The 72,089-nt window shown below is 34.8% G+C and overlaps 3 protein-coding genes across 3 annotated transcripts in view; 1 reads left to right on the top strand and 2 right to left on the bottom strand.

Moving 5' to 3' along the window:
- LOC115971436 (probable glycosyltransferase At5g03795) overlaps positions 1-7,654 on the top strand; it is a 10,760-nt gene extending 3,106 nt beyond the window's left edge. Inside the window, exons 4-5 of the mRNA XM_031091360.1 lie at positions 5,378-5,726; positions 6,607-7,654. Of these exons, the coding sequence (XP_030947220.1) occupies positions 5,378-5,726; positions 6,607-7,293 (1,036 nt within the window). The 3' untranslated portion in view covers positions 7,294-7,654. The remainder of the gene's footprint in view (positions 1-5,377; positions 5,727-6,606) is intronic.
- A 3,692-nt stretch (positions 7,655-11,346) lies between these two features.
- Positions 11,347-12,608, bottom strand: LOC115971437 (transcription factor MYB114-like). Its single transcript, XM_031091361.1, has 3 exons — positions 12,269-12,608; positions 11,938-12,067; positions 11,347-11,836 (listed from the first exon to the last, which is right to left on the bottom strand). Exons 1-3 carry the CDS (start codon positions 12,402-12,404, stop codon positions 11,521-11,523), a joined length of 582 nt encoding a protein of 193 aa, XP_030947221.1. The 5' UTR covers positions 12,405-12,608; the 3' UTR covers positions 11,347-11,520.
- Positions 12,609-54,260: 41,652 nt separating this feature from the next.
- LOC115971825 lies at positions 54,261-61,170 on the bottom strand. The gene is made up of 4 exons (XM_031091889.1): positions 59,532-61,170; positions 55,690-55,836; positions 55,222-55,338; positions 54,261-55,121 (listed from the first exon to the last, which is right to left on the bottom strand). Exons 1-4 carry the CDS (start codon positions 61,050-61,052, stop codon positions 54,519-54,521), a joined length of 2,388 nt encoding a protein of 795 aa, XP_030947749.1. The 5' UTR covers positions 61,053-61,170; the 3' UTR covers positions 54,261-54,518.
- Positions 61,171-72,089: the final 10,919 nt, after the last annotated feature.

Genomic DNA, 72,089 nt, shown 5'->3' with positions numbered 1-72,089 from the left:
TTTAAGCAGGTTCTGTGTGATAGGCAATGTTAAAACATTAGAGCAATCCACTGCATTCCCACCTCCATTATGCTCATTGTATATATTGATTGCTACACACACTCAGTCCCATGCAGTTGTTCTGGCTAAGGATCTCTCATCCAAATAAGAGGTGGAGCCAGTGGGGGATTGCTTGCACTGAACAAGATTCCAACTTTGAGAGAGAAGAAAACTAAAGAAATGACTTCAGTATGGAAAATTGTCCCCCTCTGATCAATAGTAGGCACCAGATACAGAAATTGGAGATGAAAGATGGATTTATATAGATGCTATGTTAGACACTGACATTCATTAGTGTGAATTAAAGGATAAAGCCATGCAACTCAAAAGATGAAAGTCTTTGTTGGGGCATGAATAAATTTTTACAAAATATTGATTAAGCTGATAGTTTGTCTTAAGAGAAAAAAGGTAGTAGTTGGTTGGTAACAATGAATAGGTGAAAGTTGGTACATTGGAAATATGATAGGTTTATGGGAAAGACAGTCTTTCTTGAGAAATCCAGATAATTTGCATGTCATGTATGAGAATAAGATTTAGTTTTTTCAGCTATGAATACAATTAGCCAGTACATTTTCATTTAACTAGTTCCCCCAGCAACCAACCAAGCCAGCCACATTACACACATCTACATGAAGGATAATGCTTGAAGGATATTGTTTATGTTGGAGTGAAGAACAGCACTTAGAGATAGGATAGGATAGGATGGTTTCAATGTCACCTTGCAATGGTAAACAATGATTCATGAGAACATGACCCAAAGTTCCACGGGAAGAATTTATGAGAGCATTATGTGTAGGCTCAGGTCCCTTTGATTTGAGTATGAAGACTTCGACAAGGTACTTTCCAAATTGGAGAAGACTGGAATGGTATGGTAAAAACAAGCTAGTTTTGAGCAATTAGCAGCACACGTACAAAACTGGCCCGAGTGAGCCTGATTGGGAGTTTTTTTGGAGGGTTACGAGACGAAATAATAGCAAATGTGAAATTATTCAGACCCATGACTATGATTTATGCCACGAGTTACATGTTGAGGTTTCACTTATCAAAAAAAAATTTATGCCACGAGAGGAAAAATTGCAGAAGTTACATTGAGCAACTCCAAAACTGAAACTTCTACTTGCACCAAATAATGTTGGCACCACCTTGACAGCATGACTGCCATTCAGGAACTTGAGTTGGGTGGAGATGCAAGCCCAACAGGACAAAGGTTTGTATTACAACTGTGACAAAAAATTTGCTGGGACATCATTGCAAGGTACAGCATGTATTCTTATTGGAAACCATAGAAAATGTGGAGGAAGAAGGAAATCCAATAGAAGCCAATCCAGAAGAGGAATTGGTGGGGACCCTTGAGAAATCCTTACATGCTTTCTTCGAAATGATCTCCCCCCGATCTGTTTGAGTAACTGACATCATATATGGCTGATGGGTGTGCATCCTAATTGCTATAGGCTACACGCGTAATTTTGTGAATTCTAAGCTTGCACAGAAACTAAAGTGCTGCTTGGATTCATGGTAGCCAATGGTAGTAGGCTACAATGTGAACAGATATTTCAGGCTGTGCCTATTGAAATCCAAAGGTATTAATTTCATATTATTAAAGATGAGAATAAATAATATAGATAAGCATAAGCAATAAAGAGAGAAGAACACGAGGGATTACGTGGTTTGGCCAACGGCCAACATTTACGGGATAAAGCCCTAGCGGCTACATCTTTACTGTATGATCAAGTCAACAATTACAGTGAAACCTTAATAGGGTATATATACACACTAGAAGCTAGGGTTAGCCCTACATGGGCTTACAACATAACTAGGCCTCTTAGGCCATTATGTCAATATGAACCCAATATCTTTAACACATACAATTATGTACCCTTGGACTTATAGGTGTCAAATGTGGTGTTAGGAATTTTGTGGCTACAAAGCCTTAGATAGACTCTTCATGACTAGAACAATTTTACTATGGATTTCTTAGTATATAACCAGAAGTATATCCTACGAGAGTAAGCCACTAGCAAGGCAGGGCATGGATCTTTGCATTCTATGCAATGATTGGCTTTTCAAGGGTTAGAAGCCTATCTAATGAAGACAGTGGAGGCCCGAGAAAAGGGGTTGGAGGATGAACTGACTCATGAACAAGCTGTAGTATTGGACTATTTGTCAACAGATTGTCAATTGGTGTTCCATGTGCCAACGACAATTCCACCTCCATGCTCACATGATCATTGCATTAATTTGGAATCAGGTTCAGGGACCATTAACGCACAACCATACCACTATGGACATGTTCAAAGGCCAAGATCAAAAAAGTAGTTAAAGAAATGCTTGATATAGGAGTTATAAGGCTTAGTACCTTTTTCTTCACCAGTCCTTTTAGTTAAAAAGAAGGATGGATCATGGAGTTTTTCTGTGGATTATCGTGCATTGAATCGAGTAATAACGAAAGCCTTTACCCTATACCTATGATTGATGAATAACTAGATGAGCTTCATGGGGCTGTCTACTTCTCCAAATTGGACCTTAAATCCAGTTACCATCAAATAAGAGTACAACCAGGGATAAGATGGCGTTCCACATACATGAACATGATGGTCATTAAGAATTTTTAGTGATGTCCTTTGGCATCACCAACACCCTTGCCACCTTTCAATCATTGACGATTGACATCTTCTGGGCGGCATTGCAGTTGTATGTGCTGGTATTCTTTGATGATATCATGGTGTATTGCAAGAATTGGTCCGAACATGCAGGCCACATAAACATCATTTTTCAAACTTTGATGGAACACTAGTTATATGCTAATTGTGCCAAATGTTTAATAGGGTGAATAGAAGTATTTAGGGCGTATTATTAATACAAAGGAGTACTTATAAAATAATAATAATGCTCATGTGGCTGGCCGAAGTAGAATTTTCCTTCCAAACACTTAAGCAGGCCATGACCTAAACCCCAATCTTGGCCTCATCCAAATTCACAAAAAATTCTTGGTGGAAGTTGACACTAGGCCAAAAACGTATTGACCTCTTGTGATGAATTAATTGATTAATTAGCCAAGTTTATTAATGAATCAAATTAACATGCAAACACGTGGTAGCACAAACAAATCACCAAATAACCAGCAGAAATTAAATTTGACACGGGTGATTTGTTTACGAATGGGGAAAACCCCACCGGGTGATTTTAAGGTCACCACTTTCGAGAATCCACTATTATTACAACAAGCGGTTACAAGTAAAGGAATCTCAGTACCTTATACCAACTTACAGTTGAACCCTTACCCCAATACCCAATTGGACTTGTTCTATAGTGACAACCTTTCTTTTCAATGTACAACTCCTAGTATGTAACTAACCAATTTGATGCGTAGATTCCAGTATGCGGCTTACTTCTTTGCACGAATCCAAGTACGTGACTAACTCCACAACAACCCTTTGATTGTTGTAGTTGATTTGCAGCAGTTTCACAAAGAAACACCAATAAGATCTTCAATTTTGGTGCAAGAGACTTTACTTGGTTACAGAACCCAAAGACGTACAAGAAAAGCAGCAAGAATTCTTTCTTTTGTAGGAGGAGGTTAGGGTTTCAAAAAGAAAACCTTATGAAGCTCTCTAAGGTTAGGGTTTTTCTTTTTCCACCTCCTTTAAATAGGAGCTTAATGAGCTCTCTTATTTCAAATAGGTTTACACAAATCTTGGGCTTTCCTAGTCCAATAAGGATTATACAAACCCACAAACCTTGGGTTTTCTTAGTCCTATAAGGATTATTCAAAACCCATAAACAAATAGCCTTTTAGAATAAAAATGTTGTTGGCTATAATCTAAATCCTGTAAGCTCGATAGATCGAGACATCTGTCGAGTTATAATGAATCTCGACAGATTGAGCTTCTGTTGAGGAGGTATCGAGACTTGCAGATTGCACTTTTCTTGAGTAGTTCTTGAGTAATTTTCATGTTTTCAATTTAACCACTTGTAATGATCATCTTGAACCTACTTAGATTTACCCAATCACAAGTAAAGTGCATTTTGTCAAAGGATATGTCAATTACATAAAAATATGTCCCTAACAGATGCTTGAGAAAGGGTCTTGAAGTACATGATGGATTCGTTAAAGTGGAAACATGAAGTTTGCAGCAAGATTTTATGGACCATTTCAGGTGGTAGAATGAGAGGGAAGGTGACTTACAAATTAGACTTACCCACATGGACATGTCTCCGTCCTGTGTACCATGTTTCTCAACTGAAGAAACAGCTTGTGCAAAGGGTCCAAGCTATGTTGGAACTACCATAGATAAGCAATGAAGGGGAAGTGGTTTTGGAGCCACAATGGATAATCAATTTCCATTGGGTTAAGTTGGGACGGAAAGTTACCTAGGAAGCTTTAGTTCAATGGCGAGGATTGTTGGTTGAGGATTCCATGTGGGAGCCAAATGATTAATTAGAACTTCAATTTCTTACATGAATCTTGAGGTCAAGATTTGTCTTCAAGAAGGTGGGAATTATATGGGCCAGCAACCAACCAAGCTGGCCATGTTACCCATATAGGAAGGATAATGTTGATGTTGAGTGAAGAATGGTGCTTAGAGATAGGATAGGATGGTTGAAAGTTGATTAGGTTATCTTATCTTGGATGATCAGTTGATGATCATTAGATAATAAGAGTTATACTTAGTTACAATTAAATGAAGTTATGACTTAGGTCAAGATGAGTATAACCATGGTGCTGTCCATAGTGTCCAGGATTATCTCTGATTAGGAGTCATCTCTTAAATCTTTATCTTTATCTTGTTTCTTGTTTATCCTTCTCTTTATTAGTAGAAGGGGAGTATGATACTTATGTAAGGGAAATGTGCAATAAAATGAGAAAATCATTTTTCCAAACTTCTTCCTTTTCCCTTTAGTAGTATTGGCCGGCCTCAAACTCGACCATATGTACACTTGCACCTTATATCATTGACAGAATCACTAGGATTTATCATACTGATACGAGCTGAATATATTAGTTATAGAGGTTAGGGGCATGTCATCAAGGTAATGGAATGATATAAAAAATCAGAAACTGCAATGATGGTTGAGTTATTTTTGAGATTTTGGACCTTTATGCCGTTGTCTTCACTTGTATTCTCCAATATTTAGCAACAGTTGCCAGCAGAACCATTGGAACACAAGCTTGCCCTTACTTTAAGTATACCAGGCTTTCTATTCATCTTTTACCGACATAAAATATTATATATATCTACATGCTATTGTTTTTGCTCTTTTATATATATATATATATATATATATATATACATATATATTGTACTCGGTAAAAATTATATTTTTGCATCAATTACAGGAGCTATGAATTGATGGAAATGATACTTAAAGTGTTCATTTACCGTGATGGAGCAAGGCCTATTTTTCACCAACCTCATCTCAGAGGAATTTATGCTTCTGAAGGATGGTTCATGAGGTTGATGGAGGCAAACAGGCAGTTTGTGACAAGAGACCCTGAAAAGGCTCACTTATTTTATCTGCCGTACAGTGCACGCCAGCTGGAGACAGCACTCTATGTACCTGATTCACATGATATGAAACCGCTATCAATCTTCCTGAGGGACTATGTGAACATGATTGCAGCAAAGTATCCCTTCTGGAATCGCACACATGGGTCAGATCATTTCCTTGTTGCTTGCCATGACTGGGTACAGTATCCTGTTTCTTTTGATCATGGAAATGCTTGGATGTTTCTGTCTAATTTTGCTAATGTTGATAGCTCTTTTAAGACTCAAAGAGCTGTTTTCTCCTTTCTTTATATATGTATCAGGCTGGTTTAAATCCTTTGTGAAAAAATTAAAATGCAATTGAACTTTAAAGTTTCTTGGGCTTAAACAGGTGTAACATGTGTAGATGAACGGGTGAACGACCTTAGAAAAAAGAAGAAGGGATGAAGGCTGAGGTTTATTTTCTTTGAAAAATATAAGAACCAACTTGATGAAATTTTCTCAAAGCGTTTAGGAAAACTTGGTTGCTCTCATCATACATTGAATTATGCACTATTTGTACTTCCATATTATGCCATTGGCGTATTGTATGCAGGGTGTAATTCAACCCGTAAGGATTTCTTAACTTTATATTTTCTACTTTTGAAAATTCTGGCAATACAATTTCAATTTGTCATTACAATTGACATATTAGAAGTTCCTCCTCTTCTGACACATGCATCCCATTATTGATGTAGGCTGCAGTGTTAAATTTTGTTTTTAGATCAACCGGGCGCCGTGCATAAAATGCTAGTTTTAACTTCAATCTGCAAAGTTGTTAAGTACTAATTTGTAGTTTTGGTTTGAGATGAGGCTACCTCAATTATGATGGCTAGTAACGTCGGTGGTTCTGTGCCAAATTGTCTACCTGAGGTCACAATCATACCAGCCTTGCAAAATTTGAGAATTCCTGTAATACAGGCATCTTTTTTTTTCTTTTTTTTTTTGGGAGTATAGGCATCCACTATCATGAATATCTGCCAAGATATTGCTATCATATTGACTCACCTAACTTTCCTCTTCTTATTTTTAAACTTTGCAGGGCCCTTATACAGTTACTGAGCACAAGGAACTATGCAAAAACACCATTAAAGCTCTATGCAATGCTGACCAATCGGAAGGAATCTTTGTTGGGGGCAAAGATGTTTCCCTTCCAGAAACTACCATAAGGACTCCTAGAAAACCTCTTAGAAATGTAGGTGGAAATAGAGTATCACAACGTCCAATCCTTGCGTTTTTTGCAGGAAACATGCATGGTAGGGTCCGGCCCACACTTCTTAAGTACTGGAGTGACAAGGATGAAGACATGAAAGTTTATGGACCTTTACCAATTAGAGTCTCCAGAAAGATGTCTTATGTTCAACACATGAAAAGTAGTAAATACTGTATATGCCCAATGGGTCATGAAGTGAACAGCCCTAGAATTGTTGAGGCAATTTATTATGAGTGTGTTCCAGTAATTATTGCAGATAATTTTGTCCTTCCTTTTAGTGAAGTACTAGACTGGAGTGCATTCTCTGTGGTTGTGGCTGAGAAAGACATTCCCAAGCTGAAGGAGATTTTATTAGCTATACCGATGAGAAGATATCTTAAAATGCAAATTAATGTGAAGATGGTGCAGAAGCATTTTCTTTGGAACCCAAGACCAATTAGATATGATTTATTTCATATGATTCTGCATTCGATATGGTTTAGCAGGCTGAACCAGATTCTGATCCCAAGTTCATAGTAAATTTTTTAAGTGTTCCTATGAATTCATATTGGTTTTCATAGTATGGTGTAGAAGTTGAATGGATCCAAAACTAGCAAGCGCGCTACATCCAAGAATGTAGGTGCTTAGCTACTGAGATTGAGAAGGAATTCAGAAACACCTTGTTGCCTCAGAGCTGGTTTGATTTTCACTAATTTTAAGTGCTTTGAAATGCAAGCTCGAATGCATATTTGATGGGAGGAGCACAAAGCCAGAATGGGGATTCATGATGAAGGTATGGTATGATTAATAATAAGTCAACATATGAAGACATGTGAATGTCATTTTGCGCAAGGATTTTGACTATTAGTTGCATCCACTTGCCTAAAATTAATGTTCACTATTTTTTTTGCTTGGTAAATAATGTTCACTCACTATTACTAATTTACCATTCCATACATTAATAATTAATTCCCCAATCAATTCCTCTCTCCTTTGCCTTTTATTTTTTGGCCTACAGTCATCAATTGCCGTAGTTGAAGGCTCAATTATTACTGGTTTAAGTACATCATCCTGTATTTTATTTGAAATGAAAGTGGTACACTTTGTACGTAACTTTATTTGATGTGCTAAATCACCCATTCACCAATAATTGAACAAAGCAGGAGGGGCTGCCACAAGTGTTTTACTAGGAAGTTTACCACCCCATCCATCATTTCTCCTTTTGATATCAAATGATGCTCAATTACGAGAATGACTAAAAATTTTACATAGCCGAAAATAAAAAAGACTACAAAAGTCTTCTACAGTTTTACTGTGGATAATTTTCTATTTCCGGATTCACTATTACTTTGTCCTTTTTTGTGCACATTTATCACGAGTCTAAGCTTTTTGTTCATGCTGTACAGGAAAGACAAAAGAAAAAGAGGAGTCGTCATAATTATGGTAATGAGTAATGACCGTGCTATTTTTTTTTGGCTGAATAGTAATAACGTGTACTTGTCACTTGACCTCATTGATAACATGATGGGGTAAATTTATTTCGTTGTACAATCATATTTATATCTAGGGAGAGAAGGTTATAGACTTATAGGGACTAGGGAGAGAGAGAGATCATTTACAGCTTCTTTTATTTAGGAAGCGACTTTACGATCTTGTAAAGCAATTCATAATTTCATACACATTAATTAGGTCATTCAGAAATTTGTATACTAGCTCCTCAAAAAAAAAAAAAAAATTTTGTATACTGAGCATGTGTTTGATAGTTTCCATGTGTACATTCCAGTGTTAACTCCTAATTAATGAAATCAAAGTTTTGCTTTTGTGATGGCTTATTAATATATATTTTTATTTCGGGTTAATTAGTAGTTTTAAAGTATTTGTTAATTTTTAAAAAAAATTTAATACTATTTTTATAAAAAATATAAAAAGTTGTGTAAAAAATTAATTATTATTTTTTTAATAATCATTACTCATTTTGAGGTAAGGTATAGAAATCTCTCCCACAATTTTCTCTCCCACCAAAAAATTTGTACATATACAAAAATTAGAATAATTTATATTTTACCACCCTAAGCTATACCTCAATTTACCTTGAACTTTTAAAATGCACAATTACCACCATAAACTATAACCCATGTTTCATTATAAGAATTCTTTTTGGAAAGTATCAAATTGCCCATCTTCAATTTCTTAAAGCAAGATCGTTTAACAAATTTTAACCAATGTAATGCAACGTAGTCTTTGTTTTAAGGGATTAAAAAGAAGCAATTTGGTCATTTCATGCGGTGCCACGTATATAAAAGTCATGTGATATGCATGTGACATTTTTTTTTTTTTTTTTTTATCCAAGTTAACAACTCAATTAATGGTAGAGTGCAAAGTGAAACACAAGTTATAATTTAGGGTGGTAATCATAACGGGGTATAGATTATGGTGGTAAAATACTAACCAACTTGGTCCCTAAGCCTAACTTAGACTGTAAACCATTACTCATTTTTCTCCTCTCTCTCACAGTGATTTGGGATCAAGTTGGTTAGCTTTGAAATTTTTTAGACTTGTCTAATATTAGTCCAAACCTTAGGGGTGTTACTGTATTTTACCCAATTTTTTTTATAATATAAGAATGGAAAATACACTAAGATCCAAACTAAATAAATTATAAAAAAAATTATAGTATCCATTCAACATTAACCAAATATAAAAGAAAAAAAAAACAATAATTGTTTCTTGATAAATTTTAAACCAATCAATTTATAAAAACAAATTTGGCGTTCATTTAAATTCTAAAATTAATTTATATTTGATTATGTACTAAATTTGTAGTAATTTTTCTTTCAATTATATAAAATTAAATATTCATTTAGAAAAAAATATTCCTCCTCTTTGCTCAGATCTCCTACCATCCTTATCAAAATTTTGATTAAAAAAAAGAAGAATTTTACATACATTTAAGAGTAAGAAACTACCTTCGAAATTAAATAAAAGAGTAACTTGTTTTATTTCTCAATTTGCCCTTAGATTTTTTTGCTGATTAAGAAAATATTTTTTATTTACTAAACAATTTTAGCTGCATGAGAAAACAAAAAGGTAAGGTACTATTTAAAAAAAAAAATTATGTTAGGATTTTTTTAAAAAAAATTGAGAGGATAGAGGGGATCCCATCGCTCTTGGAACAGTTGATATCCCATCAGTTAATTGAATTTTTTAGAAGGCGCATTTAAATATTTATTACAATTAAGAAAAATTGGAGAGGGGTGGGTGTTTCATGGCCCCATGGTCCCAACATTTGTCTGTCATTGAAGATTGTTTTTTCTGTTTATAGTTGTAGTCTTTATCGATGACAAAGACAGCAAATTAAGAGTTAGGACCCAGTCTAAGATATAATATATAATTTAATAAAATAGCAAAACAGGAAAAGACAACAGGTTATCAAAAAAGAATAAGAAGGTAAAGATCAACTTTTTTAATGTTATTAAAGATAAGGCTATTTAAGACACCTATTTTTAATGTTCTTTTGTAAATAGTATCTTTGATAATTTAAATAAATGTTAGTTAAGATTTTTTCTTTTTCTTTTTTTTTTGGGGGGGGGTGGGTGGTGGGAAACGAGTGTTAACTTAAGTAATTTGGGAAGAATTCATATTTTAATAGAAAAAAATTTTAAAAGCTATGAAGCCATGACTCCCCTCCTCCACCACAACATTATCAAAAAAAAAAAAAAAAAAAGTAATTATAGTACCACATATTTTTATATGCACTTTATCATAACAGTTTTATGTGACCGATGATAATTGACAATTTATTAGAATTACATGCATCTACTTCTTTTTTTTTTTGTGGCGGCTATTCAGTGGCTAAGTGAGTGGTGCTAATATTATTGGCATAAGGTTGGAGTGTTCACATTTAACTAACTCCCGGGTCAAATCTATAAAGGTCAAGCCTTTTACGTTGACTTCATATAAACCGAGCATTCTTGGAGTTGGAAACTTGGAGAAAAGGAACCGCAGCACCACTCCGTGTGCAGTGTTTAACTTTAATTAACTCATCTAATTATTTTTGCAAAACAGGTTTTTTTGGTTGACTCGTAAATCCTTGGCTAAATTAAAAGTCCATTTAAAGTTGGGCACAAACCAGTGCAGGTAACTTGCAGAGATTTACCACTATACATCTAGTGTGGTGGTCACTTCAAAAATATAAAATGTTTGTAGAGTGTGGAGATAAGGACTGAAGTTCAAGTTTTTAGGAGGAAACTTCACATGTATATAAAATTAGATTAGGTTAGAGTAAAAATTCTATCTTGTAAAAAAAAAAAAAAAAAAAAAAAAAAAAAAAAAACTTGCAAAGATTTGATCATATTATTATACTTAATAATATATTATGGTCTTTTTTGGAAGTTAATTAAGGTGCTCTTGTAGGACATATTTTTTTTTGGGGTAAAACTCTTATAGGACATTAATTACTCGTGAAAAGCTAAACAGAAGTTAGTACTCCAGCTGAATCAAGCAATAGGCAGCACTATTATAATCTGCTAGCCTTTGCTATGAGTTTCAGTTTTTAACTTCTAGCCGGTTTGCCTTGTTAGTGAACAACCCTTAACTGTGGCTTTACATAGCCACATCAATTAACCATATACTACAAATACGTGGCCAGATTTATGGTACAATGAGAAAATTTTATTTTTATGTTACATAAAAATTACATTGTCTTATACAATGTACTCAATTTAAAAAAATAAAAGGAGAAAACAATTATTATTATTACAAGGCTCACCTTTTCTCGGTGAGCCAAGAATCTTCATCAAGCTCAAGAAATTTGTTTACCCAATCTAAACCGTAGGACCCTTCGGTTGTGAAGTCAAAGAACTCATTTACATCAAAATTGAATTCAGAGTTCCCAGTTCCTTTAACACCCTCCTTGTCCACTTGAGCAAGGTCACAAGTTTTTTGATGCATGGTTTTTTGTGTGGTTGAAGCCTCAGGTGTTTTCTCATTTTGATTTATTTTCTTGCTCAAATGAGAATTCCAGTAATTCTTTATCTCATTGTCTGTTCGCCCCGGAAGCCTCCCAGCAATCAAAGACCACCTGTAGAAACATGTCAAATATTAAGCTGCTTGATTTGCTTCTCTCTGGATAATTCTGGTGCAATAACAATGTTTTATTTTAATTATAATATATTCACTAACCTGTTGCCAAGTAGCCTATGAAGCCTAAGTATCAAGTCCTCTTCATCATCAGATATATTGCCCCTCTTGATGTTGGGCCTCAAGTAATTCAACCATCTCAATCTGCAACTCTTCCCGCATCGATTTAATCCTGTGAAAACATGAAAACCCATTAGGTCTCTGATTAAATAAAAAGGCCATACCCAGTATACAAGCTCCTACTTTACAAAAATGTAGTTAGTGTACTGGGTTTAGGCTTTCTTCTTCTGTATTAGTATATTGAGTACTATTTTTTTTTTCCACTTTTCCCCTTCTGTACTGATATTGGGTAAAAACATATAAGATATGTAACCTGATTTGGCTGCAACTGTTTTCCACCTCTTTGCACCATGGATTTCAATGTACTCGGACAGTTTACGATCCTCCTCCGATGTCCATGCTCCTTTGTTCATTACTTTTTTTGCTGCTCCATCATTCTTTGGTGCCATTTGTGTGTGTATGTGTGTGTGAGAGAGAGAGAGAGAGAGAGAGATGGTCTTTCTGTAAGGGACACTGATGAGAGAGGTAATGTCCGTTGATGAGAAAGCGAGGGATAGGGAGAGAAGTAAGAATTTAAAAACGATGGAGGATTGGGCATAGTTGCCCAAAGAATGTTTGAAGAGTCAGTGAGTCATTTCAGCTACCCTTCCTAGGGAGAGGCAAAGAAAAATAGACAACGCCAACAACCAGTTATAGCAATTTCTATGAGAATGGGAAGCAGAAATAATACTATTCTCCTAGTATCCTAGTAGCATCATAAAGTGAATTTTCTCATAAAAAAAAAAATTTCATAAAGTTAATTTATTCATTCACGTGATGCAATACATCAACAACGCTAATTATTGTTTTACGTCATATCCGCGCTTTAATACCACATAAATGTTCGCTTATCATATTTAGTTGAAAATTTTGGTTGATAAATGCCTTACCATTCATAATAAGGATATGTTTGATACATTGAATGTAAATTATATTAGAAATAGTAATTTTTATTATTGAGAATAAAATATATTGTAATAAAATAATTATTACTATTCATAAGTTTGATTGTTACATATGAAAAGCTTGTAAAAGATGATGTATAAGGAAAGTTTATATTTTTAGAAAGCTAACGGTACTTAGCTTGACAAATTTTTTTTACATTTGTTGATGTGTCAGATTGATAGTGGTAAGTAAAAGAGTGATGTTAGTAGTGAATCTAGATGAAAATTAGTAAAAGTTTGTTAACTCGAATATGGTGAAAAATGTATTGAATTTTTGTGTGTATTGCTTTCTTTCTTTATTTTTTATTTTTGGAAGTGCTATATTCACGATATTTATCATAAAAAATCTTAGGTATTAAGTTGCTTCTTGTTTTTTATTTGAACTTACCACTAAAATTATTTTTTTACTATCAATAACAGCCTGTAATAACTGTTATTTAGGATTTGTTGTAAAAGTGTTGTAAAAAATGTGGTGGACATAGCATTTTTTTTTTCTTTTTATTTGTTTTTCATATGATAAAAAATATTATTTTATTTATTAGTTAATATTTTAACTTAATTAATATTATTGGTTAAAACTTAGGGAGCCTTTTTTTTTACTCAGGCCTCATCAATGGCTTTTAAGTTATAACATTGAGCCGGCACTGGTTGTGATGGCAACATGATTGGATGTGAATCAAAGCTCCAATGCTATATTTTTTCTCCCAACCAAAATTAGCAAGTCCATTTCATAATAAAGTGATCTGATGATATATACTATGTCACATAAAAAAAAAAAAAATCACTTTATTAAATAAAATTAATAATTGTTTTAAACAACATAGACCGTGTATATTCTTAAATTCATTAAAAAAAAAAAAAAACTATCTTTATTAAGAAATGGTCTTCCACCACTTCAAAAACACAACTAAAAGGAACTTACCTAATTTTTTAAGGCAAACTTTATCGAAGTGTAATACATTAAGTTCTCGAATTAAATTCAAATATATAGAAACACTAAATTTAAATTGTTTTGAAAAAGTTAACATTTTTATTTAAGATAGAATTAAAAAGATAACATTGTTTGTGCATTATTAGCCAATGTTACCATGTGTTTTAATTTAATTGAGAAAATTAATGTACAACTAAGACAGTCAATATTGTACTAGTATTGGTCATACCCGTAATATATAATATGTATTTGTCAGCCATTAAACCAGTATATGTATTCTTTCGAAATATATTGGATAAAATACTAAATTGTAACGATTTGTACCGGGGATTTTTCAAGTGTTTCAATTGGTATTTATGTTTCAGCCAGTACAATAAAAAATAAATAAATAATATGTATATAGAGGGAGCAATAACTTTGAAACGATATACTGGTATGGAGTGGGTTCCAGTTAACTCAACTGGTAAAGTCTCTGATGGTTGAATAAGAGATCTGTGATTCAATCCCTGTATACACAAAAAAATCGATTGGTATCTTGGTCTAATGATAAAGAACGCAATTATCAGAAGCGGACGTTGTAAGTTGAAATTCTATAAAATAAAAAAGATATACTAGTATGGAAATATTAGGTTAAAATTCTATATAATAATAAAAAGAAAAAGAAAGATATACTGGTAGGAAATATTTAGTTCCCCTAACCAAACAAAAACAACTTTTGAAATGTTATTAACTCCCTTATACACAACACTTGAAAGTATGCATTTAAGTTTTGTTTTTTTTTTTTTTTAACTAATTCATTTTTTAAATACAGTAAAACTTAAGTGCATTTTCTTAGATGCAATATATTAAAATCTTCTATTAAATTCAATTACATAGTTGCATTGATCAATAAAATACAAAAAAAAATATATATATTATCTTTTCCAAGAACAATTAAATTGAATGTAACTATATTTTTGAATTTAGTTAAATAACCTAATATACTAAACTTATGGAATTGTATATAGAATTTTAATTCCATTTAAATATATTTTTTATTAGACCTGAATTTTCCTGAATTAGTGAATTTGGAGAAAAAGAGACTTTACCTCATCTATTAAATGCCCATAAGTTTCTGAGATTCTTTTAATTTATCATGCTATCAAATGTCAATCATGAAATCCATCATATCACCCAATATATTTTAGTTTTATTTATTTCGCATTTTTATATATTTTGAGATATTTTAAATATTTCCAATATCTTTGTCATATTTTCCAATATCTTGGCCAATATATTTTTGAAAAGTATTTTGAGATATACTTGTGACGAAATTTTACAAGATTTTAAATTAATGATATCGTCAATGTTTGTTTAGTTTTCTTACATTTTCGCATACTTTTCAATTTGCTTTAGACATGTAATTTTGAGACAGCACCTATTCGTGCGATATCAAGTCTAGAAGACATAATTTATTCAGTATATGACTAATAATCAAAGCGTTGTACTTGACTCAAAAGACAGTATGTTAAAAGACAATATGTTTTATTCTTAAACTCATGTCTCTTTGGGTAAGTGACTCAAAATGTATATATGACAAGATGACATATTGAAAAAAAGAAAAACTGAAGAAATTGTGGGCTGCTTCTTCTCTTCTTCTTTTTTTAAACCTTTTTATAAATAATATTTTTTTAATATGCAGTCAAAATCTTTCTAGAGCGACCGTTAGGTTCTGTTCTTTTTTTATTTTTTATTTTTTTTTAGTAAGCTTTTTGGTGTTTTGAAAGGTGGTTGGACAGAGCCATGAATGACGAGGGCATCACATCACATCATAAAAGATGGTTGGAGAGAGCTATGAAAAAGTTATCCACTTTTTTTTTTACAGTTTTTTTAATTTTCGATAAAAAGTTTTTTAAACGATTAATTTGTGTCTTAAAAACGTACATTAACCAGAATTTTTTTTTTTTTTTTTTGAGAAACACATTAACCAGAATTATATATATATATATATATATCTCTTCTTTTTTATATGGATGTACTAATAACTGTCCTGGGTTTTTATTATTTATTTTTTAAAAGGTATCTAGATTCTTGAACCCGCATGTGTCTAGATTGCAATGAGGTAAGGCGGCTGGTAATATGAGACAAATTGACATTAATATTCTTTTTTTTAAATAATAATTTTAACTTTATCTTATCTAAAGAAAAATGTTTTTTTTTTTTTTTTTTATAATAGTTATTAGTATGTTACAGAATTCCATGCAAATTTCTAATAGAAATTCGTACAATTACTTCTTTTTAATTCCAAGGAAAATATTATTGATTTTCGGCTGACCAGAATTTTTTTATAATTAGCAGTTATGAAAATGGCATCATTTCGATTCTTGATTTGTAATAAAGGACAATAGTAGCTACATTATTTTAATATGCATTGTATGGAGTGAAAATTTTATAAACCATAAAATAACTTTGGGATAAGGAGCTGGACTGGTACAACACCAAAGATAATTGCTGATCTTCTCTGTATAAATAGTTTCAGCCAATAAAATATATTTGGGTCTACCTTTTGTTGCTTTGTTCTGTATTGGTTGTACTGTTTTTTTTTGTTTTGAATGGAGCGTGAGTTTGAGAAGAGCCATATTTTCACTTTCAGCTTATTTTTGTTAGTATTTAGAAATTTATTATACTTTTTGATATTATTTATAGATTTTATTGTACTTTTTGATATTATTCATAAGTTCTATTATACAATTCAGTTTATTTTTTAACTTTTATTTTTCTACATTTTCAATAAAAAAATTACAATTTCAATTAAATAAGTCGTTCCAAACAGATAGGAAATGAATGTTTCAATTTCCAAACCAAAAAAAAACTTTGGGATCCCAACCCTCACCCAAAATAAGTGAATATCTGGTTAGTTTTAGTTTTAGATTTTTTTTTTTCTTTCCTTGAATGAATTTCTGGTTTGTTAACAAGCTGTAGGATAAGGTTTTATATAATGCTCCCAAACAAATAAACATTTTCACTGCAGTTCCAAAGAGTGCGACATGTACGAATATCTATACTTTTCTTGACAGATAGTAGTGCTATTTTGTGTTTGTATGCATAAAAATGTTGTGCACAATTTAAACTAGGAAAGTGACCAGAATATTATGCAGCAAAATATCTGAATAGTATTTTCCCAAAAAGAAATTTATGAATAATGCATATACTTTATCTTTATTTTCACTTTATATAAGTAGATGGCAACTGGCAAGGGAAGGGAAAGTGGAGTTTGAACCACAAATAAGGAGCACAATAAAAGATGTTATTATCATTGAGCTCTCTCTTGAATTGATCTCAATACATATACTTGATCTTAGCTAGTTAAAAAGTTGAGAAAGGTATATGAGCAACACATACTTTTATTTTTGGCTATATGAATAATACATATACATAACAATATAAGTATGCGTATATATTTTATTTCTAAAAAAAATGGGAACTTTAGATTAGTTTTTTTTTTTTTTTTTTTTTAAATCTCGATAATCATTAAGATTTTTTAAAGTATACAAAAATCATCTATGAGATTTGGGCTTATTCTAGATTTGGATACTATTAAAACTTCTCAAAAATATCCAATTTACTCTCTCTAGGCACAAACATTATTTGAAAGTTTATTACTCTCTCTGACTCTAAGTCCTTTGCTTCTTTTCAACTTGTCTTAACTGTACAAATCTCACAAAAATTGCATTATAAAAATTACATGCAAGGAATGTCTGAGTAACTTATGGTAAATAAATAGTTAAATACTTCAAAGCTGGAGAAGTAAGCAAGACTCATGAAGAGTAGATGGCTTTTCAAATAGTGTTACGCGACTTTTGTGCTTAGAAAATAAATTAAATATTTTTGAACAGTTTTGATACTATCTGATATCTGCTTAAATCTGAGGGCCCGTTTGGTAATGTTGTTCTAGTAACATTATTAGTATTTTTTGAAAATACATGTGGGTGAAAAAATGTGTGAAAATACGTATAATGTTGTTTAAAAACTGAAAATATGTGTTTAAACATATGTACCAAATGGATCATAATATTTATATTTTAATTTTTACCATTTTTTTTTTCATCAGGCATTTTTTTTTTTTTTTTTTATAAATAAAGGCTAATTTGACTCACGTGTGGGCCCATTTTCTCATTGAATGTGGCATGAATAATTGATTGGTCACCGAGGCCCGATAGGGATTTTTCTTTTTGGACAAAAAATTAAATTGCAAAAGAAAAAGAACTTGGGGGGCCAGCCCATCTGGACCTCACAAAAAAAGAAAAAAGAAAAAGAAAAAGAAGGAATGAAAGTAAGTCCAAAAATACAAAGGATATTTTTTTATGGGATTTTTTATTTTATTTTTTATGATGGGATAAAATACAAACGATTTTTAACTCAGGATTTCAGTTTAAAAAATATGTTTAACAATCATTACTCAATAATGTTGCATAAACAATTGATTAGTTACAGAGGGTTGAAAAGGAATATCATTTTGGACAAAAAATTAAGTTGGGAAAGAAAAAGAACTTAGGGGCTAGCTCATCTCCTCCTCACACATGTATTATTAATTTGTTCTATGCCAAAAAAAAAAAAAAAAAAAGGAAGAAGAAGAGAGAGAAATGAGAGAAAGTCCGAAAAAGCCAAAGGAGGACGAGAAACTTTTTTATATATGTCTTTTCTTATACAATATTCCATCTATTTACCAGTGATTATCAAAAGAGACTTCAAGGATTGATGAAATTAGCAGTTGGGAGCTACCTTAAAAAAACTAACGCATAGGAAGACTTTAATGGAACGGCGATTGTCACTAGAGCGGCCTTGGCTTCGACCCATACCTAAGTGATAAGACACTCCTCAATTCATTGTTGACTTGTGGCGACAAGTTGATTCTGATTTCTGACCCAAACTTACTGTAAGAAAACAAGCACGTAATTCCAGGATCTTGAATGCATATCTTCAAAATAAACTTATCCAAAATTTTTTTTAAAAATTATGACACTAGACCAAAAAAAAAAAAAAAGTCTCATCGCACGCGCAAAGTGCGTGTGATGAAGGTAGTTAATTATAATCATATAGATTAAATCTTAGTTTGCAATAATGCTTCTTTTCCGTTAAAACCTGATGCCAAAGCTATCTAGGATTGTTTCAAACTCCATCTTTTATTTGTTGTGATTTATTTGCTAATGTAGAACTCTTTTTGAATTATGAATGAAAGCCTAAAAATTTTCATTCAAAAAAATTAACCTTTAGATAATTATTATAATATTGAATTAACACTATTTTATTTTATTTTTTAATTTTCTTGCATACCATTAGAATTTATTTTAGAACTACTATTGAATTCGAATTTGTACTTTGAGAGTCCGTTTGGTTGGAGAAGTGGAAAAGTGAGAAGATAAAAAATGACGAGAGAATGGAAAAGTGGAAGGATAGAAAAGATTTTAATTTCTCTCATTTTTATTTAATTAAAAGTGAAAAAGTGGAAGGATGGAAAAAATAAGTTTGAATAAATTTAATCTTACTATACTCTTGATTTGAATAATGAAACCGTCTTATTTAACAAAAAAAGTGGCAAATTTAAATCCAACAAAAAAAAAAAAAAAAAAAAAAAAGTACAATCACCCAAATTTACTATAAAAAAAATCATGTAAAAAAAAAAAAAGAATCACATCATTTTATTGGATGCAAGCAATCACCCTCTTCTCCTCTCTTTTCTTTTCCCCTTCTCTCCTTATTTCCAAAGATAGATAAGAGATCTAATTTCTTTCCTTTTCTTTCTCATTTCCTTTCTATTATTCATTTCTTTTCTCTTCTCTTTCCTTATTTGTAACCAAACAAAGCATAGAGTCTGTCACACTTACTATGGGATGCCCAACCAGTATGGTTGTGTGCAAATTAAAGTAGTTAATGCCACTAATCTCTATGACCACACCAAAAAAAAAAAAATCCCACATACAAGTGAACCTAAAGAAGACCCTTTGGGGCCCTTGTTAACAACCTCTCCACGGGAATTATAGTATTATTATTCAATAATAGGATGATAATAACACTATAATTCAATAATACATTATAGAATGGACAAAATTTAGATATAATACCTTAATTGCTGTTCCTTAGATTCCCTTCTCAAGATTTAGGCATGTGACTACTTAATTAAAACATACACTTCTATCTCATAAGAAAAAATCTACATGACAGAATCTTAATAGGAAAACTTAAAAAACAGCACCTAAGTACTGTACCTTAATCTTACTCTTATAAAATTATAGTGTAATTATCATTCTATTTATTGCCATCAGAAATTTTTATTTAATATTATAAATTTATCTAATCGTACCCTCCACAAATCTCGCATACTCCAATAATATCCCTCGACATATTTTTTTTATTTCCACTAAAATAAAGACTTTTTTTTTTTTTGAACGCAGGATACTTTTAATCTTTTATTAAAACATATCTATCAACACGTGTCCTCCGTTAGAGCTTGAACGCATATCCGTCCACAACTCCACATAGAAGACAATCTTTCTCTTCATGACGAGTATCATTATTATTAAATAAAATAGAAATTATAAAAGTAACATCTTAAATAAAACCAACTTTGATGGCAATAAATTAGTATAAAAATAATATCTTAAATAAATAAAAACTTTGATGGCAATAATAAAATTAAGATCTATATCTATATGGTAAGGATTAGATTTGAGTTCCTAACCTAAAAGATGGGTGGACTTAGGTTTAAAAAACTCAAAACAATGAATTTGTAGAGAGTGAGTTGGAAAAACTGGACTTTAATGAGCTTTAATGAATCAAACAATCACTAAAGTGCATTCAAATCACAAGAGACTAAAAAATAAACAAGTTTATACTATAGAAAATCGTCCTCAGCACAGTCCGAGGAGATCAGTTCTTCTATATTTCTTTCAAGTTTGATTACAAAGTCAGTTCTTGATGCTACAATGTTTTTCTCTTAGTTTCTCGATCTCTCTCTCTCTCATTGCCTCCTTCTTCTTTTATACTATCTCCCCCTTTCATCTCTACCCTCCACGTGTAGGGTAGATAGTCGGTGTTGATACTTGTCCCATTAGCACATTCCTAAAGTTTTTGGGATAGTTGTAAGGTTGAAAAACACTGTTCAAAGATCACTTCTTCATTAATGCGGTGGTAGTAGCCTTCTCTTAGATATTTTTGAGTTTTCATCCTTCCTGTACATTCCTAATACACATCCCTATCAGTGGAATTTCCTGAAAAGTCACTTTGAACGATAGGATATACATTTGATCTGTGCCTCGTCTGTCCGAGGAGATACTACTCCTCGGACCACCTCTCCCATTCTTTCCATTCGCAACATACTCATGGAACTCTAAGCTTAACACACTCACTACTGTTTATTCTTCCTCGGACCAATCAATGTCCTCGACCAAGGCCCAAAACTCAATATATAATTTTGGGCCCTTATCCCTACATATACTATATATATATAAGAGGATTACCCTCTTTCATCTAGACTTTTATGTGGTTCAAAAATACGCTCATTAATGAATGATAACTTTATTTAGAAACAGAGTCATAAATGTCAAATAATAAATTTCATTTTGAATTCATAAAGAGAACTCCTAAAATTTAAGATTTTTTTTCCCTTCACATTCAAAAGAGAAAAAGTAATACTACAGATGGATTCAAATTCTCTAAATTTCCTAGGGTACTCTATTAATGATTTAATGATCTAGATTCTACCATGTTAGCATTCCATTAACTATATTTTTAAAATAATAAAATAATGTTGCAAACAAAATAATTAAGATTATTGTTAGTGGAATGTTAACATGACAAAATTTAGACCATTAAATCATTAAAGAATGGTTAAGATTTAAGGAAATTTATTTGGTAGAGTACCCTAAGAAATCTAGAAGATTTGAATCCATTACAGACACAAACTAATTTATAATATTTTTATAAACTGCTGATGTGGTTTTAGTAATTTTCAAATAATTATTGGTAAACATAAATGTGATATTAGTGGGGGATCCATATTAGAACTAATAAGAATTTGTCACATCAATAGTTTGTGACTGTAGCATTACTCAAAAAGAAATTACAATTACTGCTTATCTCTAAAATTTATCATTTTTATTTGTTTGAAAAATAAAAAAATATATTTCTAAATTATAATAGATGCAAATTATTAACTTTTACCTAAAAAAAAGAAGAAGAGCTTCTGAGCATGCGCATGAGGGTTCAAAAAAGAAATTATAGTTACTGCTTATTTCTAAAGTTTATCATTGTTATTTGTTTGAAAAATAAAAAATATATATTTCTAAATTATAATAGATGCAAATTATTAATCCTTATTAAAAAAAAGAAGAGTCTCTAAGTACACGTGTGAGTGCGTGCTTAGAGGCTAGTATATATTATATTATAATACATAATTAAATAAAATAATGTAATAAAATATAACAATATTTATATAATTAAAACTGTTTATTGGTTTACCTATAAAAAAACGTTTTATTGGTTAAGGAAGCTATTTCTTCTCTAAATTTTATTACTAATATGAGGTAATATTAATAATGTAATTTATATAAGGAGAGTGATAATTTGTTTTTTTATAGAGTTTCAACCTTTGACATCCAATCAGTTTTTGATGTACGCGAGAATTAAACCATAGATCTCTAATTCAAATATAAAAAAATTTATCAGTTAAGTTAACTAGAACCCACATGAGAGTGATAATTATAGTGTTGTATGTTGTTATAAATTGATTTTATTTTTCATTTGTTCTATAGATGTACTCCGAAAAAATTTATTTTCTATTCATTCCCTTATAGTCATAGTCTCATAGACAATGACATCCAAAGAAGAAAAGAGATATATGTTCCTTTTCATTCACGATTCATTAATTTTTTTTTTTTTTTTCTATTCCTTAATGATCTCTCAAATTGACCGTAGGTGGGAATCAAATTTGGATATTTTAAGGAGAATAAAATGAACTTTCAACTATTTTATTTCTTCTTTTAGCAGCTTTTACTCATGTTTTGTAGTTTTATAAGAAGAAATAAAATAGTTGATAGTTAATTCCATTCTCCTTAAAATATCCAAATTTGATTCCCTCCTATGGTCAATTTGAGAGGTCATTTAGGAATAGAAAAAAAAAAAGATCATGTTAATGAGCACCCTTAAAGTAATGGTTAATAATCCATTTTAAAAAAGTTTTGACATCAAAAAAATATTATTACTCCCTCCGTCTCACTTTGTTTGTCCTGTTTGAAAAGTCAAACTTTTAAAGGGAACATCATTTATTGTCTTGTCTACCTTTTAAAAATCTACAAGTTTCCAAAACTACCCTTAAATAGATTTATCAAAAAATTGAATTAATAAATTAATAGGGATATGATAGGAATATTAGTAAACTAATGACTTTTATTTTTAGAAACAGGACAATATTTTGGGACATCTCAAAATAGAATAGAGGACAAACAAAGTAGGACGGAAGAAGTATTTTTTTAAGGGCATCCGTTATCTTTTCTCACACACACATATATATATATATATATATAGTGTGTACAGTGAAATTGTTCTTTAATAAGATGCATAAGAAAATAAAGAGCGAGATATATGGTATATTAAAAAAAATTATTATTATTATTATTTTTTAAAGAGAATAAATGTATGAAATAGAAATAAGAAAAAATGACTTTTTATTTTAAAATTTGTTTAGGGTTTGCAAAAATAGATGTAGATACTCTTTATTGGAGGAAGTCCATGCTGTTAAATTGTGAGCGGCCATGTTGGCATTTCCAAACTTCCAATAACATAAAGAAGTGCAAAAAATACTAAAGGAAGAAACTACACTGAAAATAATGGTGCTAGCCAAGTTGTTCTGATATTTTTGCTGAAAATAATGGTGCTAGTCAAGTTGTTCTGATCTTGAACTTTGAAATGCCATGAAAATGATGCAGTAAATAGATTAGCAAATTCAAGTTATCGATGACGACAAAATCCTAGAACCAACAACATCGATACGCACAATATTCTAAATCCATCAAAACCCAAAGTCCGTGCAAACCACAATATTTCTATAAATTAGCATAAACAGTTGTATGAAATTCTTTGGAGTAAGTTTAAAAAGATACATCAAAATATTACAATATTTTTATTTTTAGTTATGGTAAGTTTCAATCTACTATTTTATTATTTTATGCAAAATAGATACATCAAAATATTATGATATTTTTATTTTTAGTTATGATAAGTCTCAATCTACTATTTTATTATTTTATGCAAAATTAATACTTTAATTATTGTAAAAATATTATAACAATTTATTGTATCGTTAACACCACTCATTTATTTGTTTGTTGGGTAGGTAGCCACTTATTTATTTCTATTCCAATGTTGCTAACTTGCTATCAACTTTCTAATTTTTCTTGCTCATGATGTTCTTTTATTTTTACGTGTAAAAAACTATTACTTCTTCCAATCCTTGATTTTGAAATCCCGTGAAATGATGGGAAAAACAATACAAAAAATTTTATGGGACAGACAATAATTTAGCTAACTAGCCAATCCTCTAGTCATACATTACGACAATAGTATTCTAGAACAACAACATCAACACACTAAATTCAAAGACTTCAAACTCTTTTTGATCATCCAAAGACTTCAAACTCAAACCCCATTAGTCACCTCAACTTTAAATCTGTAAAAAAAATTATAAAACTAATCTTTATACGACATATAACATCTTTTCCAAGATGGTACGATGTTTCAGGTAAAAGTTGAGGTGACAATGAAGGCAGGGCCGGCCCGACTCTTCCCTAGACAATTGTTCGATGCCTTCAAATATCTAGTAATTTGATTTTATAGACTTATTAAGTCGTGTTAGGCTTTGAAATATTGTCTTATGATTGTTTTCACGAATTTGATATTTACTTTGATATTGATAGTTTGATTAATTTTCAGAATTAAATAGTTCTAAATAAGTTTTACTTGTAGACAAAAATACTCCAATTAGTATATTAAATTATTTATTATATAACTCAAATATATATATATATATATATATATAAAATAAAATTTGGGTTCAAGAAATTGTTGTTGTATTAAGTAATTATCTTCTCTTTACAACATTCCTAAAAAAATAAAAAATAAAAATCTTCACTTTACGATAAATGACTAAATTATTTTTGAGCCATGTGGCTTCATTTTATCAAAGGTTTGAGTTTATTATATTACATAACTAGTTGCACAGTTTTATGAAAAAACTTATAAAATAAATGTATAAATAATTATATGTTTTAATAGATTCAATAAAGATAAAAGAAAAATTATCAAGTGTAAATAATTATTTCACTAAAATAAGGGGTAAGATTTCTTCCTAAAACTAAATTAAATTGATAATTCCAAATTGAATTTTAAATTGATAATTTAAAAAAAATACTAAACAATTGATAAATCTAAAATTAATATAATCTTGATAATATTATAAATTATAATTAAAGTTGATAATTCAAGAATACACATGTTGAACATCTTGATAATTTGATGTAACACAAAAATCAAATAAGAAAATTTGTTAAAATTAATCTATTAATTCTAACCATATTTAATCATTAATTCTCAGACCCTAACCCTAAGCATATAAATTCGATCAAAGCTAAGAAAATTAGTTTAAACAAAAGGCAACTAATACACAAAACTTAATCAATTTAATAAAAACAAAATACAAAAACAAAGAAGGAGCCTTTAGAAACTTGACAATGTTTTCAAATGTTTTGAATTTATTAATTAAAATCACATGAAGACAAAAAACCAATAATAACACTAAAGAAAATAAACAAAATGAAAATAATAATAATAAAAGAAGAAAGAATACATACCTGCATTGTCATGGGATTTAGGCATTCACGTATTAAAATAAGCTTCACTCCAAAAAGGATATATAGGGTTATATATATTGGTAGAATTCCATTTGAAATATAATTCATTTAAATCTTATTGAAATTAAAGATTTAAAAAAAGGTTATATGAATAAAATGAAAAAAAAAAAAATTGATTCAACATAACGTAACATATAAAAAATTAAAAATTAAAAAGAGAGAGAGAGAAAGAGAACGTGGTTAATAGCTATAAGGAATTTTGAAATATATATATATTTTAAATGTCATCAACGTAGAAATTATCAAATTAATGGAGATATATACTGTTTTTTGGGATAGATAGAGATTATCAAATTATTGAAGATATATACTGTTTCTTGAGATAGATTTTTATTAATCACCACTTGAAGAATTTGGATTGTGCTTATCCCTTAATAATCAAGTTTTGTATAGCTTGATATTCTTATAAAATAATATTAATTTAATAATATTAAAATTTTGAAAATTTAGATGATAAATATTATCTAAATTAAATTTTTGTATAATAAATATTATCCCTTAATTTAAGAAATATATCCTAACAAATAAAAAATAATGTTAATCTAATTTTATTTAATGATAAGAATAAATTGAAGTCTTGGTAGTATACTATTCTTTTTTAGCTCTTTAAAAATCTTATCTAAATTAAATTTTTGTATGTTAAATATTATCCCTTAATTTAAGAAATATATCCTAACAAATTAAAAAATAATGTTAATATAATTTTATTTAAAGATAAGAATGAATTAGAGTCCTAGTAGTACACTATTCCTTTTTAGTTCTTTAAAAATCTAAAAATTTAATAAAATTTATGCAATTTGGTGAAGTCATGTGGCGCAACCAAGGTGTTTAAGCCCAACTTTTATTATATATAATATGATTCCCTTATAGTTTGGGATGGTCTCAAATTTAACCATTAATTTATAAAAGTTTCAATTAAACCGTGAACTACTCTTTAAAGCATTTCAATTTGTGCCAACAATGAGCCACTATAAATAAAAATGATAGAAACTAACATAAGTTAGGACTAAAACCTATCTAAGCATGAAACTTCATTCAATATGAAATTATATGACCTTTTGGTACACTATATATGTCATAGCCCTAAGAAAGTGGTAACCGCATCTACAGTTATATCTTCAAAAGGAATAGTCAAGTTTCAATGAGTTCATCATAAACACTTATATACCCAAAATCTACCTAGTAAATATCAAATATAGGAATCAACATATGCTGACATAACACCACACAATTTGGGATTGCACAATATTAAAATGCTCCAATAACATGTAAAATTACTTTAGTTAGATTTGGCTTGCTTTCTTGAAGTATGGACAAGCAAAATTGAAGCCTTGCTTTCTTGTTCTCCATAGTTAGATTTGGCTTCAAAGCATTTGTGTGTGGCTAAATAGCACCTTCTTTAATCCGTCTGTGGAGTTTTGATTTAGCCACTTTCATAATAGCAGCTATCGATCGGATATTATTATGTCAACGAAAAAGAGTTTATGAATCCGTGTTGTAAGCTATTTGGACTCGTTTTCGAATATCATGTTTTGGGAACTTATAAGACACATCAACAACCAATTTATCACGTTGAGAGGCTTTTCCTTGTTGCCAAAATTTTCTAATGGTTTTGGGGTTGGCAGACAATAGTGGCAATGTGACTGATGCAACATATCCTCAACTTGTTGGGCTATGTGAAGCCTAGTTTGTGTTTGATATGAATTATAATCTAATCTGATATAAAAGGGTTATGATTTTTAATAGGAGATTTTTTGGCCGGAAATTTTTTTTTGGCCCGTTTTTAGCCCATTGTTGATCCTTGCTTCATGTTAAGATTTGATGTGTTGTTTTGGAGAGAAAAATTGTACTACTACATCTTGTATATTTTTCCCAAAAATAATGAAATCACTTTAACTTCATGGATGTAGGAAAATCGTCGAACCACATAATTTCTTATGTTTTGTGATATATGTGTTATTTTTCTTTATATTTTCCACATCTCACATATTTGAAAATTCATGTATATTCCCAACACAAATTTCTATTCTCACTTCGTTACTTTGCTTCAGCAATACTTCAAATATTACTTAATGTTCTGTTCTTGCTAGTCAATCATTCTTTGTTTGGAAAGATAAGAATGGAAGACTTGATAAGAATTGAAGAGACAAGGCAAGTTACGTGTAGAATTTTATGTTTGCAAGGAAATAACATAAGTTATAAAAAAAATTAAAAAATTGGAAGAATTTGTATTGGCCTAGGGTTAGGAATACAGTTGTTCTTAAATTTATAGGCAATGAGATACCGCCGATGTTTTTGCCTAAAACCTTGCTTAGCGCCAGTAAAGCACACAAACTATTGTTTGACACCAACAAAATTTGTGTTGTACTCCTATTTGAAAATTTTGATTGGAAGATAGGTTTAAATTTGGATTTGGGTTCTGAAAATATTATCAAAAAATTGCTTGGTGCCAATTATAGGAAGAGGGAATTTTTTTTTACATTGTGGGAATTTCAAATTTTTGATAAATTTGTTCAAGTGCAGTTTTGAAATTTTCTACTATCTTTTTATTTAAGAGACAAGGAATTAAATGATGTCCTCTTAAAAAGTTGGGTTTTTGAAAACTAAACAAATTAAAATGAAGAGAATACAATAAAAATCATGATATTAAAATAACTTATTGCAATAAAAACCGTAAAACAATAATCTATTGTCGTGATATTCTTTGCAATAAGTTGTTTACAACATCATATATTATTGCATCAAATCAAAGTTTTTGTTACAATTTACTCATAAAAAAAAAGTTTTTGTTACATAAAACTAGGGATGACAAAAAATCTGTCTTGCTTGTCCCGGTCTAACCCTCACAATTTTCTCTGCCCATTGCCCAAAGAGATAGTGGGGCCAGGAATGGGATTTGATCACCTTATCCTGCGCAGTATGTGTATACATCCGACCCACTCCCGCAGTGAGTGCACATTAGACTTGATCCGACCCTATATTCTAGAGAGCCGACCCTCCTCGGATCCCATCATTTGGTGAATGGTAGTTGGCCTTCTCCCCTTGGAGCATTCATTTAATTGAGTTCCTCGTAATGGGACCCACTTGGAAAAAGTACAACCTTTAAAATATAATATATCTCAATTATTGCAAAGTTTCATAGTGAATGGCAAATTAAGTTACGACTTTCTGTTGGGATACCTTGCACGTAGCCTCCTCCTTGTATATCAAACTAAAAAACTATATTTTCACGAAATAAATCTTCTCTTTTGATTTAAAATAATAAAAGTTATCATCAAAAAAAAAAAGTTATCATCTTTTTACAGGAGATTCTAGCCTTTTCCCCTTAATTTTTAAAAAATTTAGCAATATGCCCCTGTTTCGAAGCTATATAGGGATATGCCCCTGTTTCGATACTCGATTAACTTAAAATCGAGTTTCAAAGAAATACTCGATTCATAGAAAATCGATTTACGCCGAATAAAACTAAAAAAAAAAAAAAGCATGGAACTCGATTTTAGGGAAATCGAGTTCCAAAACGTCACTGTAGGGCTTAAAAACGTTACTATAGGGCCCCTTGAACCTGGTATGGGGACTTATAAAAAAATTTTGCAGTAAAATGCCGCTATAGGGCCCTAAAACGTCACTATAGGGCTTAAAAAACGCCACTATAGGGCTCCCAGAACAGACCGATTACACTTACAAAATTTTTTTGCAGGAAAACGCCGCTATAGGACTTTAAAACGTCACTACAGGGCCTAAAAACGCCACTATAGGGCACCCTGAATATGGGCCAATCACACTTTTAAAAAATTTGCAGGAAAACGCCGCTATAGGACTTTAAAACGTCACTATAGGGATTAAAAACGTGACTATAGGGCTCTGAATATGGGGTGATTACACTTATAAAATTTTTTTTCGCATGGAACTCGATTTCCTGAAACTCGAGTTCCATACAATTTTTTTTTTTTCTTTTTTAAGTTTGATCGGCCATAACTCGATTTTCTACAAATCGAGTATTTAATTGAACTCGATTTTAGAATAATCGAGTATCAAAACAGGGGCACGCTCCTATATAGTTTGCAAACAGGGGCATATTGCCAATTTTTTTAAAAATTAAGGGTAAAGGGCCAGAATCTCCTCTTTTTACAAGCTAATGTAAGAGCATTTGTACTTGTACAATAGAAAAATGCATCAAATTTACACATTAAAGCTCCAACATCACCCGTATCAGTTAAGCTAAAAATATTTATTTTATTATATTCATTTTTTTTTCTCTCATAACTTGTCTCATCAAGTTCCGCCCCCCCCCCCCTCCTCTCTCTCCCTCCTTATGAAGAAGATAATAATAAACAAAGAATACAAAATGATTATTTAAATAAAATAGAAATATAGAAATTAGAATAGATAATCCGATAGGAGTGTTTTTGAAAAAAGATTGTATAAAATAAATAAAAAAATAGATTTTTATGTTAAAATAGACAGAAACTTTTATATGAGCGAATGTAAATGCTCTAAAAAAGTTAAAGCAATACTTTTATTTGCAATTTGGCTCAAGTTTTCCGTTTACGAACAAAGGAAAAACAACAAAGAAAAACAGACAAACCACAATCAAGGTTAAAAAAGGTCGAGTCCTTTCATTCTTTTTCCTTACGGATGAAACTTGAAAGTTATCATGAGTAATGAATATAAGTTTAGAATTAAGATTTTTCTATCACGTCAAAAAAAAAAAGAAAACCCTAAATCTAGAACTTTCGAGCTGGGAAAATTGGGGTGTACCTTGGTCATAAGTCAATTTGTAATACAATGTATAGAAAGTTGAAATAATATAAAAATAATTAGTGAGTAGTGGGGCCTTAATTTGAGCTAAGGTCCGTGGGAAGCTAAAGTCATGAGTTTTCAAAGAAGTAGAAATTAGTCATACATCTTGAATTAAAAACGTACTTTAGGTTATTATTAGGTAGGCAGTGGTAAGAATTTACCTAATGATTAGAATAATCGCAGCTGGCATGGTATATACCATATTTTGCCAAGATTTACCATTTTAGCATAAAAAAATGTCAACAATTGGTTGCAATTGGCATGATCAAGCTAAAAAAAATTTGCTATAGTATTGTCACAAATTTGCAATGGTACTGTAGTAGTATTGCAAATCCAAAAATTATTATTTTATTCTACCTATAACTTTTACACGGTCTCATATCCTCTCTCCATTGTCTCATTTTCTCTCTCTTTCTCTCCAGAATATATTATTATTTTATTATATAGATTTATTATTTTAATGTGTAGTGTGATAAAATAAAAAATAAAATATTAAGTATATTATAAAATGATATTATATAATTAATAAAATAATTTTTTAAAATGATAAAATAAAATACGATTGAATTTTGGTGAATGATTTGATGACGCCTGATTATTTTCCCGAGGATTAAACATCTGCATCTAATGCGTAGGTAGAACTAGAAACGTGTCACTCGTCTCAGCCCAAAAAAAAAAAAAAAAAAACGCGTCGCACGTTTGTGCGACTATTAGTTGCAAGGAAGTTTGAATTGGGGTTACCACTTAACCAATATACATCTATTATTACTTGGTACGGTCAGCCAGCCTCACATGACAGATCGATCACAAATTGCATCATTTGCGTTTTTGTGTTGGTCCGCAAATTTTGTACAGGTACAAACAATATTGCCTATTCCTATTTATGGCACTTACTACGCATACATGTTTTTTTTTTTTTTGGGTTAAATCTACACATTCTTGTTTTTTTACTTAGAAAACACATTATTAATTACATAATTTATATAAGACCGTGCACAAGGACCACAACCGATTGCTACAGCCCATGTGTTATATATGATGGCCTGAAAATAGTGGGGCCTGTGCCTTGGGCAGCACTAGCCAATTAGCCTATCCGAAACACTATTGTACGAAAACTGCAAGACCACATAACTGAGTAAAGAAAGAATGATGAATTTATATAAAAGTAAAACTCAATCACAGTGTATATATATATATATATATATATATTAATAAACAAAATATAGAGAAAAATTTAATTAAATTCTTAATTTTGAGTCACGTGTTCCATTTAATTTTTAATTTTGTATCAAGTAAATTATTAAGTGTAAAAATCGAAAAGTTCAAATCTAATTAAATTCAAAATTGGATTTCAATTGTAGTCCAATTTTCAGCCATATGTCCATCTAAATTTTTAATTTTTGTGACAAGTGAATTATTAGGTGCAAAAATCAAAGAATATAAAACCAATTATTTTTAAGTCATATTCCCTCAATCCCAATTTGTTTGTTCTGTTTCAAAAATCCAACTTTTTAAGGGAACATTATTTATTGTCTTGTCAGCTGTAAGGGCACGATTCGTAACGAACCGTAGCGATGCTGGGTTCGCACGTAAAAAGGCCCAAACAATATCATTTGGAGAGCGTGGGTTTGAAAGGCTAGTCCTTGGTCCTCGGGCGGTGGGTTTTTCGTGGTGTTCATGCGTGGTTAAGTTTTCTTCACCCCTGGAGTCTTTCTCCTAGAGGTGGGCTGGGAGGTTCTGGTTTTTGGCCATTTTTCCCAACCACTTTCTTGGTGCACCTATCTTTTTATTATATAGTCCGTCTTGGTTGATCCTAACCCTCCACTTGTTGGTCAAGCAGGTGCTTATTTCTGTATCCATCCCATCAACCGTCCCCTCTTACTTTCTATTAGTTGCACAGATCGAAATTTACACCGTCCAAGCGTCTTTTCTCATTAATCGGATCTGGGCGCTGGCAGAGGCATTTAATGCGGAGGGGACGCATTTTCTTTGATCCAATCCTACACCCTGCTTCCCTATGGGCCCCATTCCACTCACATCCCCTTCAGGGGGCTGCTTGGGGATAGTCTCCACCAAGATGTTGGTCTTCCCATTGAAACTCTGGAATGCCGAGGACAGGGTAGTTTCTTAGCCGTTCCCCTCGACACCCCGGCCATCGATTATTCGTCCTCGGCAAAATACCTCCTCGGTACGGGCCCTAGGCCCAGATAGAGTTTGGACCGGATTGTAAACCTCTCGGACCCACATCAGCTATATAAAAATGTATAAATTTCTAAAACTTCCCCCTAAATAAATTTATTAAAAATGGTTTTGGAAATAAAGTAGAAGCATAATAAGAATATTAGTAAATTAATAGTTTTAATTTTAAAAGCAAGACAATATTTTGGGATATCCTAAAATAGAATAGAGGACAAACAAATTGAGACAGAGGGAGTATATATATATATATATATATATATGTAAGGACACGATTCCTTTGCGGCCCATTAACATTTTTGAGCTCACACACGAAAGATCCCTCACAATATGATTTGTAGAGAGTGGGCTTGAAAAGTTAGCCGCTGGTCAAGGGGCGATGCCCGGTCATGGTTTTTAGAGGAGTTCATGTAGAAAAAAGGAGTTGGGCTTGAACATTTAAGCCCTAAGGCGTCGCACCCTATGGGATGGGACTCCTCGGAGTTGATCCGAGGACCATTGAGGCCTTATCCCGGTTACCCAACGGCGGATTTTCTTCAGTCAGGTCCGGTGTTGTTGAGAGGTTCTCCCCTATGTCGTCTTTCTTTTTCGGAGGTGGGATGGGACTCCCCCTCAGATTTACTTACTTTCTTCTTTTATACTAGCTTGCATTCGCTGTCCTTCATCCACGTGTAGGGTCAATTTTTACAAAAACTGACATTTGTCCCATCAGTCCAATCCCGGAATTGTTGGGGATGGTTCGATAAAGCTAAAGAGTATGGCTCTGTCAGGGGCAGCTCATTGAATGGCAGTGAGAGCAGCTTTCCCAGATATTCTTTGATTCTCTTTTAAGCTTGACCCTATACCGGTTTTATCCTTCTTCTTTTGGTGAGGTTTTGGATCTGCCGAGGACTGAGTTGTCCTCGGCTGCACCACAAAAATGTTTGGTGCTCTGCATTGTAGAGCGTGGGCCATAGTTCTCCTCGGCTCGGGCCTTTGGACTCTCTAAGGACAAATGGGCTTGGTCCGTGAATTATTGGGCCCCACAATAGCCCCTCAAAACCCTTCTATCCGACTTCCGGGTTGGAAAGGAGGGTTTTGGCAAACCCGGGCCCTTAATGTGGCTTAATTAGTTCAACCCCGCATTTATGTGAGCGGTTTTCCACCTGTCCAGGAGGTTAGCCGGTTTTCAAGGGATTCCGTTTAATCTGCTCGTGATCTACTCCTACCGCTTGGCTGTCCCAGACGCGCCCTTAATGAATCCCCTTTACGAGGCTCATTTATGTCCGGCGGCTCATCTGATAACGTGGGGAAATGGAACGGACGCCTCTTTTTTCTTCAGATTCTTTTGGAAACTTGAATGCATTTAATACTCTTCGTTTTGCCCTTCCTATAAGAAGGCAAGCAGGAGGCCATCACTTTCATGCAGACTCCTTTCCTTCCTTCTGAGATCTGAAACCCGTAGCCTCCTTTAGCGTCTGCTTAGCCCGTTTGTTATACACCATATCAGTATACGCCTACCATAACGAACGATGAAGGAACCATGCCCCTCCTCAAGACACCATGTTCTGATAAAGCTTGAAATGACTCGATCAGGGCAAGGGTGGCGCAGACTTAAGATCTGTCCCGCCTCTCTTTCAGCCAAAATCCGAAGCAGGGGCTCGTCACGTCGAATTCTCGGCGTGACTGAGTCGAGAACACCCAATATCAGCACCATCCGGCTCCTCACGAGCGTACCTAACATGGCACCAGTGTGTTAGGAGTCAGGGCTGAGGCAGGGGCGAAGTGCTTCTGCTTCTCCCTCTCTTTGCTCACTGGTGCCCTCCTCCGCCTTCCTCTTATAGTCTTTCCAGCACCAGTTCCGCCCTGGTGCTGTCCTTCTCCCTCTTTTGCTCCTCTCTTTGTCTCTTCATCTCTTCCCCTCTTCTTCTCCTCCTTCCCTTACTCATGTCCTCCATCTTCTTCATTGATTTCTTCCTTACTATTTCCTTCTTCTTCATTTTTTTTTTTTTTGAAGTGAGTTCTTCTCTTAGTATGAGCAGCAATGAGGCAGAGATTGGAGAGACTTTGAAGACAAGTTTAAAAGGCGTTTGACCGTTTGCTTATCTGTACTGTGGATGTTAGTGCTGTTTCGGCAGCCCCTCTTTTGTATAGGCTTGTTAAAGCCCCTTTTTGTACATTGTAATAATTTTTCATATTAATAAAAGTTGTTTCTATTTCATTTTGCATGTTTTGTCTCTGTTTTATAAATTTGCAAGCGCCGCTCGGCACAATAATATAGCATCTAGATCAATGTCAACTAAGACCAAAAATACTTGATAATAAAAAGATGTCGCCATAACTCTAATAAAAATGCTTGGCATAATAAGGCCGACCAGTGAAAAGTAATAATTACCCATGCTAGCCGAGGAGAGAACTGAAGGCTTGATGCCGTGTGAGAAATAACCATTTGAAGACATATCACCCACCAGATGAACAGCCCTCTTAGGCCAATGAATACTGGGGCGTTCTAGCACCTTCCTTACACCTTCGTTGGGCCTAACCCTTTAGGGTGTTTAAGCCGTGGATGAAGTGACCTGACCTTTTATCAAGTAGCCCATCTTGCGAAATTCAAACCTTTTCTTATCCGAGTAGTTGGTTTCCCCGTAGGCTTGGGTCCGAGGAACGTACAACGCCTTGGTTCCGTCCAAAACTTGTAGTAATAGGAGTTTTTGTACTTGGTTTCCCCATAGGCTTGAGTCCGAGGACCATACAAGGCCTTGGTTCTGTCCAAAACTTGTAATAATAAAAAATTTTGTACTTGGTTTCCCCATAGGCTTGAGTCCGAGGACCATACAAGGCCTTGGTTCTGTCCAAAACTTTATGCTCTTTTTACGCACTTGGTCTTTCCTCAGGTATCTCACAAGTTTCCGAGCAGGAGGTTGTCCTCGGCAGCGGTTATTCCCCGGCGTGGGCCGTAGTCCGTGGGCCTCCATGTAGAACGGGCCTGGGACGCGAATTTATTAGGCCCACAGATTTAGAGGCATTTCCGTAGTCTTTGGTCACGCGGTACTTTTTGGCGTCCCAGTGTTCGAGGTGCGCCTTCACGAGGCTCCTTTAATATTGCAGATGGCGTGGGAAATCGAGCCGGAGACATTTTGTCCGTAGCGTTCCTTGGGACGTTGCGTGCATTAAATGCCACCACTTTAGCTTTTTGAATAAATAGGAGAGAAAGCTGTCTTACCTTCGCACAAATCCTTCAGTCTCCTCTCCTAGTACATCATGTTTGAGGCGAGGGTTGGGGCAAAGGAACTCTCTCCGCCACAAAGGCGCCGTGTCTTCCTGAGACTCCAGATAGTGGGGTACGGGCAAAGGAGGCATAAATTCAAGAGAATATTCCAGTTCGAGAGAGGGGAAAGGGTGTTTCTCCCTCTTTTAGTCAAAATCCGAAGCAGGTTCTGGTCATGCCAGATTTTTGGTATGTCCGAAGAAGGAATTTCCGCCATCAGCGCCGTCTGCCTTATAGCAGGCAAATTTCTGCGGGGGCTTCCCAACTTCCGGCTCCCTGCACCTTTTCTGTAGATGGTGTTAGCCTGAGGTCAGGTTCTTTGGCTGCCTGAGTTATGGGCACGTAGAAGCGTCGAGGAATAGTTTCCTTAGACGACATCTTGGAACAGTAGCCAATCTCTCCTCTGAGCTATCTCCTCGGCATCATCTTCACTCTTTTGTGCTTTTCTTTTGCTTATGCAGTTAACTCTAATGTAAGCTTGTTTCAGCTTTTATTGTACACTGTACTGTTCTTTTGTCTTAATAAAAGATGTGTTTATTTCTTTATACATACTCTTTTTTTTTTTGCAACAACCACTTTGGGTCTGAATATTAAGTCTAAGCCTGCCTTTAACAGTATTCTGGGCAGAAGAACACTTTAACACAAACCCTTATTAGTTTAAACTCGCAAATATTATCAAGTATAACAATGGTAATCCTCAATAGATTAAATTCATGGAACTAACCGAGATAGCTGTTGAGCGCTGCGTGATGCACGCTAGACCAATTCCCGAGAACGATAAACTCTAAACAATTCGTCTGAGATGATAGTCGAGTAGCGAAGGACTTTGTGCTTTCGGGTAATATGCTGTACCGTAGCGCATCATTCCCTTTGGTACGGGGGATCGAGGGTAGACCGGAGAGCCCGTGCAATTAAGGGATTGACCCAACTGTTAACGAGGAGTTCTTTTCGGATGGATCCTGAGGTTTACGTGCCATAGTACTTGGTTTCCCCATAGGCTTGAGTCCGTGGACCATGCAAGGCCTTGGTTCTGTCCAAAACTTATAAGATTTTCTTTTTACGTACTTGGTTTCCCCATAGGCTTGAGTTCGAGAACCATGCAAGGCCTTGGTTCTGTCCAAAACTTATGAGATTTTCTTTTTACGTACTTGGTTTCCCCATAGGCTTGAGTTCGAGGACCATGCAAGGCCTTGGTTCTGTCCAAAACTTATGAGATTTTCTTTTTACGTACTTGGTTTCCCCATAGGCTTGAGTCCGAGGACCATGCAAGGCCTTGGTTCTGTCCAAAACTTGTGATCTTTTTATGTACTTGGTTTCCCCATAGGCTTGAGTCCGAGGACCATGCAAGACCTTAGTTCTGTCCAAAACTTATAAGATTTTCTTTTTTGTACTTGGTTTCCCCATAGGCTTGAGTCCGAGGACCATGCAAGGCCTTGGTTCTGTCCAAAACTTATGAGATTTTCTTTTTTGTACTTGGTTTCCCCATAGGCTTGAGTCCGAGGACCATGCAAGGCCTTGGTTCTGTCCAAAACTTATGATCTTTTTATGTACTTGGTTTCCCCATAAGCTTGAGTCCGAGGACCATGCAAGGCCTTGGTTCTGTCCAAAACTTATGAGATTGTCTTTTTTGTACTTGGTTTCCCCATAGGCTTGAGTCCGAGAACCATGCAAGGCCTTGGTTCTGTCCAAAACTTATGAGCTTTTTTGTACTTGGTTTCCCCATAGGCTTGAGTCCGAGGACCATGCAAGGCCTTGGTTCTGTCCAAAACTTATGATCTTTTTTGTACTTGGTTTCCCCATAGGCTTGAGTCCGTGGACCATGCAAGGCCTTGGTTCTGTCCAAAACTTATGATCTTTTTTGTACTTAGTTTCCCCATAGGCTTGAGTCCGTGGACCATGCAAGGCCTTGGTTCTGTCCAAAACTTATGATCTTTTTTGTACTTGGTTTCCCCATTGGCTTGAGTCCGTGGACCATGCAAGGCCTTGGTTCTGTCCAAAACTTATGATCTTTTTTATGTACTTGGTTTCCCTATAGGCTTGAGTCTGAGGACCATGCAAGGCCTTGGTTCTGTCCAAAACTTATGATCTTTTTATGTACTTGGTTTCCCCATAGGCTTGAGTCCGAGGACCATGCAAGGCCTTGGTTCTGTCCAAAACTTATGATCTTTTTATGTACTTGGTTTCCCCATAGGCTTGAGTCCGAGGACCATGCAAGGCCTTGGTTCTGTCCAAAACTTATGATTTTTTTTATGTACTTGGTTTCCCCATAGGCTTGAGTCCGAGGACCATGCAAGGCCTTGGTTCTGTCCAAAACTTATGATGTACTTGGTTTCCCCATAGGCTTGAGTCCGAGGACCATGCAAGGCCTTGGTTCTGTCCAAAACTTATGATCTTTTTATGTACTTGGTTTCCCCATAGGCTTGAGTCCGAGGACCATGCAAGGCCTTGGTTCTGTCCAAAACTTATGATCTTGGATATGAGTCTTGGTTAAAACTTATGATCTTTTTTGTACTTGGTTTCCCCATAGGCTTGAGTCCGAGGACCATGCAAGACCTTGGTTCTGTCCAAAACTTATAAGATTTTTTTTTTTTTTTTTTTTTTCGACCACAAGCCCCTACACCAGGGCGGGGAAAGTTGGCCTAAGGCTGGAAGCCCCTAGAGACGCCCGCGCCCTTAGCACTGCGAGGCATAGCCCCTAGCAGAAGTTTATGTCGGAGCAACAACTATTTGTCGCCGGAGACGGAGGAGATCCCAGAAATTTCTGCTTGCCAATGAGTTGATTCCATCGCCACCTGCGCCAGCGCGCAAGCCTCCCCACAGACGGCGCCAATTGTAAGGACACGATTCCTTTGCGGCCCATTAACATTTTTGGGCTCACACACGAAAGATCCTTCACAATATAATTTGTAGAGAGTGGGCTTGAAAAGTTAGCCGCTGGTCAAGGGGCGATGCCCGGTCATGGTTTTTAGAGGAGTTCATGTAGAAAAAAGGAGTTGGGCTTGAACATTTAAGCCCTAAGGCGTCGCACCCTATGGGATGGGACTCCTCGGAGTTGATCCGAGGACCATTGAGGCCTTATCCCGGTTACCCAACGACGGACTTTCTTCAGTCAGGTCCGATGTTGTTGAGAGGTTCTCCCCTATGTCGTCTTTCTTTTTCGGAGGTGGGATGGGACTCCCCCTCAGATTCACTTACTTTCTTCTTTTATACTAGCTTGCATTCGCTGTCCTTCGTCCACGTGTAGGGTCAATCTTTACAAAAACTGACATTTGTCCCATCAGTCCAATCCCGGAATTGTTGGGGATGGTTCGATAAAGCTAAAGAGTACGGCTCTGTCAAGGGCAGCTCATTGAATGGCAGTGAGAGCAGCTTTCCCGGATATTCTTTGATTCTCTTTTAAGCTTGGCCCTATACCGGTTTTATCCTTCTTCTTTTGGTGAGGTTTTGGATCTGCCGAGGACTGAGTTGTCCTCGGCTGCACCACAAAAATGTTTGGTGCTCTGCATTGTAAAGCTTGGGCCATAGTTCTCCTCGGCTCGGGCCTTTGGACTCTCTAAGGACAAATGGGCTTGGTCCGTGAATTATTGGGCCCCACAATATATATATATATATATAGATATATAATATAAGTTAATACTATGTATAATTTGAACATCTTATAAAAAAATTGTATAATTTGAATCGTAAAATTGTAATTATTTTTAATTATACTTGTGTATATGCATGAGATTACATACTAATATAAGATAATTATGAAAATATGTATGGTAAAAATTATAATTTTAGAATTACATTTATTATTCTTTTGAAAGATAGTTTCAATCCAAGACGTTTGTGATAGTTGTTTTTTATTTCCATATCAAGACGTTTCCTAAAAAGAAAGACGCGGATGTTAAAAAAGGAAAATAAAAATAATGGTCCCCGCCCAAAATGACAATAGGCTAGGCTAGGTTTGATCAAGTTGGGCCCATTTTAGATTTGCAGAAGACATTGAGTTGGAGCAATGCTCGTTGCTTCACAGCTCACCTGTCCCTGGCCAATAGCGCCCATTGGAGCTTTTCCCGCACAAGTTGATATTTTGCTACAGTGTTTCTCCAACTTCGGATAAAACTGTAGTTTTTTTTTTTTAAATAAAAAAATTTATTTTCTTTCTCTTGCCCGACCCACACCCACTCTCTCTGTTCTTTCCTAATCATTCACTCTTTCAGCCAAAATGATAAATGTATTGTCTTCACTGGTAACGGAGTCTCGTTGGCAATCCCACAATTCTGCAAGCATTCTCCCCATCTTCATTACTTGTTCATGGTTCCTAGCCATGATTCACCCAATGGCACCTATGTATTAATCAAAGTCGATGGTCACCGAGATAATATATTGAGTTTTGGGCTATAGTCTCAAGTCCCGATCCACTAGCTCTTCATGGGGAGTCCGTTATCGTAATCGTTAAGAGTCCACGAGGTGATGCATTTCAGAATAGGACAAGTTTGATTTTCAGCAATAGAGGAAGAAGAGTAGAAGACTGAAGGCAGTGCAAATTGCGGAGAATCACTTGTAGAGGTTTTGTAGAAGAATGAGTTCATGATCCAAATTAGATTTTGCAATGTATATATTCTTGCTAGAAAATAAAATCTGAACCATAAAATGAAAAGTTTTTGAAATGGACAAATTCTCTAAGCCCTGGTTTGGGAGGAGTGTAAAAAGAATAATTTTAGAATATTTTTTTTATTCCCAATTTTGGAGTTTAAGTGGGAGTAAATGAAATAGGTAGGAGGGAACTTTCATACTTTTCTATTCCTTTAAAATCTCAATTTTTCATTCCTCCTGAAATACACCTATATATTCAACTTTTTAGTTTAAAATAGAGGTCTAATAATAATATTGTCATAAAATGATTCAATTTCATTCTTTCTATGTTACTCCCAAACAATATTATTTACATTTTATTCATTTTCATTCTTTTTTATTCCTTTATTTTAAAATATCCAATTAAGGTTACTTAATTCTATTCCATTCCATTCTTTTCCTTTGCTTAAATACATTTAATTTCATTCCCTTATGATCATTCCATTCCCTTATGAATTTTCAAACGAAACCTTAGGCAATCTACTATATCTAGGGTGTTGAGGTTAGAATGGACAAACAAATGAACAAAATATAACTCCAAACAAGTTTGGAATTATCTTCCTCCAACTCATTACATAGCGATTTAAATAAGACAAGCGATTTATTAAAAAAGTTAGTAACTAACGGTGCGTTTGTTTAGGGTGTAAATAGAATTAGGAAATTATTTTACACCATCATGTGTGTTTGGGTGCACATGCAAATAAGGTCAAACTGAAAATCATTTTCGGTTGACTGTAAAATACCCCCAGCTGACCCGTAAAACCTTTTACACATTTATTTTACCTTTATTCTATTTCTAGACTTACACACCCGAAGAGAGAGAGCTCAAAAAGGACTCCACTTGAAGACAACCCAAGCACATTCGCTAGTCGAATCGCCGTCCTTGTCCCCTCCACACGACAATGAGTAGTATTTTCCTTTTCTTCCTTTCTTTTCTGTCTTTGTCCTTGGCTTTTCTTCTCTCCCTATCCATCCTCATCCCTTCCATCTTACTTAAACCCAACTCCGATGAAGCAAGCCTAGATCGAGTAATGCCCAAACCCAATCTACCCACTGCAGCTAACCCACACCGATTTGAGTATCCCAACATCCCATCTATCCCACTTCGGCGAACTCCTCAAACCCACCCTAAAATTTCCCACTTAAACCCATCCCTCAAACCCACCACTCCCTATCCCTGTACCAGATCCGCTATATATATATATATTTATAGTTATTTTTAAATTTATTTGTATATAAATATATGTGCATAATGTTATTTGCAATAGTGTTTGTGAAGGTATATGGCAGCTTGTGAAATTTTTTGGTAAACTGAATTTAGCATTGTTCTTGAATTGGGCTTGTTACAATATTTATGTGTATATGGATGGTTTAACAAAAACTAAGCATGGTTGTATATACTGATTGTGTTAGAGATTACATTATTGTGTTGGTTGATAAGGTGTGTTGTGCTGTTTTGTCATTGTGTTATTCTATACACTGCGTAATATCTTAAGTAGCATGCTTGTTTATGTACCTCTTATAACACAGTGTTTGTTATTTTTAGATGAAGAGAAAAACCAAAGCAAAAATTCTTGCCTCAGTTGCATTTGTCTTCCTTGTAGGAGTTGCATTGTTGAGGAAATTGTTGCGTAATTGACTACGTAAGGCACCTTATGTTAATCATGAAGCCAAAAGAGAGCATTACATAAATAGTATTCTACATTGAAGTGAGAGACATTGTGTAAGTCAAATTAGGATGAAGTCTATAACTTTCCACCAATTATGTGACATCCTTACTCAAGGGGAGCATATACGGCTGACTGTTCACGTGTCCATTAGGGAGCAAGTGCTAATCTTCTTACACATAATTGGTCATAATGTGAGGTTTCGTGTAATTGGTTATCGGTTCCATAGATCAACTGAACTGTTCATAGATATTTTAGGGTCATCCTTAGGGGGATTCCGAAATTATATAGAGCTCTAATATGATTGCTTAGTGAAGATACACCCTGAGATATAAGGGATAGCAGAAGATTATACCTATATTTTAAGGTAAATATTGGAACTTTTGTGTATTTTTTGTAATTGTGAAGATTTTGTGTATTTTTTAAACCATTATATCTGTCGAAAATTAGGATTGTGTTGGAGCAATAGATGGTACACATGTTTGTGCATCTGTCCCACTTGAAATACAAGGAAGGTTTCGTGGTCGCAAAAATGGAACCACTCAAAATGTGTTAGCTTCCATTAGTTATGATTTGAAGTTCACTTATGTATTGGCTAGATAGGAAGGCAGTGCACGTGATTCACATGTGTTAAATGATGCATTTGCTAGGCCATGGGGATTTTCAATTCTCGAAGGTATTATAGGATTACTTCATCTTTTGGGTTTTAGTTTTAATATATTTTGTTCGTTTTACTAAAGAATAGTAGTGATTTTGGTTTATTTTTCAATATATGTAGGTAAATATTATCTTGGTGATGCTGGGTATGGTAATAAAATTGGAATTTTGTCACCTTATTGAAGTGTTCGATATCACTTAAAAGAGTTTAGTGATCGTCCTCCTGAGAATGAATGTGAATTTTTCAACCTCCATCACTTATCCTTGAGAACTACCATTGAGTGAGGGTTTGGAGTATTGAAGAAACGTTTTTGAGTCTTAGATGCAGAACCATTTTGGTCTTTTGAAACCTAAGTGGAAGTAGTGTTAACATGTTATGTGATTCATAATCACATTATAGAGGTTGATCCTACTAACTATATTATGGAAGCTGCAATGAACCAAGTAGAGTCTAGCGATAGAGAACTGGAAACACGTTCACGTCGGACTTCACTGAAGAAAGTAGAGTGTGGAATGTTAAGAGAGATGAGATATGTCAAGCCATGTGGTCTGATTATACCAGGAGTGGAGAGTAGTACTTTAAATACGTATGATTCAAATTTCTATAGTTGTAATATGTAATGTTTTTTTCTATGATTGATGACACTGAGAATTATAACTAATTGTCGTGTAAGAGCACTCACAGCAGTGGAACTAAATAGCTATATAGCTATTTTAGCTCCACCAAAACACAAAAATCCACACTGCAGCAATGTAGCTAAAAGTAAAATTTTTACCTTCATTGCTACAGTGCACATCTATAGATAAATGTGCACTATAGCTGAAAGCTAAAAAGTAATAATTTTTTATTTTCCGTTCACATTACTTTTTTTATTTTTTATTCTTTCTGCGTTTCATTCTCCTTTCTCCGTATCTCTCTCCTCACTGCCTCTCCATCTCTTCTTTCTTCCTCCACAATTCCTTCTGTTGCTTCTCTTCAGTTCAGCTTAGACCCAGATAACTTTTTACAGTGCAAAACAAAAATAAAAACAAAAACAAAAAGTTTAATTCCGATCTAGGTTCTAATAAAAACAAAAATTTACATAAAAATAAGAGCTTTAAGTTATCAAAATTTAGTTTAAAAAAAAAACTGTATTTATTGCTGTGGGGCCCAACAATTTTTGGGCCAGCTCCATTTATTCGTTGGAGCCTAAAGGCCCAAGCCGAGGAAGGTTATGGCCCAGGCTTGGTAATACAAGTACAAAGTAGCCTTGGGATACAGCCGAGGACGATTCAGTCCTCGACCTGTCTGAAGTCTCCTCGGAAGAAAGGCCAAAAATGGTATAGAAACAACTTGGGAAAAAATCTAAAATTTCTGTGCCAATAGAAAAGGGTATGCTAGAAAGTGTAACGATCAGGGAAAGCTGCCCTTACTGCCATTCAATACTCTGCACCTGACAGAGCCATACTCTCCAGTTTTTTCAACCACCCCCAACCACTCCGGGTATGGGCTGATGGGACAAGTATCAGTCTCAGAATGTCAATCCTACACGTGGACGAAGGATGAAAAAACACAGGCTAGTATAAAAGGAAAAGTAAGTAATTCATAGAAGGGGCTGGAAAAAATGGCCAAAAAACCAAAGCCTCCCAGCCCGCCTCCAGGAGAAAAACTCCAGGGGCGAAGACGACTTAACCATGTATGAACACTATGAAAAACCCACCGTCTGGTGACTGAGGCCTAGCCTTTCAAACCCACGCTCTACAAATGATATTGTTCGGGCCTTTTTACGTGCGAACCCCACACGATTACGGTTCGTTACGAAATGTGTCCTTACAATTGGCGCCGTCTGTGGGAAAGGCTTGTGTGTTGGCATAGGCGGTAGGTCGAGAGAGTTCCTTTGTTATTTCTAACAGCTGGTTATAGAGTTCCGCTAGGGGCTATGATTCCTGACTAGGGGCTACGCTTGGTAGCGTCAACCGCATGGATGGTTCTAGGGGCTTGGCCGAGGAGCTAATTCCCCTAAAGCCAAGGTCCCACATGAGAAAACTGAGTTTTGGACAGAACCAAGGTATTGCATGGTCCTCGGACTCAAACCTATGGGGAAACCAACTACTTAGAAGAGAAAACTGAGTTTTGGACGGAACCAAGGTATTGCATGGTCCTCGGACTCAAACCTATGGGGAAACAAACTACTTAGAAGAGAAAACTGAGTTTTGGATAGAACCAAGGTATTGAATGGTTCTCAGACTCAAACCTATGGGGAAACCAACTACTTAGAAGAGAAAACTGAGTTTTGGACAGAATCAAGGTATTGTATGGTCCTCGGACTCAAACCTATGGAGAAACCAACTACTTAGAAGAGAAAACTGAGTTTTGGACAGAACCAAGGTATTGCATGGTCCTCGGACTCAAACCTATGGGGAAACCAACTACTTAGATGAGAAAACTGAGTTTTGGACAGAACCAAGGTATTGCATGGTCCTCGGACTCAAACCTATGGGGAAACCAACTACTTAGATGAGAAAACTGAGTTTTGGACAGAACCAAGATATTGCATGGTACTCGGACTCAAACCTATGGGGAAACCAACTACTTAGATGAGAAAACTGAGTTTTGGACAGAACCAAGGTATTGTATGGTCCTCAGACTCAAACCTATGGGGAAACCAACTACTTAGATGAGAAAACTGAGTTTTGGACAGAACCAAGGTATTGCATGGTCCTCGGACTCAAACTTATGGGGAAACCAAACTTAGAAGAGAAAACTGAGTTTTGGACAGAACCAAGGTATTGTATGGTCTTCGGACTCAAACCTATGGAGAAACCAACTACTTAGAAGAGAAAACTAAGTTTTGGACAGAATCAAGGTATTGTATGGTCCTCGGACTCAAACTATGGGGAAACCAACTACTTAGAAGAGAAAACTGAGTTTTGGACAGAACCAAGGTATTGCATGGTCCTCGGACTCAAACCTATGGGGAAACCAACTACTTAGATGAGAAAACTGAGTTTTGGACAGAATCAAGGTATTGCATGGTCCTCGGACTCAAACCTATGGGGAAACCAACTACTTAGATGAGAAAACTGAGTTTTGGACAGAACCAAGGCATTGTATGGTCCTCGGATTCAAACCTATGGGGAAACCAACTACTTAGATGAGAAAACTGAGTTTTGGACAGAACCAAGGCATTGTATGGTCCTCGGACTCAAACCTATGCGGAAACCAACTACTTAGATGAGAAAACTGAGTTTTGGAAGAAAAATTGAGTTTCGTAAGATCGGCTACTTAGTAAAAATTCTAAGCTACTCAATCCTTGGCTCAAATTCCATAAAAGATTAAAGCTATTAAAGTTGTTAAGAGGATGGTGAAACACCCTACTACTCAGCAACTTGGAGGGGCTGTTCATTTTGTGGGTTGTATGTCTTCGGATGATTACTTCCTACACCGCACCGAGCATTCAGTTGTCACCTCGGCTATTTTGGGGTAAGTGTTGTTTTCGCAGGCCGGCATAGCTGTGCCAAACAATTCTATTAAAGTCGTGATAATATCTTTTCCTTAACAAGAATTTTGACCCTAAGTGTCATTAGTTCAAAGTCTGTATTATTGTGTCGAGCAGCACTTGTAAGTTCATAATAGCGCATTTTTCTTTGATAAGGGATTTCGGCCCTAAGTATCGTCCTCTAAGGTCGGCGGTATTGTGCCAGGCCGCCTCAATAAGCTCACCATAATGTTCCTTTCTTTTTCTTCTTAATAGGGGTTTCAACCCTAAAATATCACTAATTCGATTCAGTAGTATTAAGTCGGATAGTGTCTATAGACATAGAGTAAGATTTTTTTATTAACTAGGATTTCGGTTTTAGACATCGGTCAAAGTGTAAAAATAAAAAGAATTCACAAGATAGTATATCTATTCACGGCGTACCCATTTCAGAAATAAAGAGATAGAATGTGCGAGATAAAACAATAACAAATTTTATTAATATAAAGAGGTATTACAACGTACAAAGAAGGGCTTAAGCAAGCCTATACAGAAAGTGGATTACAAAAATAATAAAAGGAAAACAACAACAATATAACAAATAAACAGTCAAATGTCTTCTTAAACTGGCCTCCGAAGTCCTTCCAAACTCTGCCCTAGTAGCACCCATATTGAGAGAAGGACCTTCTTCAGAAGAAGATGGAGGAGATGAGGAGAAAGAAGGAGGAGAAGAAGAGGAAGAAAGAAAAGCGCCAAGATGGATCTAGCGGTGGAAAGAAAAAGAAAGAAAGAAGAAGAGAGGCACCGGTGGAGGAAGAGTGGAAGAAACAGGGATATTTTGTCCCTGCGTCAGTCCTGACTCCTAACACGCTAGTGCCATGTTAGCTATGCTCATAAGAAAGCGACTGGTACTGATAATGGGTGACCCCAGCTCAGTCACTCCGAAAGTTCGACGTGACGAGCCCCTACTTCGAATTTTGGCTGAAAGGAGGATAAGAAGGATCTTGAGTCTCCGCCATCCTTGCCCTAACCGAGCCATTTTGAGCTTCGTAAAAATGTGGTGTTTCTGGGAGGGGTATGGTTCTCTCATTACTTACTCCTATCTCGAGTGTGTCACAAGTTAAGATACAACTAGTGGATAAAGTAAACTCTGGAGAAAGCTAAAATGTTTCAGATTTCAGAAGGATTAAAAGGGACTCTGTACAAGAGAAATAAACTCTTGCCTTCCTTCTTATATGAAGGGTGGAGTCGAAGGTATTTAATCCGTCCAAATTTCCAAGAAAATCTATAAACGAGAATATACCCGTTCCACTTCCCCACATCGTCAACAAACCGTCGAATTTAAATAGTCTCGTAAAGGTAAGTCATTAAAGGCACGTTTTGGATAACCAAACGGCAGGAACGCCTTGTGAATGAATTCAGAGGAATGTCTCGTAGACCGGTACATTCCCCGGGCAGATGAAGGAACGCCAACATTAAATGAAAGGCTAAGTTAGACAAGCCGTAATAAAGGCTTGGTGTTACCAAAACCCTCCTCTCCAACCAAGAGGTCGGACAGCAGGGTTTTGAGGGGCTATTGTGGGGCCCAACAATTTTTGGGTCAGCTCCATTTATTCGTTGGAGCCCAAAGGCCCAAGCCGAGGAAGGTTATGGCCCAGGCTCGGTAATACAAGTACAAAGTAGCCTTGGGATACAGCCGAGGACGATTCAGTCCTCGGCCTATCCTAAGTCTCCTCGGAAGAAAGGCCAAAAATGGTATAGAAACAACTTGGGAAAAAATCTAAAATATCTGTGCCAATAGAAAAGGGTATGCTAGAAAGTGTAATGACCAGGGAAAGCTGTCCTTACTGCCATTCAATACTCTGCACCTAACAGAGCCATACTCTCCAGCTTTTTCAACCACCCCCAACCACTCCGGGTATGAGCTGATGGGACAAGTATCAGTCTCAGAATGTCGATCCTACACGTGGACGAAGGATAAAAAAACACAGGCTAGTATAAAAGGAAAAGTAAGTAATTCATAGAAGGGGCTGGAAAAAATGGCCAAAAAACCAGAGCCTCCCAGCCCACCTCCAGGAGAAAGACTCCAGGGGCGAAGACGACTTAACCATGTATGAACACTACGAAAAACTCACCGTCTGGTGACTGAGGCCTAGCCTTTCAAACCCACGCTCTACAAATGATATTGTTCGGATCTTTTTACGTGCGAACCCCACACGATTACGGTTCGTTACGAAACGTGTCCTTACAATTGCCATCTAAATTATAGATTTGTTGGGTTTTTGAGGAAAAATGCAATAAATAGTTTTTCTTGATCTGGGTTGTTCTTATTTTGAGTTTTTGGATAAGGGAGATGGGGAAAAAGCTTGGGCTTTTGGTGTGGGTATGGTTTATGCTATGTGGGTTTTGTGTTGGAAGGTTTGTGGTAGAGAAGAACAACTTGAAAGTGACTTCACCAAGCTCTTTGAGCGGTGTCCATGAATGTGCACTGTGCTTGTGTTTCGGCGTTAATTTTTCTGCTTTTTTTTTTTTTTTTTTGTTCTTCTTCACTGGTTTTGATGGGCACGGTGGGGTTGTGGTTGTGCAGTGATTTTTATGTGTTTTATGGTGGTTGTGGTTATGTGTTGGTGGTTGAATGAAATATTATTTTATTGTAGTGTTTGCATTATTTTATTGTATAAAAAACTAAAATAGCTCCACTGCTGTAGGATGTGAGAAGGTAAAATAAATAAAGTGACTTTTTGTGTAGCTAAAAAGCTAACATTTTAACTCCACTGTTGTGGATGCTCTAAGGACAATATATTTACTATAGACTTGTGGTGGTGTAAGGATAATTATTTTCAGTATTACATTATTATTTCCAATAGTTGTTTTGTTTTTAGTGCACATCTGTAGGTTCATTGATGTTAATGCATTTTTTCCTCAAATAAGCATGGTTGTATGTGTGTTTGTTTTGTTATTCATATGCACAGTAATTATTAAATATTACTCTCACTATACAATTTTTATATATAGCAGTGTCGAAAGAGAAAGAGAAGGAGAAGGTGGGCTCTAATCAGTTCAGGTGGTTACCCCCAATGCACACTACCATGCTTACCATACTTGTCGAAAAGGCTATGAAGGGCAACAAGCTCTCAAAAAATTTCAAGGTAGACTCCTTTGCCATTGTAGCGAAGGCCATCTCTACTCAATTTGGGGTAGAGTGCTACCCCTCGTTCGTGAAAAATTGGCTACGTACGTTGAGGACTATATGGAGTACCATCCAGACTCTTCGGAAGAAGAGTGGATTTAGATGGGACGACAACTTCAAGATGATCACATGCGATGCCAATACCTATCAGGAGGAAGTTATGGTATGGCTTCCAACAATATTTTGTTAATATAGTCTTGTTTGGATGCTCTTGAGATGTGTACTAAGTTATGTTAGAAAATATTGATTAATATGAGTGAATATGGCATCTATATGAGTCAATTCTGATTATTGAAGTGAATATTGAATTTTTTACGCTCCTTTCTCCCTTACAGGAGCATTGTAAGCATGCCAAGTTTTTGAACAAGAGGATAGAGATGTACGATGAGTTGGCCATTGTAGTGGGTAAGGATATAGCCACAGGCAGCTTTGCTAGTCATACGTTGATCTTGACATACAGCAAGAGAATGGTAATGACACTAAGATTGTGGCTGACAATGGCGAGGGTGTGGTGGATAAGGGGGAGAAGAGGAAGAATGTGGTAGAATCATCTACCACCGGGTCCACAACTTCAAAGTCCCACAAGAGAGGCTGTGCAACTCCTAGTGATGATAGTGTTCTCACTGATCTGTCTGATCAGCTTAAGGAATTTGTTGAGGCCTTGAAAGAAATCAACCGGAGGCCTGTTGATTACACTAGTCTTTACTCTGAGGTGATAGCCATTGCGTCGGATAGGTATTGTGAAGATATGCTGGCAACTGCTTTTGACCATTTGTGTGAAAATAAGAAGGCTGCTAAGGGATTTCTGGCCAAGAATGCTAAGTTGAGGAAGTTTTGGATGGATAGTTATTTTTTTACTCGACTCTGATGACTCTGTTTGGTGTTTACTAATGGTAGTTTTTGGATTTGGTAATATGTCGTAGTACTAGTATTCACCTCTGATTATACCATATATGTGACAGTATTGTATTATCTGTAAACATCGGCTAGTATAAGCGGGCTATGTATGTATTTTTAACCTTGGACATACGATGATGGTACGTATGTTTTGTGGATTGTTATGCTCTAAAGGATAACAATTACGTACCTTGACTATAGGATGTAGTATTTTGTGTGCTTGAGATGATACAATTACCCAAGTTATGTATGTTCAGTGTAAGCATGTAGGGCACACACATACTATTTGTAGTGGGCCTTTTTTGGTTGTATCAGGCTGGGCTGCCTCCTACAGTATTGGGCCCAAATATTCTGATTAAGTAAGTTGAGACCGGTCCAACTGTAACTCAATTTAGTCTGGCTTGTGCGCAAACTATGTCTCGTCTACTAGGAGCACGCTTACGACGGGCAGAATGTGGTGCTTATCCTCTGTTTCTGCCGCAGAAGTAACTTTTCCCCAGTTTCTGCCGGAAAAGGAACTTTTTCCCAGTTTCTGCCGCAAAAGGAACTTTTCTCCAGTTTCTGACGCAGGATTGACTTTTTTGCTATGTAGCAAAACTTTTTGCTGTGAGATAAAGCTTCCTGCTGTGCATTGAAGTTGTCTGCTGTGCATTAAAGCTTTCTACCATAAAGCATTCTGCTGTGCAATAAAGCCGTCTGCTGTGCATTAAAGCTGTCTACTGTGCTTTAAAGTCTTCTGCCCTGCAATAAAACCTTTTATAATGTGAATGACTACTCTTCATTTTTACTACAGAAATACTTTTCTACTTCTTACATATAAACAAATCTAAAGCCCAAAGAAAATACCCATCAAACAAATGTTAGTTTAAATGGGTTAGCATATTCTCAAATATATACATACATATATGAGTATATATACTTATACATATTCACATATACATATATAAAATATATTTTGCAAAACATGAGAAACAAGATATATGTATATATATACTTATGGTAGGATAATGATTAGTTTGTATCAAAAGTAAAACACGTAATAACAAATAAAGAAGAAAGCTTCCGCAGAAAAGGTTTAGCTAGTATAATAGCTAACACGGTACATATAATGAAAAGGTGCTACAGTAGAATAACTAGTACAAAAAGTAAAGATACCACAACAGGACAACCGATGCAGCAGATGTGATAAAAAACGCGCTACAGCAGAATAACTAAATATAGCAGATATAATTTATAATGAGACAAATCAAATATATTTGTAATCAAAATCAAGTATTGAATTTTCCCATAAGATAAGTAAACCAAGAAAGAACCCAAACCCCGACTTGAACAACCTTGTTATAAGCTTTTGCCATCAAAATTGTGCATTTTGGAGAATAGGCCTAAATGGCTACTAGCTATTACTTTTGGGGACATCAAAGAGTGGGTTTGCGAAAAGAGAGGGAAAAGATGGTCTATTGATGCATGCTCCTATTCCTGCCGTATTTTCTCTCTTTGTTTTACCACTTTCTTTATTTCTCTCCGTTCTTTCTTTACTCTTAGTTTCTTATTACTCTCCTGTCATGGGTTGTTCCCCCTTTTTGGTCTTTCCTTTTCCTGGGTACCTCTCTCTGGGTGCTTACTACTCTCTTACCATGAGTTTTCCCCCTTAAGTGCTTCCCCCCCCCCCCGGTTGGGTCTCTCTCTTTCGGTGTTTTTCTCTCCTCCCTGTTTTTCCTTCTTTCATCCGGTCCCCTTTTTTCTGCCGTGGTTACCTTCCTTTTATAACAAACTGATTCAATGGGATTTCTCCCTTTTACCCCTAGGGCTTCACCAGCTGTTTTTGGTTTGTTGTGGGCATCCTTTCAAGATTACCCACTCACCCATTGGTTGCCCCTGCCATTGCTTAGTACATGTATGCTGCAACGCTACTCATTTCACGACAAAATTCCCTTTTGCTTGTTCCTGTTGTATAACTCTACCTCTAGGTGACTAAATAAGGATTGGGCTATCTCACTACTTAGCTCTATGGCATGCATCAGATGGTTCCAACCATTTATTACTTCTTTTGGGTAAGATACCATCCCAGCAAGATATATTCCCAAAAGAAGTCACGACAGGAAACCAAATATAGACCCCTTTTTCCCTCCACCACCAAACCACACCCTCTGAATCCCTTTGACCGTGGGCCCACCTCCCTTGTATTGGCTGGGTACAGGTTGGTGGTGCCCCGGTCCTTCTGTGCTTGCTCTACTATCTTCTGTGTTTACCTCCCACATCGTTTCTGTCGTAGTAGATTAGCTTTGTTTTGGTCTACTGCGTGTTTTGTCTTATTTCTTCACGCGTTTCTTACTATGTTTGTCATTTTCCTTTGGTTTGGCTTTTCTTTCCTTCATGTGATTCCTGTTGCTGACACTTCCTGCCGTTCCTTATTTCTTTTCATCGTGCTTCTTTATATCAGTTTTCACGCCTATCCTTTTATACAAAAGAATTTGGGCATTTGTAGGCCAGATAATGTTGACTGGATCAAAAGGGTCTTGGGCCCAATTTGTCTTTGTCTACCGAAGCCATTCTGCCAAAGAACTGTATTCTGCGGCAGATTTGTATTTTGCTGTAGATCCCTTTCCCTTGCACTTCTTTCTTTGGACCTTTCTTACTCTTCGGTCTTCTTGGTGGGTCTTTAGGCCTTGCTTTTCATTGGGTTTTCCTCCATATGGGCCTTTGGGCATGGATTCAAAAAATGGGCATCAACACTATTCAGATACCACGTAGGTATCATTTTTGTAGACCATGGAGGCTCTCCTCCAATGGTGAATGCTACGTTATGTGCTTATTAATATGAATATTATGAAACTATTTATCAGATTCTCTTTGTTCATGTTCAAGTGGATGAGTACAATATTTGTGTAGATTGTTACAGGAATGTAGGTTTTTATTTGCTGTTCATTTCATATTTTCCGTGAATTTTTTGAACAAACCAAACATGAGAAAATGAATACAGTAAAACTATTTCCACAACAGCCAAATACTGGAAATTTTTTTCTCCCTGTTTTCCATGGTGCATCTAAACACATTGAAAGCATTTTCCTTACCGAAAAATATTTTCCCCTGAACCCATTTTACACTTGAAAATTCATTTACATTGAGCCAAACACAGCTTAAGTGTGTGTTTGGATACAGCTTATTTTGCTGAAAACTGAAAACAATAAAATAATATTTTTTTAATTACTGTTTATGAGAGAGAACACTATGCATTTGCCTTGGTGCACTGGACTTAAAAAAAAAAAAAAAAAAACCTTGAAACATGAATGCGCAATACAAACAGACCTTAAAAGTCACACTATAAAGTGGTTTCTAGCTGAACTTTTATCGAACATAAATATAATTTTTCCCGCCTAGAATAATAATGGTACAAGTTTAATCAAGTTGGGCCCTCTAGATTGCACAAGACATTGGTTGGAACGATGCACACGGCCAACCTGACCGTGGCCGATTGTGTTTACCCTTTTCAGCTTTTCCAGCCTAAGTTGTGCCTTTCCTTTTCCGGTATAGTTTTAAGTCCATTTTGGTGTTTCTCTTGTCCTTGAAGATCGAAACCATCAAATCAGAGGCTCGATTCTTCAAAATAGAAGAAAATGACATAATTGGAAATGCTAACCGTGGACGCTTCACAAATCTTTGACTAAAGAACAATTTTTGAAAAAGAAAAAAGAAAACCGAAAAATCGATAGTATATAGACTCTAAAAATGATGGCCCAATAATAAAAAGAACATCAACAGCAGTACCAGCTACAAGGAAAAGAAATAGAGAACAAAGCCAGGCACAGGCCCTGATGTCAATGTCATCGAAAGACAAACGTCAAAAACACTGTCGAATTTTTCTGCACATCTCGAACTTTACAAAAGGGAAAAACAAGTCAATGTCGCAAACCTTGTAAGGAAAAACTTTACATTTTCTTATACTTTTTTTCCTTGTATTTTTGTTCTTCTCATCTACACCCTGTGAAACAGTCCAAAAGCTTTCTTCACTACACTAAATACAGCAGACAAAAGCAAAACCATCACAACCTTTTTTGAAGCTAACATCCTAAGGTTCACCCTCAGACCATGACTTTTCATTAGCCTCAGCACCACTGCAGCCAAAGTAAGAAGCCAAGAACTGATAGCACACAACACCGCCCTCATTGTCTCCGTAGGCCCACACACATTGGCCACATCAGTTGACACCTCCACATAAGACCATGCTGGGCTGCTCTCTGCTTGGTTCAACCCAAGACTCTCATTCAGCCAAGCAGAAAACCTGACGAGCAGTTTCGCAAGCCATGCAACCTCATCGTCAGAGATTGGGCGCTTCATCCAGTCACCCCTGTATTTGATTTCTGAAGATGCATGGTTGCCAACTCTTCTGGGCTTGAATATATCATCACGGGATTGTGAATACTGTTTTGGTTCTGGGGAAAATGACAATGTCCTTACAGTATGGCCACCAAACAAGCAGCTCACCTGTGCTTTCAATGAATCTAGACATTTAAGGTTGTCCGCAAGGTTATCACCAGAAATGGCTTGTAACTCTGCTTCTGCACGCAATATAAACAACTGCAAACAAGATCATGAAAAATTAGATGAGATCATCTAATATAGATAATTATATGATTTGTGTAGTAATTATAAGCATAAACAAATGAATGTTAAAAACCTGAAGTAGCTGTTGTCCACCATCTTCACCATTACTAAAGAGTTGTAAATCTTTATTCCAGTTCTCATGCAAGAACGATCCATCAGCATCACTCTCACATAAGCCATCCTCCCAGTCCTAGTGTCAAGATTAGATAACAAAAAGAGAATCAATCATAATATTTAATAGTAAACAATAAAATACTCTAGTAATATACAGGTTATGAGGGATAGAAACATAGGCCCCCGAGCAGATCCATCATATAATACATCAAACATCAACAAGATTTAAGAAACACATCAAAGGAGCAGTTCAACTCCCCATTTAGGTATTTACTTTTAAGATGGAGAAGATTTGCCTTAGACTCAAGAACAGCTTTACATTAGAAGAATTGTTGCGATATAAAGTTCTTATTGCTCATTTGGTTACTTCATAAGTGAATCACAATGGCATATAGTACAGATGTACAGGAGGTACAGGTGATTCTACCTGCAGCTGTTCACGAATTGAAGGAACAAATCTAGATAAGCTGTTAAGCATTGATTTGCCTGATCCAGCTTGTTTGGAATGAAAGACAGTATCCACGTTCTTTATAAGGTCAACAAACTCTTTAGATGATGTCAATATATTCATCACCTGTCAATAAAAAGAAAAGAAAAAGGCAGTTAATAAACCACGCAGCTATTTGCACATCGTTGCAAAAAGTATTATACATTGAAGTCAGTGCACAAATGCACTGTTCTTATGTGGAAATTCTACTAAATGAACTTCAAAATACTTCAATAAAATTTATATTATATTATTATTAAGTATAGCTACGGGTTACAAGTACAACTAAACCTCACAAACCATACTCAAAAACTCTCATGACCACTCACAAGCTCTCCCAAAATCACAAACTAACCCAAATCTCATTAGACCCAAAACAAACTCGAAACTCGCCCAAGCCCAAAACCCCAATCCACCCAATGGTGCTCTGATATTAACCTAAAAAACAAACTCTCAAGTTCTCAACTCACTTATGTGGGTATCTTTCAAAACTAAAGAACTGTCAAACTATTCTTTGAAGAATCCCTCTCCATATTCTATGTTCTCTCTCTCCAAATGGGTGACCAACTTGAGCCAAAACCACTAGACCCTTTACAATACTAAGGTTTTAACTCCTACTCGTTGATTAACAAGGAATACAAAATTATAGCCAGGAAAATGCTTCCTTACACACCCAAAAAAAAAAAAAAAAACCACAAAGTAGGCAATGACGTCAAAACATGAATTTGAGGAGATTTCCAACAAATCTCCACATTGATTCAAATTCTACAAAGAAATATTCCTTCGTTCATAACAACTCTACCTTAATCCAACCAGGCTCTCCCTAAACAAGACAACCATTATTTCCACAACAAAGCTAAACTTGCACACACCTTTATCAAAACAATTTGCAAACATGTGCCAAGCATTATCTTCTCTTGAATTACGCCAAAATTAATTTCAAGAGAATTTCAGGCAAGTAGAAGCATATTAACAAAAACAAGAAACAAACAACATGTACACAATACAACAAAATTTAATGTAATTCGGCTAACTCCATGCCTAAATTGACTAGAATTGCCAAATAAAATTTACTATCACTAATATGGATTACAATTACACTCAACCAAACCATACTCACGAATTCATACAAGCAACACTCACAAACACAAACTTAATACCGCTCATAAACATACACAAACTAATCCATATACCATTACATCCAAAACAAACTCTAAATATTAAAGGTCTGTTTGGGATTTGCTTATTTTGCTGAAACTAAAAACTTTTTACTGAAAGTACTATAGATAAAGGTAAAAGTTAGTTAAAATAGTACAGTGGGACCTATGAATAGTACTAAAAAGTGCAATGGGCCCATAAATAGTAACGAAAATAAGCTGAATAGTAAAATAAACTGGCTTTTTAATTTAGATCCAAACGCACACTAACTCACAAACTTGATTCTCACAATCCTAAAAGCCCAATATCCTCAATGATACTCTCATACTAACACAATAGACAAACTCTCAACTCATATACATTGGTATTTTTCAATCTCAAAATAACTATCAAACTACTTTACAAAGAAACCTGCTCTAAGTTCTAAGAATTTTTTCATTTCTCCATATGAATGGACCCTTAGGCTAAAACAACCAATCACTTTACAATAATGCCTACATATAAGGCTCCTAAGTCCTAACTCCTATTAGTAGCCAAAGAATGCAAAATTACTTCTTTGACAAGGAAACACTTTCCTTCCACATAAAGAAAAACCCTAACCAAGTCAAAATAGGAATTTTACTTCTTAGGGATTGCAATGGCTTGGGATTTTTACAACCACATCTACCCTGAGAGTCCCCCCCCCCCCCCCAAAAAAAAAAACATAATCCTTGCCACTGACCAATAACATGCAGGAAAAAAAAAAAAAACCACACCTTAAATCAAATTTTAACAATACAAATAAAGCGTTTTCATGCATCAAATTGCTGCAAAATCCAGTAGATCAACCAAATCTAGGAACTTAATCATAAAATAAAAACATTTGAAACACCTGGCTGCCATGTGTGGGTTTACATCTCCCAAAGTACCCACCCACTTGGGAAGTGGGGCAAAAGGGTAGAAAACTGTAAACTGTAAAATATGTAAGGGCATATTTGGCAGAAGAAGAAGCGGGAAGAAGATCGGCTGATCAGCTCTCCCACAGAAGAAGAAGAAGAGGAGATCGGTGTGAGAGAGACAAAACTGATTTGGGGTGCAAGGGATGCTCTCAAGAGATTTTCCATAATTTTTATAAAAAAAATTAAAACTTATTTTCTATATAAAAATAAAATAAAAAATAAAAACTGCCTAATTGATACAATACCATAATAAGACTCATTTAACTAGATAAGCCTTAAAAGTACTATAATATACTCACTCTTAAAAATCCCATTTCCCAACATTACATAAAGATATAAAACATTAACAAACAATAAAGATTAACCTCCACATTAGGTCCTGGTCCTACATCAGATGCCTTAACTTGAATTAAACTCATCCTCGACTTTAACTTGGAAATTAAAATCTTCTGCTCCAAATATATAGATATTTTGAATGATGTAATTTCTTCACCCCAGTTTTTCTTCACACCAATCCTTAACTGATTCGCAAGTTCAATCAAATTAGGAATGATAATCAGATTGAACTTTTCAAATTGAATGAGGTAAAAAAACTGAAATGCCTTGTTCTCCCCAAAATCACTGAGATCTTCGTAATTATGAGATATGGACCCATGAAATTTCTATTTAAATTTCATCTTCTGTAGATACTCCATCAAATCTCTTCAGTGACTCAATCTTCTCATCTTTGGCCTCTTCAATTTCTTGAAAGGTGTCAACCGATAATCTTGCTCTGTTTTATGATAATATTACAACATCATTTGGGGGGGGGGGGGGGGTTGTGGTGGAATTCAATTGCACCAATCTTTTTCATCCTTGGCCACGAATTTTGTCTTAAGTAACCAAATCCATATTAAGAATTAGCAGAAAATCTAAACATTTTATATTAATTAGATTATATATTTAGGTATCTGCAGCATCCCTAATTGTATCTGTCTATAACTAATGGGCGTAGTTATCTACTTTAGGCCATGCCAAGCCATAAGATGAGCTACGACAGCCACCAAGCAAAACACAACCTTGATCCTGAAATTTAAACACAAGCTTAACACCATGGAAAACATGGCCCAACTCACTCATGCAGTCATGCTGTTGCTCAGAGTTCAAGCTTTGACGACCTGATTCCTTATTGCCCCACTAATTTGGTACCTAAACGATTTTTAAAGCCTGCCAAGTCCTACAGCACTTTAATTAGTATTCCCTTGAATTAAATCTCCATCTGGAAGAATGCATTGTTTGTTCCAAACCTTATTTCACACTAGCACGTAGCCTGATTCCAAATATGTGGAATACAATCCTATCTCATGGCTCATGCAGGGACTTCTCATCAAGGTGTTCACCATGTAGTATTACAGAAACAGAAACTAAACTGTTAGAATTTTCCCATTCCAGCTGGAATAATACATCACTAAGTACAAGCTAAATGATAATAACTAATCCTCACATTTCACAAAACAAAACGCATTTCCATTGCATGCCATAGTTAGAACTTCTGTAAGTCAACATTAATTGTCCATATTAAGCACTCAAATAGTTATAACAAACCTACATCTTCAAAGCCAAATAATAAAAATAAAACACAAGCAAATTCAATTAACAAAGGCAGATAGACAGTGGAGTAAAGAAGACAATGATCAAGAAACATACCTTCGATACCATCCGGACTATAATTTCGACATCCGAGTGAAGAAACTTGTGTGCAAACCCAATGAAATGCATAACCAATGAACTGTAATACAGGTAATTGGACAAGACATATCCCTGCCAAGAAGGGCTATATCCATTGTTACTACCTTGAGACCGAAAATCTTCCTTCCTCTCACTCTTATTCGCACCATCCACAATCGCGTCGAGCCCTGCGAAATCATTCCAGGTTATAGTCCAAGGCTCCATATATGTAATCCAAACATCAAACACCTCGGATGCATTCTTAATCGAAGATCCCACAGGGCAAAACAAGAACGTCCTCAGTATAAACCGATACAACGGCCTCTGAATCCACGCGTTCCACGACCCGGCCTGCCGCACCGGCGCTGCAACATCTCTCGACTTCGCACCACTGCCGCCGCCATCGAAAGAACCTGAATTCAAAACTCTCCACCTCGGGTTCCCACAATTCTCGGTCCCACCGTCTTCCGTGACGGCCACAGAGCTCAAATTCAAGTACTTGACGAACAGCTTCACCACCTCTCCTAACCCGGAGGCCGGCGGCGGCGTATCCCCTATCACCGATCGAAACGGAAACGACACGCCGTGCGATTTCAAGACATTGACTGGCAAAGGCGAGAAGTCGTTGTCAACCAACCAGAAGTGTACGAAAGCGTTGACGACGAACTCGGCACGCATTGTGACCGATCCATCGTAACCGGAGGCGTAGTGAAGCAACGAGCTACGGTACGGTTGGTGCGCATTCAAATCGTGAATCGGCACAAAGGCGCGAAGATAGGCATAGAGAAGACGGAGATAAAGGTTGCACTCGATCCTCTGCTCGTTTCCACGCTTGGAATTTGAAAATCCGGGAATGGAGGAAGTCCAATTCTCTAGCCTGAATTTCCTCGCTCTTTTGATGGAAATGGAATCGGAATTCTCGGAATTGGATTTACAGATAGGGTAATAGGCGAACCAGAAGAGATAGTATTCGAAAACGTTGAGCTGGATTTGAAGGGCGGAGGGTTTGATAGGGTCGTGTTTGAGTTTCGAATTGAATAATGGAGAAAGATCGGAGAGAGCTTGAGCGAATTTATTGGAGGAAAGGGCGAACCGGGACCACTCCGGGAGCCGTTCGATTGGGAAGACGTATTTGACGAGGGAGAGGCGATCGACGGCGGAGATTGAGTGGAAGAGGGTGCTGGAAGGGGAGAGGAGGGAGAAGACTGCGTTGGCGGAATCTGGATCGTTGGATGAGAGGACGGAGTCGATCCAGCCGTTGGATGGGTTGGGTTTGGAAGAGGCGGAGGAGTCGGTGAGGCCGAAGAAGAGCTTGGAAATGAGAGGAGGGAAAGCGAGGGAGAAGAAGTGGCGGGTTTGGTCAGGTGAGTGAGAGAGCAGGAAAGAGTCGATGGAGGAGCAGGTGGAGATGATTTGGGATGATGAGGTGGAGGAGAGGATGGAGGAAGCGAGGTCTTGGGATTTTGATTGGGAATCGACGGTGTAGGAGTGGGGGAGCATCGTATGGGTCAGTGAGGGTGAGAGAGTCAGTCAGTAGAGACTAGAGAGTAGATGGTAAAGGCTAGGGTTTTTGCTTTTTATTCAGAGAGAGAGAGAGAGAGAGGGGTTTTTGAAAGTTTTAAATGAGAGAGTGAGGCAAATGGCGCCCTTTTATGGGGGAAGAGGTGGAAGTGTCACTGTGACTGTATGTTGCGTGAGAATGGGGCTCCGTGTAGTGCTTGAGGGGCCCTGCACAAAACGCGGATAATTATTCATGTTTTTATTTATTTTTTAAATTTTGCTAGCAATTTTTTTATTTTTTTGGTTAAAAAATTTGGCTAGCAATTACTTGTACGTAAAAAGTAATTTTTTTTTTTTTAACAAACTGACTGCCAAAAAGTATCTGAATTTAGATAAAATTTAGGTCGGTTTATTACACCCATTAAACATATGTTTTTAGTTTTTAAATAATATTATATGTATTTTCATACATTTTTTTATCTAGACGTATTTTTACACATGTTTTCAAATACATATTTTCAATTTTTAAGTATATGTATCAAACATCCTTTTAGTTTTTTTTTAAAGGAAGTTTTAATGTATGGTGTCTGCTTCTGATAATCCAGATATTTTATTTAACTATTAGAAACTTTACTAATAAGAATTAGTAAAAGTTGGAGAGTTTTTTTAGAAATGTTTTGTTTACAGCATATTTACAATAAATTTTTATTGGTAGTGGACAGGTTGTTACTAGTTGTTATGAGTGGACAAAAAAGTAATCTAAGTGATGAATTCGAATAACATTACTCATGGTTTTGAAGTAGTGTTTTTACAATTTATACATACAACAATTGTCACATATTTTTCTTTAACAGATAACTTTATAAGTTCTTATTGATTCTTATGTGGAATCATCACTGTCATTTTTTTTTTTTTTTACATGCTAATAACAAATTGACATGTCCATAATTTTTTTTTAAATTTTGATGATATCTTATAAAAAATAAAAATCAAAATCAAAATTTTAGTACAATGAAGTCTGATATTATAAACATTGAAGAATTTAAGAACCAAAGACCCTTAATAGGGAAAAAAAAATTGTGTTTTATTTTATATATTTAATTTTTATTTTGCAAATTTAATTTATGAGTGAATAAAGCAATTTGAAAATTAATATGAGAGTGGTCCTATTTTTAGGCAATGTTTTAGTGAGAGTTAAAGTTGCATTTTTATCGGATTATCTTTTTGTTTCATCTCTACTTAAATATATGAGTGTATAAGTATTTTTTAATTAAAAAATGAGAAATCTAAATAAGAAAAGTCTCTTATATAGTAGTAAAGATGATAGGTGAACAGGAGAGAAGTCAAACATGGTATTGGCTTAACCGCTTAAGGATAGATTGTCTCGTTTTCCATTCAATCCTGGGAATTGATTTTTGGATTCTAGTACCATATTTAATAAAAGAGCCCACGTTATGCACTAAAAAGTAAAAACTACCTCCCAAAATACAGGCTTTGAGTACTTTCTCATAATTTACCCAAGATAGTGACATATCAATTTTTGGACAAGTGACAAAGCACCATATTACGAAAGGGGGAAAATTGATGTTAAAGAAGATTATAGTTTGGAAGAATATATCAAAACAACAAATTACAAGTGTCAAGATTATAGGTTAGAAGTTCTCAAAGAAAAAAGATTAGAGGTTAGGAGAATATGAATTTAGGAATAAGTATCTTTTTATATCTGAAAGTTCTAATTTACAAGCACCACTTTGAATTGACATTGACATTATATACTTTCAATTCTTAATTTTATATTTAGCATTAATCATGAGTTATAATAACATTGGTTGTTTTGCGTGTAAATTCAAGGCTTTCTTTCTCTTTCTTTTTCTTTTCCTTTTTCTTTTTCTTTTTCTTTTTCATTTTTCATTTTTCTCTTTTGTCTTTATCGAAGAAAACATTAAATATGTTGTTCAATTTATCTTCCCATACTAATGTTTTATAAGTTATACCCATTTAAAAAAAAAAATACAGTTGCTTCATTTTAAGTACCTTTTAGATGTTTCATTAAAAAAAAAAAAATTACCTTTTATAGAAGAATCACTTTTTTTTTCTACTTTTTTTTTCTTTCTAAAAAGAATTTTTTTTTTTTGAGAAGATTATAGAAGAATCACTTAGAGCATTAGCATTGAAGAATGCTAATGCCATATCTAAGGCCTTTTTGACATTTCATAACTAAAAAAATTTGCATCAAAAAATGGTATACCTCACTATTGTAAAATTTTTTGCAATAGTGCTACAGTACAATTCTAAGTTTAGAATTGTACTGTAGCACTATGCTAAAAAATATATATATATATATATATATATATATTTTATTCCACCCCTTAGCTAAAAAAAGTGATGATGTGAAAGAAATAATAAAGAAAGATTAAAAAAAATATTTTAATGAAAAAGTAAAATAATAGAGTTTTTGGATGTAGGGTATATTGTAAAATGGTATGGTATAATTGATAAAGTAACTTTTTGAGATAGTAAAATAGGATAGAGTAGCATTCTTCAATGCTGATGCTCTAATCCGCACCTAGCATTGTAAATGCCATATCTAAAGGGTATTTAGTATATTTTTCTCAAAATCCTCCTCTGGAATGCTATATACCAAGTATTGCAAACAAATTTACAATACTGCTACAGTGCAATTCCAAAGGTAGAATTGCACTGTAGCAGTATTGTAAAAAAAAATAAAAAAATTATTCTACTTTTCTCCCGAAATTTCTCTCTCTTCTCTCTCATTATTTATGTTCTCTTCTCTCTCTTCCTTCTCTGTTTCTCCATTGGTGGGTTTTTTTTTTTTTTTTTTTTTTTTTTTTTTTTTTTTTGCTGTGACTGGTGCCCAAAACACATTTTCTCAAACCCAAAATCTCGTTTGGTGGTGGCAGCAGCAGAGGCAGGTGTGGGCGTAGGTTGTCATCGATGGTGGTGGCATGGGTTTCCCTCTTTGTCTCCCTCTTCATCTTCCTCTCTCTTTCTCTAATCTCTCATCCCTTTCTTTCTCTCTCACCTCTTTTATTCTTTTTTTCTCTCTATCTTCCCTTGAATCAACCCTCCATGGTGGAGATGTGGCGTGGGACTCATGGATCGATGGTTGGTTTCATCATCCCTGACGTGGGTTTCATTTTTGAAGGTATGGGTTTCATGGATCAATGGGTGGGTTTTATTTTTGGTGGTATGGGTGGTCGGATTTCTTTGTTCCTTGGTTTGGTGGTTGTGGTTTTTTTGGGTTGGTGGTGGGTAATTTGATGGTGGTGTGGGTAGTGGGTTGATGGTGGTGGTTTTGGTTGTGTTGATGGTGGTGGTTGGATGACAGTTTTAATTTTGGTTGGGTTGATGGTGGTGGTGGTGGTTGTGGTGGTGGGTTGGGTTGTGTTGGGTTTGGCTTGGTGGTGGTGGTGGCAGCTTGGTGGTGGTGGTAGTGGGTTGTGTGGGTAATTTATTGGGTAGTATACATTATATTATTTTATTGTGTAGAAATATTATTTTAATGAGTAGAATAGGAAAATAAAAGTTGGAATGTTGAGAGTGACGTAAAATGGTATGGTATAAATGATAAAGTAGGTTTTAAGATGATAAAATAGAATAGTTTGAAGAAACCTTATGCGAATGCTCTTAGATACCAAACAAATGTAATTATTGGACCATATTCATTAACTTAAATTACACCCCTATAATTATTGCATACTTCTTTTACAGTCGTACAACTACAAATAGGCACGACCTTTGCAAGAAACCTCTAATCAAATTATCAAAATATATTTCAACACTAGTGAAAAGCTGCTTGCATTGATAGACAAGGGCCTTGGACAACAACTGCTTGGCTAAACTGAGTAGTTTTAACTTTTGAGTGAGAAATTAAGTTCATTGAAAATTATAAATTTATCATTTCTTAGCATCTTCATTGATTGGGACATTCGATAATGATAATAGCTTAAGTTTGTATATTTTAATCATTATTGGAGAGCATTATTTTACTTATTTTGAATTAATTCATGCACTTTATATTTGGTTTTGAAATAATGTTGATTAATTAATTATGTCCTTAAAATGAATTGTAATGCATGAATATATATTTTTTGTAAAAGAATGAAATTAATTATAGCAAGATTTATCAAGAAATAAAGGATTGAATTTGTGTGATGAAGAGCACTAATAGACTAAATGTTGACAAGGGCTATAATGAAGATAAAGAAGGTTGGCCCAACTAAATTTGGGTCCAATTGGTGCCAAGAATCAAAAGAAACTCGCACTAAATCAAAGTCAAAATCGGATTAAGATTCCAACCTACGCAAGTCTTATTGTTTTGGGCATAACTTTCGGCTCCTATATTGGATTGAGAATATTCAAATTGGGCTAGAAAGATAACTCAAATGGCTACAACTTTGTAGTTTATGAAAATTCCAAATTCTAATGTTTAATGTGTCAAAACAAACGGTTAAATAGATTGTGAAAATCAAATATTTTTTTCAAACTGATAATTCTACTTGTAATGGGATTTGTTGGCCTATTTAAAGGATCTTTAAATCAAATTCAAGGGAGAGCAGCCTTAGAACAAAATTAAGTTTTTTTTTTTTTAGAGTTTTCTTTGATGTATTGGTTTGCTAGAAGCCATGCTAAGTGTTATGATCCTAGTGTCCCACATGGATTAAGTATAAGTTTAACCATGTGTTTATAAGTTCTTTTATACTCTCCCCTGGCAAGCCGGTTTTCAAGGGCGAGTTCTACCCATGGGTTCCTAACATTTGGTATTAGAGCCAACCACCACATCGAGTAATCGAACGTAGCTCTCAGGTCAATGTCGCTAGAGTGAGCTGTTATGGACGTCGGCTGCGAAGCGTGGTGGTATGTTATGATCCCAGTGTCCCACGTGGATTAAATATAAGTTTAACCATGTGTTTATAAGCTCTTGGGCACTCTCCCCTTGCAAACCGGTTTTCAATAGGTGAGTTCTACCTATGGGTTCCTAACACAAAGATATGGTTAAAGCCTAACATTATATTTGTATGTTCTTAACAATATTTTAATGATTTTAATGCTTAAGTTTTTTGTATTTTTTTTTTTGTTGATTTATCTATCTAGAAAAGTTTTTTATTCAATATAATTCTTTGATTTAATGTAGACTCCTGGCACGTCAAACACTTGGGATTTCCTGTGAATTAATTCACTAGTTTTGTTTTACCTAAAATCATTTAAATACATTTTGTGTTTTTATTGCTAAATCATCCAACTAAAATCATAATTCATATGAATTTTAGTTATGCTATAAAATAAAGTTGAGTTATAAAGTAAACAAATTTAGTTAACTTTTGGGATGATTAAGTTATCCAATTGACCAATAGCTGATCTTTGCAGAGCCACTCTTCATATGCAGGATTTGGCTTTGAAACCTTGACAGATTCATCGGCCTACTTTTGACGAGAAATCGAAGCCGTTCTCTAGGATCATGACCTGAGGTTAGAGCTTTTCCTAACGAGTGTCCACGGTCACCAAGGAAGCCCCAATAAGCATCAAACATTTTCGATGAGACCCATGGAACAATTCTTAGATAGCAAGCACTAGCTCCTAGTGCAACTTCATAAAAAGCAATCAAAGATAAGATCAAAGAGAATGAAATGCAGTAGTGGTCATTATAGCGCTTCCTTTTGATCCGATCCCAGTTATTAGCCCTATCTGATTGTTATTTCACAAATTTAGGGGATATTTTACTATAAGGTACTCAAATTGTAATCTTAATGTAGATGATGGCAGATAGAAAATAGTGCTTTTAAGCAATCCTTCTAGCATGTTTGGTTGCCATTCATAATGGGCTGTAAATGAACCAAGCCAATCAACTCAGGCTCGGCTTGATAAGAAGGTTGTTCATGTTTGTTTGTTTATAAATAAGCCAAGCTTGAGCCTTAGTTTTAGGCTCGTTTAATAAACAAGCTGAGCCCAAGCAAAAAAATTTGTTCACGAACAAGCTCGTGAGCTATTAGGCTTGGTACAAAACAATCCAAGCATAGGTTCATTTATAAGTTTATATGTGTTAGCTGAATATACTCATTACATATATCTTAATAATGACATGGTCAACATAAAACCACTACCCATTACCTACATTTAAAAATAAATTAATTAATTAAGTGGGCCACATATGATCCTTTCTTATCAATCATCTAAAGTAAAGTTACGAAATATGTTAGTATTTTCCCATTCATAATAGTTACAAACAAGTATTTTTCTAGTTCATCACCATCTAACGAGAATGTAAAAATTGTATTTTGAACAATTTCTGAAGCTATAGACAACGAATAATGAATGAATGAATTTAATTATGTAAATTTTTAATTTGAATAATGGCTAATTATAAGTAGGACTAGATGCATGATAAAATGAGTATGCTATTTTTTTTTCCTTAATTTTAGAGATTTAAGCATTTAATAATATAATTTTTTTTAGATCTCAAGCTCAAAAGCTTGACTTGAGCTCAAGTTTGAGCTTGATATTAAGTTTGAGTTTGGCTTGACTAATTAATCAAGCCAAGCCAAGCTCAAGCTTTTGGCTTACCCATGAGCTCAAACTCAAATACTATTTTTAGACTTGTCATGAACTTGAGCCAAGCTTGAGCTTTTCTATTTTCCTGACGACCCAAGCTTGAACATGCATTGCTCAACTCGTTTACAACCCTAAATATCTCCAATATTCATGACATCAAGATGGATGTTATCAACAATCCTAGATAAATAATTATTTTATCAATTTGTATCCAAAATTAATAGATATGTGTCACATGTAATTTTAATATGCTTAAGATAAAAATAAATGTAATAGAATTGCTTAGTTTATCATTAACAATATTTAACGATATTACCATATGTAATATGTTTAGCATGAAACCCATAAGATTTTAATATATTAAATAAGCACAAAAATTTTAAGCATGAATTAGTGTAATAATAAAAAAGTTAGATGACAAAAACACCAATTTTTCAGAGAAACTTACAGTGGGTTGTAGTATCACACAAAATAAATTTTAATTTTGAAAAGTAGAATAAGGACAACTTCTTCCTTTTTAGAATTTGACTAGAGCTTCGTGCTGATAACCTTTTACTTATAGTGGGTTGTAGTATCACACAAAATAAATTTTAATTTTGAAAGGTAGAATAAGGACAACTTCTTCCTTTTTAGATTTTGACTAGAGCTTCGTGCTGATAACCTTTTGTGATAAAGAGCTATTAACAGCAACGGACTCCATAGGTTATAACTCTCTCTCTCTCTCTCTCAAAAAAAAAAAAAAAAAAAAAAGACAAGAGAAAGAAAGATGAGAATGAGATTATATTTGAGTTTCTTCTTTTCTAGTGATCATCCACGACATTATATTATTTATTATACTATACATATATCTCTATCTTCTCTTTGTCTCTTGGTGTGTTTTATAATAAAAGATCACACACATATATAGGAGAAGGGAGGGAAAGGCTTTAACAACTAAAGGGGACAAAGTCCCTTAGATTGGGTGGCTAAATTTCCACTAGCATGTCAACTACCCGTGAAAATGAAGTAGGAATTCAACAATGGTTAGGAATGACATAGTTTTAGCTAGGAGTGTTCACCAAACCGCACAAATCGCAAAACCCACACCAAAACCGCCCTCAAAATAGCATAACCGCACCGCATGGTGCAATGCGGTTTGTGGTTTTATTATAAGAAAACCGCACCGCACTACACCCTCTCTATATATTAATATATTTATTTATTTTTAATATTAAATATATTATTAATAGTTTAATAACCCTAGTTTTCAAATAATAATAATAATTTGATAACCCTAGCAAGTGTTGACTAGGAAAGCTAGTCCAAAATAAAGAAAAACTAGCTCAATAGTTTAAAACTTGGCCCGAAATAAAGGAAAAAATTAGTTTTGAGTTAGGTAGGAAAAACCCAAAATTTGAAAAATATATCGATTTCAAATCGTTCAAATATATCTTATACACCGCATTGCATATGTAATTGTAAAAATGAAATGCGGTGTGGTTATAGTTTTGGCTAAACTCAACCACACCGCACATATGATCGCAAAAATAAGTTGCAGTGCAGTTATGGTTTTGTCTAAACCGCACTGCAAAGTACAGTGCTAAAAATGGTTTAAAACTGCACCACACTATACCATGAATGCCTCTAGTTTTAGCCCACTAGAATCTAGCCAAGTATCCATTTTATCAATCTTCAGACGTGCAGGATTTTCGTTGCCCTATCTTCAAGCTCCAACTAAAAAAAAAAAAAACCTTCAAGCTCCAACCAAAGAAAAAAGAGAGGTCAGAATTAATAATAACAACTACTACCAACTTGTAAAAACATAATTTTATACTTTTTATAATAAAAATGATCATAGATTGTGCTTATCATGTGAACAAACTGAAAGTGATATCTTATGCGCAAGTAGATGAAATATCTCTCTTATATATGTAGAAATCATGAAATGAATTTCAAGTACATATGAGAGGAGTATACATTCATGTTACATCTATTATATGAAATACTTTCTTCTCGAATTGGCACAAACTTGAGAATCATCATGGTTAACATTGCATGAAACATAGTTCTATGTTTCTGCATACAACACTCGATAAATGTATGGAGTTTGATAAACAAATATAGTCAAGATGATAGTATTTAAATACAATCTTCCTCTTCTTCTGTCTTATTTTTTAAGTTTTAACATGTGAAATAGGTTTTAGTTAGTACAATTGGTAAAAATAAAATCTTTTGTCATTGAATAAGGGACTTAGATTTGAATTCCGCTTCATTAAAAACTAATTGGTGTATTGATTTGATGATTAAAAGCAATGATTATGAAGTGAGTATATAAGTTCAAATCTACCATATATATTAATAAAATAAAATAAAAATAACACTCGGGAGAAGTGATGAGTTATAGTTACACTAAAAACCAATTGGTGTATTGGTTTGATGATTAAAAGCAATAATTATGAAGTGAGCACACAAGTTCAAATCTACCGTATATATTATTAAAATAAAATAAAAATAACACTTGAAAAAAGTGATGAGTTCTAGTTAGTTTACCTAATAAAATTTTTTCAGTCTTATCATTGAATATGAGATCTTAGTTAAAAGAAAATGAATCTTATCAGTACTTTGACATGATACTAAATAGTAATCATCATACAATATACATCATATGTTCAAATTCTATTGTATCCATTAAAATAACATACAACAGGAATGAAAATGTGTATAGTATTAGGATCCTAGTCCTTGGATTACCAACATTAATTGATTTAGAAACTTTCCAAGTTTTCTTTTCATTGTGAACACGACAAATGCAACCCTGATCTTGGCATCATCACCTACCTTGAAGTTGGTTAAAATGGCCCCTTCAATGTTGGCAACAAAAGAAATGTTTTCTCCTTAGCCCATTATAAGTAAAATAAGTAAGGATCATGCTAATGAGTGCCTTTAGGGCATTAGTTAATCATCAATTTTAGGAAAGTTTTGACATCACTTTTATGAGAAATGAAAAAAACTATCAAAATATTAATTGCTTTTTTTTTTCTTTTCCAATAAAAACTTTTTTTGAATAGATTATTAATGAATGCCCTAAGGACATTCGTTAGCATTTTCCAATAGGTAATTATCAAATCAAATAATGAAAACTTGATCAATCATTCAATTGATATTCATCTCCCCTATGGGAAATAGATTCTAACCACGATTAAATCATTGTTGTAATAAAGAATATCATGCCTCTAGGAATGCAATATTCAACATACATTGTTAGAAAATGTATTATGTTGAAAATTTGTGTTTGATATTATCGAGGACATTTTTGTGACAAGGGCCGAAAATGCAAGAATGACCCAAATCCCCCCTTGGGTTCTTTAGAAGTGTTTATTGTGGAGAATCAAGCCCAAAATTCCAAATGTATAATGAACAAAATGCTAATGGTGCTTTGACAAGAAAGAATCAAAATGCTAATAACAAAAGTGCAGAAAAAGTATAAAAACATAACAGGTCTGAAATTTCGGACCACAGTCACCGAGAAGAGAGAATTAAGAAAGGTTGTGAGGAAGAGAGGAAAGATTTTCCTGTACCCATATTTCCACCCCTAAGGTTCAGAATTGTGAGAATGTTTTATGGCTCAGTGGGTTTTTGCTCTCAAGTTTTAGCTATATGGGGAAAATGTGGTTCAACAGGTTTGAAACTTCGACCCATAATCACCGAGAAGAGGAAATTGAGGGAGGTTGTGAGGAAGAGAGGGAAGGTTCCCCTATACCCATATTTCCACCCCTAAGCTTCGGAATTGTGAGATTGTTGATTGGTTGAATGGGGTTTTGTTCTGAAGTTTCAAGTATGTGGGTAGAACGTGGCTAGTTCATTTTGAATTTGATTGGGGCCTTTTGTTTGAACTTGGGGTGCTCTAAGTGACTGTTTTTGGTCAATAGAAGAGGCTTTGAACCCTAAGGTATGAATCAAAGAAGTTATGGTCAGATTTGATTTAATTGAGTAAGAAGGATGCCTTACTTTTTGCATAATTTGGGAAATAAAGTAGCCTAAATTCATGGGCTGATGTTTCTTAGACATGGCAGGTCCTTGAAGATTGCATTTGGTGGTTGCAATAGACTAGGCTAGCCACTTAGGGTTAGCTATGTGTTTTAGGCAAAAAATGGTATAACAGAGAAGTTGGGCCACAGTCACCTAACGCATAAAAGTTGTTTTGGGGTGGAAATTTCGAGTACAAGACCTCCTCCATGAGCCTAAGGTGCTACCAGTGTCCCTTGCCCACTTGGTAGCACTCATACCTTCCAAACCACACTTCCTCAATTTCCCCCAATAAGTCGCATGAGCTTGGGTCATGCTTAAAATAAATTGAGCTTGGGTCATGCTTAAAATAAAATATAATATAATACATAAATTGAGCTTACAAGGAAGTTAGGCTTGGTTGAATCGGGCTCGTAGAAAATGTGTTGTGAAAACGGGTATCAACATTAGCCCCTCGAGCAC

Source organism: Quercus lobata, chromosome 12 (assembly GCF_001633185.2).
Source record: "Quercus lobata isolate SW786 chromosome 12, ValleyOak3.0 Primary Assembly, whole genome shotgun sequence".
NCBI classification, from domain to species: domain Eukaryota; kingdom Viridiplantae; phylum Streptophyta; class Magnoliopsida; order Fagales; family Fagaceae; genus Quercus; species Quercus lobata.
The sequence above is the reverse complement of the archived record's forward strand: the minus strand, read 5'-3'. Positions and strand labels throughout refer to the sequence as shown.

What these genes read in the sequence shown, in the direction of transcription:
- LOC115971437 (XM_031091361.1), bottom strand. Translation starts at nt 12,404, where the DNA reads ATGGCACCAAAGAATGATGGAGCAGCAAAAAAAGTAATGAACAAAGGA. An exon ending in AACAGTTGCAGCCAAATCAG is followed by an intron (nt 12,068 to 12,268) that starts GTTACATATCTT and finishes ATGTTTTCACAG; the next exon opens with GATTAAATCGATGCGGGAAG. An exon ending in CATAGGCTACTTGGCAACAG is followed by an intron (nt 11,837 to 11,937) that starts GTTAGTGAATAT and finishes ATGTTTCTACAG; the next exon opens with GTGGTCTTTGATTGCTGGGA.
- LOC115971825 (XM_031091889.1), bottom strand. Translation starts at nt 61,052, where the DNA reads ATGCTCCCCCACTCCTACACCGTCGATTCCCAATCAAAATCCCAAGAC. An exon ending in TAGTCCGGATGGTATCGAAG is followed by an intron (nt 55,837 to 59,531) that starts GTATGTTTCTTG and finishes TTTTATTGACAG; the next exon opens with GTGATGAATATATTGACATC. An exon ending in GTGGACAACAGCTACTTCAG is followed by an intron (nt 55,122 to 55,221) that starts GTTTTTAACATT and finishes TCTTGTTTGCAG; the next exon opens with TTGTTTATATTGCGTGCAGA.